We start from the raw sequence: 72089 nt of genomic DNA on the forward strand, positions 1-72089 counted from the left end.
TAAACATTATGGTGAGCCCCGAAAATTTTAAGGGTGGAAATCATTATCTCCACTGTTATTTGTGGTATGGTCCAGATGATCTTCCGTTATGATTCATTTTTGGTAATGCTCTAAAAAGATCTCTAAAATAAATGAATGGTGTAGATGGCCCATTGATGCGGTCCACTTGATATATATGAGGCCCATTGGTGCGGCCCACTTGATGTATATGAGGCCCATTGGTGTAGCCCATTTGATGTGGTCCACTTGATGTATATAATACCTATTGTAATGTATTTGAGGCCCATGGGTTGAGGCCTAATGTGATGTATATAAGGACCATGAGTGAGGCCCAATGAGACGTATGTGAGGCCTTTGTGTAGGGTCGAATGTGATATATATGAGGTTCATTGCGATGCGTAATTCCACCATGATGTATGTAATGATGTTTATGACGGGCCATGCCTTAGGAGCAATGATGGTTTGATGTCCACATTGTGAAAGCAATGATGGTTAAATGTCCACATTGTAACTCTCCCTAGGGCCCATTGTTACGCCCATACTTGTTGTGTGTAGGCCGTCTAGGCCACCTTCGTTATGAAGATAGTTCATTACCATATAACATGCTTAGTATAATTCCATAATTCATGCCCATACCCATCATATGTATGCTTGATATGAGGAGTGATTGATCATAGCCTATGCCATTGGGCAAATTGTTTATGGGACTTACTGATAGGAGTTGCTCACATGAGCGCGCGGTACGCGCAAGATTGCTACATGACTGGACATTATGATTCATGTATCTTGCATTTGTGTGACATGATCACTGTTGCCCTAGCAACATCAGGGCCTTAGCCTCCACAGGCACATCGTGGATGGCCGGATTAGATACCAAAAATATTGGCTCTAGCACTGTGGGCACATAGGATGTCTTTGTGTGAAAGTCTCATAACCTTTTTGGTACCAGGAGATGCTCCAACGTTTAGACCGAGTGGCTACATGAGTGCACGAGTGCCGAATACTAGTAGGTTACATCTCCCACTGTGTCGTGGTCGGTTGGAAGGGGGTGTAGCCTTATCTACCCAAGTGAGGAAGTTGTAAGCTAGGTTAACTTTGACCAGCTTGTAAATGGGTCCGCTATCGACGAGTCGGGTAGGTATTGGCAGACTGCTGGTCAGGCAGATAGTGTGGTCTCTTCCACTCGCTAGGCTGTGTATCTAAGGAGGTGGCGGTCAGTGTGGAGTGTACTAGATCCCGGTATATCCCAGAGGGGAACTATACTGATAAATGTACTTAATGAGGATTGTCATGCTTGCGTTCCATCTCGCATATGATATTTGGCTACGTAAGCCTCCCATCGCATGACCTAGGCATGGCCGATAGCATTCATGTCTTGTGTCGCATAGCTTTAGTATGGCTAATTGTATTTATGAACTTACCAGTATATTTTCGCATTATTTTGATATTGCATACTTGGCACTTGCCTTGCGCACACACTTACACCACCCTCTAAGCTTTTCGTAAGCTTATGCACGACCGTTGTGTGCAGGTGACGTTGGATCATAGCAGCATTGAGGCAGGAGCGTATAGTTGAGCTTTTGGAGTTTCAATATCTATATTTGTATTTCCCGTTCCGCATTGTACTCAAAGTTTTTGATATAATGGATATATGGTGATGTTATTTTGTGACTTGGTTATGCTTGTGGTTATGGTCCATTACAAAAAAAAAATATCATATTGAAAATCCTCCTTGTAGGGTCCCAGGATTGGAATCTAGCATATGGGTGCTGGGAGCCGAGAATGGGGCATTATGGGGGTTGTTGGAGCCGGATTCGGCGATCGAAAATTCTGTGAGCTCGATTTTCGAGTTTGGGGCGTGACAGTTATGTTGAATGAAACTGTAGTATCTAAATCTCTAAAATAGCTGCAAGGTTAGGTCACATTGGAAGGGACTGTATAACAAGACTAGCATGTTCTTGTCTATTGGATTCATTATCGAAAGTTGATTTACCATTTTGTGAACATTGTGTATTCGGGAAGACCTTAAAGAAATCATTCCCTAAGCAGTTAGGTTCAGGGGCCTGCTAGAAATATTTCATTCAGATATCTGTGGACCCTTGAATGTATGTGCTAGAAATGAATGTCAATACTTTGTCAATTTCATTGACGATTACTCGCGATATAGATATGTGTATCTCATCTCACACAAATTCGAGGCTTTTGATTGTTTTCTTAAATATAAAGCTAACATGGACGATCAGTTGAAAAAATGATTAAAATCCTTCGATCCGATAGAGGTGGCGAGTTACATCTGAAACATTCAAATCATATTATGAAAACATTGGCATTATCTGACAGTACACAATGACTTACACTCCATAACAAAATGGAGTTGTAGAGAGAAGGAATATGACACTATTAAACATGGTTAGATCGATGATGGCATAAGCCAATCTCTCTACCACATTTAGGAGAGACGCGTTACTGATAGTCATCTATGTCCTTAATAGAGTCTCATCCAAATCCATTCATAAGACCCCATATGAGATGTGGATTGGGATGATTCCTTCTCTAACCAACCTACACTATTAGAGATCTTTGAAATATGTTTTGCTGTCTGCCCTGCATAAAAGTAAACTTGATAGTAAAACTATTGGATGTGTGTTCATTAAGTACCCCATGCATTCAAAGGGATACGTTCTAGTTTATGAGGACCGTGGAAGATGAATTGAGATAGAATTTTAGGACGTGACCTTCATCAAAAACAAATATCCCAAGAGAAAGAAGCAAAAGGTTACAATATAACTTTTTGAATTTCTCGTGTATCTCAGGAGAGTAGGAGTTCTACTTCTCAAAATGAAGATGCTCCTATAGTTCGTCAGGACAGTGAAAGTATATCAAAGTAGGCTCTTGAGTTACGTTGAAGTGAAAGATGATTGATTTCCCGAAGATACTTTGATATTGAGGGTCAATCATTTTCTTTTGTTACGCTTGACGATGATGAACATGATTCTTATCAGGATGCATTATTGTCTCCTAATTAGGCCGATTGGGTCTGTTATGGACAAACAGATCAATTCTATGGAGAAGAATAAAGTCTCAGAACTTGTAGATCTATCTTCCAATCACAAAGCGATGGGTAATAAATAAGTACTTAAGATCAAAAGAAAGATAGATGGTACAGTGGACAAGTACAAAGCACAATTAGTTGTTAAAGGTTTCACATAAAAAGAAGGCATTGAGTACGATGAGATTTTTTTCATATGTTACAAAATTCTCCTCGATCTGCATGATCTTGTCCATTATCGCAAGTTTAGACTTAGAGTTATATCAGATTGATGTAAAGACCACATTCTTATTTGGTGACTTTGATGAAGAGATATACATGCAACAACTCATGAGTTATATAGACAAAAAGCATCTAAAGAAAGTTTGCAATCTGTTGAAATCTATCTATAGGCTGAAGCAATCTTCATGACATACATGAGGTAATTCACTTAGTTATCACTACTTTTGAATTCACAATGAGTGAAGAATATCATTGTGTGTGTAATAAATTTTCTGAAAGATCTTTTCTGATACTATCTTTATATGTAAACAATATTCTGCTAACTAGTAATGACATGCAATTGTTGATGTTAACTAAAGATTAGATCTCCTTAAACTTTGAGATGAAAGATCTTGGTGAAGCCAACATTATTCTCAGAGTAAAAATCATTAGGGATTGCCCTACATATAGAAGATCTTAGAGCGGTTCATGATGAAAAATTCAAAAGCTATTGAAACCCCTAAGGATAAAGCTACCTAGTTAGACAGAAAATCATGTCCCCAAACTGAAGCCGAGAAATTGACTATGTCCTTAGTACCTTATGTAAGCACAGTAGGCAACTTAACGTATGTTATACTTTGCATCAGAACGGATATTAGTTATGCAATTGGCATAATCAGTCGTTGTCAGAGTAACCCGAGACATTCTCATTGGCAAGCCATCAAACATATATTCTGTTATCTCAGATGAACAAAAGACCTAATGTTGTGTTATGAAGGCACGAGTCTCAAGCTCAAAGGATATTCTGATGCCACCTGGGATAATGACCCAATGAGGGAGTTTATTTTAGGATGTCTTCTTACTTGGAGGGGGAGCTATCTCATGGTCGAGCAAGAAACTGACATACACAACCCTTTCATCTATGGAGGTTATGTACATTGCATATTATGTTGTAGTTCAAGAGTGTGTTGGGTTCGCAAATTCTTACTAGGTCTGGGTGTCGTACTGAGTGTTCATGAGCTATATTGTTGAGGATATACAATACTTCTACCATTGACTTGGCAAAGGACCCCAAACACCACCAGAAGTCTAAGCACATTGAGATCAAGTATTATTACGTCCGTGATCAAGTGAGAGATAAGAAGGTTGCCCTCAGTTACATTCCTACTAAGGAGATAATGGCTGATCCCATGACAAAGCCTATACCTAGATATTTATTTTAAATTCACGTTAAGCAGATGGGATTGAGGAGAGTTTGAGTGATATGCTTGTATCACGTACCTTTAATCTTTCACTAATGAATAATACATTCCATTTATTCATTATCAAGCACTAATATAGACCAGATGTGTAGATCATCAGCATTTACCTTAAGATCATGTAGGACTTCTACTTTTGTTAGCAGGCCGGTCATCCACTCGCACGGGTTGACTAACCCTGAATATACAAGAGAGGTACATTTGATGTGATGTTCGTATGATGAGGTGTGAACATTTTTTATTATGAATAATAAAGGATGAAGATACAAATGAGTTGTATCCACCTTCAATTCTAAAATATTGAAGATGGGACTGATTAAGTCAAATAACATAATTGCACCATTGCTCTTCATGCGATCAATGTTATAGCCTTAATTAATTGTGAAGTTGTGAGATATGAGATAAGTCGTACCTCATGTGAGATAACTTGTTTATTGTAGACCAAACATATCCCTACTATTGTTTACTTTACGCTATGGATTATAGCCACGTGCTAAGACCTTTTACCTATACATTGTTTTGATTCGATCTAATCATTATAATGTGCGAGTAGCTAGTCCCGTAGGTGACTCCTTGTATCCTTAGCTACTCTCTTAATGCAGGAGCATTTTCACACCAGCGTCGAGTGGGGTGGCCTATCGAATGCAAGGGCACACTCGGGGTGGGTGGCCCATGTGAGGCGGGTGGATCATGTGAAACAGGTGGCTTGTGTAAAGTGGAACCCATGTGAAGTAGGGCCCACGAGGGGGGGTTTACCCAAGGTCCCAACCCATGGGAGGTGGGGACCAAGCTATGAGATAAAAGAATTGATTCGCCATACTCTATCAGTTCGAACTTTTAGAGCAAGTGGTTAATTGTTCTGCATCAAAGTGGTATCAGAGAGGGAGGTCCCGTGTTTGAGACTCCTCACCGGGCCTAATTAATGCAGGGGCACACTTGAGGTGGTTGGCTTGTGTTAGGCGGACCCCTCCCGTGTGAGGTGGGTGGCTCATGTGATGTGGAACCCATATAAAATGGGGCCCACGAGGGGGGTTCAGCTGAGGCCCTAACCCATGGGATGTAGGGCCTAGGCTATGAGATAAAGGATTGATTCGCCATGCTTTATCAGTTCAAGCTTTTAAAGGGGCATTTTCACATCAGGCTCGAGTGGGGTGACCCCTGGGATGCAAGGGCACACTCAGGGTGGGTGCCTCATGTTGGCCACACTCGGTTACGCTAGGAAAGCGGCTTGATCAGTTCCAAATTACACATCTGTATGTGAATGCTGGGAAATCGATGCCCATGCTGGTTTTGGCGATTTTTGTCGGGTTTTTATTTGTTTGATAAATGGGAGGATTGAATATGATGTCTTCGAGTCGCCACTAGCTACTTAATCTAAAATCTCGCAGTCGGCTAGAACTTACAGAATATGCAAAGCTAGAGAATTCGAAGACTCCCTTGCTTTAAATTAATTCATGGTTTGCAATCCGGGATTCTAAGTAAGGGACCTTGATTACAAAGAGGGAAGGTGTTAGGCACCCTGTCTGCCCATATAAGTGTATAGTCTCTACTCCGTGTGGTAAAGTAATCTAAGGATAGGATGATATGATCGAAGTAGGACTAGGAAAACTCAGATTTCTGATGTAGCAAAATCTGGGATTCCGGTAAGCTACAGAGCATACGTCCAAGGAATGTTTAGAAAAGTAAATGCGATGATACTAATATAGTAAAAAAAAGGACTAGACCACCATGAGTTTCTGATGTGACAGGATCCAATATTTGGCAAGTCATAGAGCATACATTCAATGGTGATCTAGAAGAGCAAAGGGGTTGAGAAAGGAAATAATGATATGACGAATGCTTTATGGAAGATAATATGATCTTTGGCTCGCCCTTGAAATAGTTAGGACATGGAGTGCACCATGACCAACCTGGATGGGATTGTAGAGTTGAAGATAGCTTGGAGGAGGCTAGAGGAAGGCTAAAGGATGAAGCTTGAAGACTCAAGAGCTCCCTTTCACCCTCACTCACTTTCTCTTCCTCTCTCTCTCTTGCTCTCCCTTAAAAAATTTTGAGAATTTTATCTCTTGGGTAGAAGTGTTATGTGAAATGAAGAGAGGTAAAGGCTATTTATAGCCTTTTGGGATGACACTTTAGTAATTCTAGGGTTTATAGAGGGTAAATGCTGACATAACGGCTTGTGATTAGTTGAGAGGAGAGAAGTGTCATGTGGCATGTTCTTATAAGCTCTTGGGGTTTGGTAAAATGGTAAATAGGGTGAACTTCAGGAGTAATTCTATAGGAAAGTTGACTTTGGGAGGGGGGACAGCTATGTGCTCAGAGGAGATACCTGTCGAATAGAGGGCGATACTCTGATTATCGCCCGCGGTAGTCAAACTACCGCTTGGGCTGGGTTTTGGCTGGTGGGCCTGTTTCGAGGCCTCTGGTCGGCCCAAAGCCTGTTTTTGGATGTTTTGGATCAAAATGGTTGGGTATGTTTTTGGGAATTGGATCGATTTTCGGGTAGGCTCTGGTTCGGATAATGGTTTGAGTTAGGGTTTAGGTTAAGGTTAGGGTTTAGGGAATGGTTGTGGTTTTCGGCTCTCTTCCTAAGAGTCATCCTTGCCTTATCAAGTTGCTAGCCTGGGTGGGGTATCTACATTGCGTGGGGAAGATCATATGACAGGTACACCAAGTTTTTTGAATTATAAATACGCACTTGAAGACTTATCCGCCGCCAGTATCGAGTTTTTGATAAACTTCTATAAACGATATTCTTTTTCCTTGAAATGTTTGTATATGTATGTGTGTGTGTGTGTGTGTATGTTAGTCAAGTACTCTAAATCGGGAGTTAACTTCATTTGGTGTGGTCATGCGGATTAGGACAAGCATTGTAAAGCTTAGGTTATTGAGTACTAGTTAGGCGGTCACTTAGTACTCAAACACATGTGATAAGATAATGGTGTTTCAGCTAGTCACACGCCTCTAATTCTTTTGATTACGATGTTTAGTTTTGGTTGTTATGAGACGAGTTAGATGGACAATTTTTTTGTGACTATCTCACAATGTGATTGAGTGGGAGATGTTAGACATAGGCTCGTGAGACCTTTTTGTGGGCAATCACCAACGGATGGGTCTCATGAGGTTTAGCCTCTTTTTAAAAAATAAAAATAAAAATCGATGAGGTGATAAGGATAAGAGTGGATAATCTCGGGACTCATCTAAACTCTCAGTCGAAGATGTCCACTCGTAAAAATCATATCAAGAAACAATGAGAGTACACATAAAATTGAAAAATTAATATTATCCATTTAGCTTGTCCCTTAAACGATATAAGCTGTAAATCATAATCCGAAGCCATCTATACTATAGACTCAGAGGGGTGATTAGACTGATTTATTCCAGTAGTATTTAGGTGCAGCGCTAGACCTGAACCGTTCATCCCTGACTTGGTGGAGGTCCCATATCATGTAGATCGTCGGATCCTGAGTGCCCACTCTTCTATATAGACTTTCAACCTCACTATGTTAAAAGTTTCTTTCCAAATGATTTAAGTGTCCAGTATCCCATCTTGGTTACCATTAAAGGAATGTATTGTGGTAAGGAGTTTCACACTACAAGTTTATCTGTTTTGGAGGCTTACAAGGTTACTAAGTGATTTGAAAGAGGCTAATTTGTTCTGACGGGTTAGTCTCTTCAGAAGCCAATTACAGTAGAATGTTGGCGGAATATTTCATAACGACAGAGAAATCCATCAGCTATCATTTTCTGAATAAGTGAAGGGATAGGCATTTGAACACCATATTTATTTGGACAACTAACATTTTAACCATTGATTTTGCTTAAAAGTCCATGTTATTTCTTCGTTGTGGAAATGCCAAGACATTGTAAGATGTGATACATTTTGAATCCGGCATTGTTCAGCAAATATTAATGTAAGCGCTTTTGCTTAGGCTCTGTTTGGTTAGTGAATCTTGCAAAATCAAATGGGCCACATACCCGTCATTTCAAGTTTGGGTCACAAAAGTAGCTCCTACATTGGGTGGTCTGTACTTGACAAATCAGACCCATCTGAAGATACCTAACAGACTGCTGATTGGATCATTTTCTAACTGTTCATTGAAATCACCAGGTTAGCATTTTATTTTTTATTTTTTTTATTGGCTCCCATCTCCAAAGTGGGGGCTGTTAGATCTATATTGCAGAATTGATGGATCGTCTCAATACCATAACCTAAAAGCGTACCTGATTGGGAAGACATTCCCAATGCCTCAACATCGTCGGCAAGAATCTTGATCTTCCGCACCTCACACCTTTAGAAGAACCTCTTAATGGCACTAGGGTTTTCTCTCTTGTGTTGGTGAGGGGACCAAGACATCTATTTATAAGAAAGAGGGCTAGAAGCTTACCCATCACACTTCTCCCCTCTAGGGTCTTCACACCGTAGAATTCCATATCCGACTTAATAAACGTGTATAGGGACCACGGTTCAAGTGTCTCGCCCCAAACCTATTGATAATGAACACAACTATAGTGGGGCTCACTGAATCGCTCAATCTAAATAATTCAACGGTTTCATTTAAACCGATGATCATGTGTGGCCCACCTGATGGAGTCTTATGTCGAGACTCAAATATTGCATAATTTTTCCTATTTATATCTTGGTTTTATAAACATGAATCAACTTAATGTTTTATTTTACTCATGTTTGTGTTGTAAGGTGAATTTAAGAACTTATATTGAAAATAGTGTTAAAAGCATAGATTTGATGTTCAAGAATCACCAAGGCAAGGGATGGATCTTAAAAGACCAAAATTGAAGAATTCATATGCCAAAGATCTAAGAAAACCAAGTGAGTAATGAAGAAAATTAAAGATTTAAAGTGTAGAAAAGGAATCCTGAAATCGTCCTGAAAAAGCATATTCTGAAACTCTGGGTCATTTTGTGAAATTGTGCAGAGTGAAGTTTATTTTGGGAAACCGTGTAAAGTGAAGTCTATTTTAGTAAACTGCGTAAATTTGAGGCGGTTTCTAAAATTTTCTAACTAGGTGCGAACATTGGCATTCCCCACTTATAAAAAGGGCTCCCCAGGGCATTCTTAAGCATTATTCAAAACATTCAATAGCAAGATTTAGAGTTTTTAAAAAGTTTTTAATTTTATTAAAGTTTTATAATTTATTTTTTCTTTTAGATCTTTTCTATTTGCATTTATTTCTTTCTTGTTACTTTTCTACTTTATAATTTAATTATGTTTTTCTGAATTCCCTCTATCCCAAGCTAGAAGGAAAGCACATTGGTTTAATATTTTCATAGTTATGAAGATTTATTGTTTTAATGATGAGAAGAATGGTGTATGCATGTTATCAATTGTTTAGATTTAGTTTTTTATCATAATATGAGATCCATATGTTTCCATCATATGAGATCTACATTAATGGATAGGCTTACCCTTGATCAATTAGATTTCCTAGATAGGAGAGGTTCTCAACCTACTACATTTCTTTGATATTCATTATCTTATGGATATGAATTCTTAAAATCACTAGCGCTTGAAAATATATATCAATGGTGCAAATCTATGATTTTCTAATCTTTTATATCATTTATTTAAAATGTTTAAAGTGTTTTATTTTTCGATTAGGCCGACCATAGTGCTCGGATCCTAGTTGTGTTATCCAAGTCATCATGATTTTGGAACATTAACCTATGTGTGGAACTATGAAGCTTGGGTGTTATTTTAATTCAATTGAATTACATCCATTCAAAACTTTCAAAATCAAATCATCAGTTTAGTTTTTATTACTTAGTTTATTTTGCATTTAATTTTCTCCTTCTCGCAATTCATCTTCCTGTGAGATCGATCCTATATTCATGGGATATTACTTACAAACCTCTACACTTGAGGCAAGCAATCATCTTATAAGGCCTAGAGGTCCACATTTTAGATAACTGCTGAATGCGGTGTATCTGTACAAACTGACACATCAGGACATTATTTACATTCGAGTATTCCTCATCGTTTAAAAGAACCATCCAATCCAATGTCACAAAGCACAAAAACTGAGATTTGCTTAATAATTTGAAGTATCATCCACTTGATTTTCCTTTCTTAATCCTTTGGGTATCCCACTAGTTGAAAAGATTTCGATGGCACATTTCAACTCCATAAATCAAATACCAATATTGTACGTTTTTTCAATTACCAGAAGCCCTTAATCCACTCTTCCAAAGTTTTTGATCGAGAATGTGTGTGTGTGCGCGCGCTCAACTGCACACCAGTTCATGCGGAACTCGTGCCAATTTTTTTGAGAACTCATCATGCTTGATGTGATTCTAAAATCTAAACAGTACACGTGAAGCAGCACCTCATGAAACCCACTGGGCCCAATTTTTACTTTGATCCAAAACTTTGGTGGGCCATGAAAAATAAAAAGAATTTCCTCCCTTGATTTGCATTTCTCTTTTCCATGGCCCACCAGAATTTTAGATTAGGGTGAAAATTTCTACCTTAGGGTTGCATGGGATTCCGCACCACATGGATCATTTGGATTAGACGCCCATAACACGTGTGCAAAGGTGCACACGTGCATTATATACATATATATATATATATGGGAAATGGTTCCATGTGGTCGAGCTCATGGGAACTTACCATGAGGTCGAGCTGTGTGGACCCCACTGTGATGCGTGTCGAACATCAACACCGTGCATTTGATGGATCCCCTTTAAATTATGGGATATCCCAAAAATCAGCCATATACGGAACTCAGGTGGGCCATACCATCTAAAATCATGTGAAGACATGCCTAAAACTTATAAAAGCATTGGTGGGGCCCACCTGAAATTTGGATGCGTCTGAAACTTGGTTTGAGCCCTCATCCAAATGGGACACAGATAATGGATGGGCTGGATTTGTGAACCACATCTCGGTGGCCCAACAAATGATTATTAACGTTTTAATGGGAGGGTAACCCCTCTCAACTTTTGTATGTGGTGTAGCCCACACAAGTCATGGATTGAGTTGACTTTTAAGCCCTAGGCCCACCATGGAATGGTGCATCTAACTGATGGGGTAGATGTTCAACACGCATCATGATGGGGCCCACACAACTCAACCTCATGGGAAGTTCGCAAGAGCTCGACTACATATAACCATTTCATATATATATATATATATATATAGCATCCTTTAGAGTGGGTGGGACAATGGAGATAGAATAGCAGCAGTAGGTTAGGACTCCAATTCCCTGCGGAGAAAGAAGGAAATTGTGCGTTGTATTCCAGCCTCCTCAATTACTCTGCAACTACCATGTCTCCTTTGTAAGGATGAAGTGGATTCTGATAGGAGATTCTTAACTCTATGGTGTGAATTAGTTTGTTCGCTCCAGAAGGCTATCAATTTCCTCTAAGTGTGTTGTGGGTTGACGTATCTGCATTTGCGATACAGTTGATCCACAGTACATCGCCATTGTGTGTGTGTGTGTGGAAATGGTTCTATGCGGTCGAGCTCATGGGACCTTCCCATGAGGTTGAGCTGTGTGGGTCCCACCGTGATGCGTGTCGAATATCTACCCCATCAGTCAGACGCAACATTCCATAGTGGGCGATGAGCTTAAAAATCAAGTCAATCCATGACTTCGTTGGGCCACACCACATATAAAAGTTGAGAGGGGTTACACTCCCATTAAAACATTCATAATCATTTGCTCCACTGAGATGTGGTTCACAAATCCAGCCCATCCATTATGTGTGTCCCACTTGGATGAGGGGTCAAACCAAGTTTCAGACACATACATATTTTAGGTGGGCCCCACCAAATGATTTTATATGTTTTAGGCATGTCTTCACATGATTTTAGACGGTATGGCCCACTTGAGTTCTGTATACGGTTGATTTTTGGGATATCCCCTAATTTAAAGAGGACTCATCAAATGCACGGTGTTGATGTTCGACACGCATCATGGTGGGGCCTACATAGCTCGACCTCATGGAGAGTTCCCATGAGCTCGACCGAATAGAACCAATAGAACCATTTTCCACACACACACACACACACACACATATAGAGAGAGAGAGAGAAAGAGAGAGGCATGCTCACCCATGCACCTACACACTTGCACATGTGTCATGGGCGTCTAATCTGAACGGTCCATGTGATGTGGAAACTGTTTTCATTTTTTATGGCCCACTAAAGTTTTGAATCAAAGTAAAAAATTGGGACCAGGGGGGTTCATGAGGTGCTGCTTCACGTGGACTGTTTAGATTTTGAAGTCGCAGCACGTATGATGAGTTCTCAAAAAAGTTCACACGAGTTTCGTGTGAACTGGTGCGCAGCTGAGCATTCGGCTATATACATGTGCGTGTGTGTGTCTATATATATAGTCATGCTCCCCTGCGCACCTACGCACGTGCGCACCTTTGCACACGTGTCATGTGTGTCTAATCTGAGCGGTCCATGTGATGCGGAATCCCATGAAACCTCATGTGAGAAATTTTCACCCTGATCTAAAATTCTGGTGGGCCATAGCAAAGAGAAATGCAAATCAAGGGAGGAAACTATTTTAATTTTTCATGGCCCATCAAAGTTCTAGATCAAAGTAAAACTTGGTCCTGGGGGGTTTCACGAGGTGCTGCTTCACATGAACGGTTCAGATTTTGGATCCACATCACGTATGATGGGTTCTCAAAAAAGTTCGTATGTAATAGGTACGAACTAGTTCGCAGGTGAGCATTTCCATGTGTGTGTGTGTGTGTGTGTGTGTATATATATAGAGAGAGAGAGAGAGATGGTTTTATGCGGTCGAGCTCATTGGAGCTTCCCATGAGGTCGAGTTGCGTGAGCCCCACCGTGATGCGTGTCGAACATCTACCCCATCAGTAAGATGCACCATTCCATGGTGGGCCTAGGGCTTAAAAATCAACTCAATCCATGACTTGTGTGGACTACACCACATACAAAAGTTGAGAGGGGTTATCCTCCCATTAAAACATTCATAATCATTTGTTGGGCCCACCGAGATGTCGTTCACAAATCCAACCCATCCATTATGTGTGTCCCACTTGGATGAGCGGTCAAAGCAAGTTTCAGACGCATTTAAATTTCATGTGGGCTCCACCAAGTGCTTTTATTAGTTTTAGGCATGTCTTCACATGATTTTAGATGGTATGGCCCACCTGAGTTTCGTATATGGCTGATTTTTGGGATATTCCATAATTTAAAGGGGACCTATATATATATATATATATATATATATATATATATATATATATATATATATATATATATATATATATATATATATATATATATATATATGGTTTTAGGCGGTTCCCATGAGATCGAGCTGTGTGGGCCCCACCATGATGCGTGCCGAACATCTACCCCATTAGTTAGATACAAAATTCCATTGTGGGCCTCGTGCTTAAAAATCAAGTCAATCCATGACTTGTGTGGGCCACACCACATACAAAAGTTTAGAGGGGTTATCCTCCCATTAAAACATTCATAATCATTTGTTGGGCCCACCTATGTGTGGTTCACAATCCAGCCCATCCATTGTGTGTCCCACTTGGACGAGTGGTTAGACCAAGTTTCAGATGCATCCAAATTTTAAGTGGGCCCCACCAAGTGCTTTTATATGTTTTAGGCATGTCTTCACATTATTTTTGATGGTATGGCCCAACTGAGTTCCTTATACGGCTAATTTTTGGCATATCCCATCATTTAAAGGGGACCCATCAAATACACAGCGTTGATGTTCGACACGCATCACAGTGGGGGCCACACAGCTCGACCTCATGGGAAGTTCCCATGAGCTCGACCACATAGAACCATTTCCCATATATATATATATATATATATATATATATATATATATATAGAGAGAGAGAGAGAGAGAGAGAGAGAGAGAGAGAGAGAGAGAGAGAGAGAGAGAGAGACGCTTAGCTGCGCACTATCAACCGTTGGATAAGGTAGACGATCTGGATGAAGGCGCTCTTATGCGCGGGTTTGAAAGAGCGAGTTTCCGTAGAGACACCTCTTCTCTCTATTATCTAACTCTCCGAAGGATGCGGCATCCTTCACATGAAGTTCTTCAATTGGGGATGCTAGGTGGGTCCCACCAAGATGTTAGTGATAAATCAATGTCATCCATATATTTTAAAAAATAATTTTATAGTATGAACCTAAGACTAAGGTAGATCAAAATGTCAAGTGGGCCACACTATGATTGAACTCTCACCGGTAAAAACTTCGTGGGGCTACCAAAGTTTTGGACAAGCTAATATTTGTTTTTTGTCATCATCCAGATCTGTAGGACCTAATCTACAGGTTAGATGTCAAATAAACATAACGGTGGGCCCTAAAAAAATTTAACCGATGAGAATCATTATCACCGCTGCTTCCCGTGGTGTGGTCCACTTGAGATTTGGATCTGCCTCAGTTTTAGGATAATGCCCTAAAATGATAAGGAAAAATGGATGGACGGTGTGGATAAAACCCATACATCACGTGACCACTCAAAGCTCTTGCCAATTCGTAGCTGGAGACCGGCGGCGGTGGAACGCAATCCCGCACAGATTTCGCAAGACGTTACCGGACACGGATTAGCTACCGGTGGAGGGGCGTGACTAAATACTCAACTGACGTCATCAAGTTCTATGGGATTCATCATGATGTGTGTTACATCCACACCGACCATCCATTTGGAGAGATTATTTTAGGGCATAAAACAAAGAATAAGGCAAATCCAAGGTTGTAGTGGACCCCACCACATAAAATGGTGGGGAGAGTGACGGCCACCCTTGGAAACTTCCTAAGGTTCACCATTATGTTTATTTGAGATCCAAACTGCTCACAAGTTAATGCAGACATGAAAGAAGGGAAATCATAAATATCAGCTTGATCGAAAACTTTTGTGGCCCTTAGAAGTTTTTAATGGCGGGCGTCACTCTCCCCACTATTTTCTGTGGTGGGTCTACTAAAGCTTTGTATATGGCTCATTCTTTGGATCATGACCTAAAATGATCTCTCCAAATGGATGGACGGTGTGGATATAAAATATGCACCATAGTGGGGCCCACAGAACCTGGTGACATCACTTCAGTAGCGAGCTAACTATCCATAGCTAATCCGCTTTCGAAGTCAGCGCGCTGGAATGACGCGGATTCCCTGCGAAAGCATTCCGCAGGAAGTTCCAGTGCTAGAAACCTAGGTGGGGCCCAACGTGATGTTTTGGAGAAATCTACCTTGCTCATCCATTTTTAGCTCATTTTAGGACTTAATACCAAAATGAGCGGGATAAAAAAAACTTAAGTGGGCCACACTAAAGGAAGATGTAGGTAGGGAAATTTTGTTAAAACCTCCATGGGCCGACAGTGATGTTTACATGCCATCCATACCATTCGTAACGTCATTCATACTGAGATGAACTGAAAACAAAAATATTAGCCTGATTCAAAGCTCCCGTGGCACCACGAATATTTCAACCGTATATGTTCAATCCTTACATTTTTGGCCCACTTGAGTACTGGATCCTGTTCATTTTTGGCCTCATGTCCTAAAATGATCTCACAAAACGGTTCTCACAAACATGACAGTGGCCCCACCTAGGTTTCCAGTGCAGGAACTTCCTGCAAAAGGCTTTCGTCTGTTGCCATCCGCGTCCGCGCTTGAACTAGATGGGGCCCATCATAATGTTTCGTGCTGGAAACTAGATGGGGCCTGCAAATAGTAGGACCCACCCAGAAGATTATTTTGACAAGAAAAACTGCTCATCGACTTGGCCGTAATACTAAGAACCACATGAAAAACATTGTCACATCCACACGAGATAGAAGGGTGCATATAGATGAAAGGTTTTTGTTAAGTCTTTTATTAGTTTGGGTTCTTATTTACATTCCAGGCTGTGATATATCACATTCCTTCAATTTTATTCCAAGGAAATACTCTTAATTCTAAGGCAAAGATCAAGAGAGCTATAAATGAAATAGACGCATGATGCAAGTGATACATGCTACGCAAGGTAAACTTGATCTGTTAAGAAGGTCAATTAGTCGTTAGCTAGAATATGCTCACCAACTGGCCAGGGTCTATAGCATATGACTCGAAAACTGATGGTTACTCACTATAGTATTAATGAGTTATGTATATCTCTCTCATGATCAACTTACACAAGGCAGAGTTTAGCTTGAGTGATAATGGCACGAGGCACATTACAACACTAATGGAGAGGGTTAGGGCTCGTTTGGTAGCTTGTATTTAGAATGCGTTGGATTTGAAATGCAGTGTTTGTTGTGTTTTGCACCATGTATTTGGAATACCCAAGATTCCAAAAGTTCTATTCGGCAGCTTATGTTTTGGAATGCATTCATATTCTGTGTATTTGCATGAATTTAAAAAAAGATAAAGCAAATCACCTACATACCGCAAACTGATTAACATGTGTCACAACCAATATTAGAACCCCTCGACATTTTTAGAGAGTTAAGCGACTTTACCAATAAGCTATGCACTTCATCTGAGATAGTTTATGGTTTTTTTTTTCATAGCCTACTAAATAAATTTATTACATCACTAGTGACTAGTCCTATATTTAATAATTAAATACTCAGGCACGGCTTCAAGCCAACATGAGTCAAGTTTTGGGGTTGAACAATGGTTGTCAAGAAACATATTACAGATCTTGTTCTCAGCAATTTCTCAGCCAGGAATGTCTCAGAAATTGCGATATTTTGACATCTTTCTTGTGATATTAACAGAAAAAATTTCGCTAAAAATATTACAAACTAATAAATATTTTTGAATTATTTTTATTTTTGAATACATATTACGTTAAAATTAATAAAAACTGTATAATTAAATAAATTAAATAGAAACTGCCCAGATTATGAGAACCTCATAGTAACGTCATTAGATGAAATTTCTGCCAGAAATCACAATATTTTTGAAAATTCAGCAAGATTTGTCACAATGCACCCGGCGTGAATGAAATGCTTTGTATTGGGTGGATTAGTTGATTTGATTGATCTTGTATCATGCCATTTACCAAATGGATCAAGGATGAAACATTCTCCATGATCCAGGGATGGGGATTGCCTCCAACCAGAGGCTGCATGAATCCTCCTGTAGCCCTAACATGGCCCAATGAGAAAAAGTCATGTGTGCTTGTCAGATGTGAGCTCCATAGTGAAAAAGGGTAAAAGCACCATTATAACTAAAGGAATCTTTGCTTTTCACTGTAGGGCATGTATCTAACAGACACACAAGGAGCTCTTTTATTGCGTCATGTGAAGGGCTGCAGTTGCAGGCAATCCACGTCTCACTACCAGTCATCCAAGCACAGCACCTAGTGCTGGTGGTGCCCATTTTAGTACACCTACCACCATTTCTTCAAGTCTGGACACATTTCCATCGGAAAAAAGTAATAATTCTACAATTGAATAGGGAATGTTTGGATACTCACTTGAATTTAATTAATTCAATTCGATTAAGTGGAATAGACAGTCCATGAAATACTCTCCCATTGACAACTACGCTCATTTGAGTCCCTACAAGAACAAATGCATGAAATGGAAATAGGTGCATGTCATCACTATGAAATTTTGAAAAATGGCTTCCCTCCATTTTGGTCATTGCCTATATAAATCCAGTCAAACTTGAGCATCCAAACACACATTTAAAGAATCGCGAGATTGGAGCAGGATATAGATCTTTCTATCATTCAATGCTTCAACCGTAATTAAATAGAGGACAAGTGTGATGAGGGGTTCTTCTTTGATTATTAGAACCTTTCTTGGTGCACCTTTGACAGAGCTTCCCATGTGTAATAAGAAGACAATTTAAGTCAAACTTTAATTCATTTGGGATCCGTTTGTTGAGATGATGATACGCTTTCTCCCTGTCTGCTCCTTGTGGAACCCAACCAATAGCCTTCCCAATCCGAAATACCTGCAATATATGAACAGCCCATGCCAGATTTTTTAATTAGTCTTGTGAGAAAAGGTCGTGCAAGAAAAAATACACAACGGAGAACTACTCACATGAGTGTCCACAGGGAAATCATCTTGTTGAAGATAGAACATCAAAACACAAGCCACCTGTCACCATTTCAACAGCTATCAAATTCATAAGCATTCATATTAATATTCATACACGTGCACAAAATGACAAAAGTGGTAAAAATAACGGAAGTATATCTTTTTCATCAGAAGTTGAATCAATCATCAAAATAAGAGTTAGGCCAATGAAACGCTCTCATAAAAAATTCCTATAGTTTTGAGAATGAAGTTTTTATTCTATACATGCCAGATCATGAATTAGTAACTGCATTGGATTTGAATCCTTCCTGTCTAGAGAACGGTAAGAAAATTACATACTCAGCATCAATCGAAGCATATGAATATGGTCTCTCTAATCGATACATCTAGTAGTGAGCAGTGATTTAAATATCAATAGTATTGGAAACTATCGACATCGCATGTGACCGATATGATATACATGGAGAGAGATTCAATTCTCCTAGATCGCACAAAATACCACAATGTATCGCCGATATATCAGTATATAATATTAAACCAATACATTATGATATTTTGCCAAAAAAACCTTCATAAAATCCCCCCATATCGTCAATACATGTGATACATCACGATACATATTGGTGATACACTGCAATACACTCCCCTCCCAGAAATCTTAAAAAACAAATCGCAAAAAACCCCCACAAAAATCCATTTTCTTCTATAATTTTTTTCAAGGGAATCTGTTTTTATACTAATTTTGTATGATTTACGAATTATGTGAAGTGATTTTAGAGATACTTGCATTACTTCTGTCAAACAAGGCATAGTTTAGGACCATACAAAGGAAACTTGTTACACATTCTTGTTTTTTTGTTATTTTTCGACTCATAAGTGTGCAATCCCGTCTCTTCAATATATCATAAAGTTTTATTGAAAAATTCCATCATTTCCCAATGTTTCCCTCGAACAACAATACATTCCCTAATACATGTGATATTTCCCATGCGATACTGATCAGTGTTTTCAGTAGCGCCTGTAGCGTAGCATAGCAAAATCGCTCCGTAGCGTAGCAAATAGCATTTATCCCCTGTAGCGTTCACTACAGGGGTCGTAGCGTACGCTACGGATACGTAGCGTGTAGCGTAGGCAGTGTTCGAGTTGTCGGCATCGCTACAAGTTTCGCTGGCTAGAGATAAAGATATAATATCGTTATCGCCGATAATATCGCTGATAACCAGAAATGCAGGGAAAAGGGAGGAAACTTGGGGAAAATGATGGAATTTTTTAGTGAAACTTCAAGACATGGCTAAATACACATATTTACATATTTAGGAATAAAAAATTGCGAAAAGAATACATTACATAATAAGTTTTCATTTAATGGGACCCAAAAAGCATGTGATGCCATAAAAAATCACTTTAATAGCAACAAAAATGAGTTTATATATTACAAATGCAGCTGGCATACATTAATTAAGACACGTAAAAGTAAATGAACTCAAAGAAAAAAACAAATATATGATTGATCCAGAACTTGCGTGGCCCATTAATTGTTAATCACCACTTTTTCCTTTGGTATGGTCCACTTGATAATTGGATGTACTTATTTTTTGGATAATAAGCTAAAATGATTTCGTATCTACACCGTTAATTCATTTTGACAAATCATTTTATGGTATGGGCCAAAAAATGAAATGAATCCAAATCTTAGGTGGACCACACCACATGAAAAAGTGATCATTGAATGACAACCATTTAAAAAATTACAGGGGCTACATAAGTTTTGGAGCAAGCAAATATTTATGTTTTCCCTTCATCCAGGTCTATTAGACCTCATGAACAAATTGGATGGAAAATAAACATCATGATGGGCCCCAGGAAAGCTTCAACGGTGGATATCATTCTCACCACAACTTCCTGTGGTGTGGACCACTTGAGCCTCATATCTGGCTACATTTTGGGCTCATTCCCTAGAATAACATATCAAAATGGATGGACGGTGTAGATAAAACAAATATATCATGGTGGGCCTTACAGAGCCCTGACAGACCATCCATCTCTAAGCTCCTGATCCGTGCCAACGCAGATTTTCCCAGCAGCAGAATTACCTGAGAACTTTCTGAGAACTCATCAAATGTGATGCAAGTCCAAAATCTGAACGGTCTAAGTGATGCAGCACTCCATGAAACTTCTATGGTTCAACTTTTGCTTTCATCTAAGACTTCAGTGGGCCATTATAAAAGAAAACAATTTTCTCCCTTGATTTGCATCATTCTTTGTTATGGCCCACCAGAGTTTTAGATTAGGGTAAAATTTGGTTCCTGGGAGTTTCATGGGATGCCACATCACATGAACAGTTCAGATTGGAGGCCCACTACACGTGTGAAAGGATGCATACGTGCCTCATGTAGCCGTGCCCGATGAAAAAGGACGCGGATTAGCTATATGACAGGTTGAGTAGCGAGACTCGCTACTAAAGTGACATCACCAAGTTATGTGGATCCTATCATGATGTATGTGTTGTATCCACACCGTCCATCCATTTGGAGAGAACATTTTAAGGCATGATCAAAAGAATTAGGCCGATCCAAAACTATAATGGACCCCACCACGAAAAACAATGGCGTGAGTTACACCCACCATTGAAACCTTCCTAAGGTCCACCATAATGTTTACTTGAGATCTAATTTGTTCATAAGTTAACACAAACATTAAATAAGGTAAAACACAAATATCAACTTCATTGAAAACTTTTATGGCCATTAGAAATTTTTAATGGTGAGCGTCATTCTCTCCACTTTTTCTGTGGTGGGGTCCACTAGAGATTTGGATCTGAATCATTCTTGGGCTCATGACCTAAAATGGTCTCTCAAAATGGATGGACGATGTGGATACAAAACATACATCATGGTGGGGCCCACAGAACTTGGTGACGTCACTTCAGTAGCGAGTTCGCTACTCAACCCGTCAGTAGCACATCCGCACCCGATAAAAAAGGGCTCCAAACCCATTTTTCATCCGAGAGACCCTGAAACCCTGGATTCTTCCCCAAATCTCCGGATTTCTCTGGATTTTTTTATTTTTTTTCTCATTTTCTTACTAAATCAATTCCGTTAACAATCTAATAGAAGAAAGAAGAAAAGGGAATCGAGATTTTCTTTACGGTAACCTACGAATGGCGAGCTTCGATTCAAATGGCCCACCAAATACAACTTCCAATCAGGGTAATCTATTCTACAGGTGCGGAAATCCACCCTCTCTCTCTCTCCCTCTCTCTCTCTCTCTCTCTCTCTCTCTCCAATTTTTTCGGAATATTTCTTCCGACGTGTTTCATATCGTTGGACTGCGATACCGACATTATCGGCCGATATTGCGAACACTGAATGATAACTGGACTTTTCGCAAAAAATCGATAAAATCGCCGAAAAATCGGCGATATTAGGAAGAGAAACGAAAAAAGGGAGTTCGGTGTCGCAACTCTAGCGATACCGAAATTATCAGTGATAATTCGATAATATCGCCGATAATTTAAACACTGCCTATGAACGACTTCGCAAAATCGAACTCGATTTTTCACTGCATAAAACAGTGGTGAACTCACACCACAAGCCACAACTGAAGTTTATAAAAAAAATAATAATAATAATAATAAATAAATAAATAAAAACCTATTTGAAAGGGTTTCCACACCCAAACCAACGCAACCGACGCAGCTCCTCTCCTCACCCTTCCATCTGGAGATCGAAAATCCTCTTATAGGTCCAAACCGATGCTGCCGACGCTGCTCCTCTCCCCACCCTTCAATGTTAAGGTCAAAAATCTGCTGTCAGGCGCAAACCGACACTACTGACGTTGCTCCACTCCCCACTCTTCAATCTTGAGTTGGAAAAACTACTTCCAAACGCAAACTGATCGCTGTGGAGCTTCAACATTTGCAGTTTTCACTGATTTAATCTCATCTTGAGAAAAAAATAGGTATGCTCGTTCCTTTTTTTTGAATTTTTTCGATGTACAATAAAAATAACTTGGTATTTTCAGTTTTTTCCTCATTTTTTCCCTTTGAAAATGCCGGTTACTGTCAGTTTTTTGTTTTTTATACTTTTTTTCTGTGGTATGGCCCACGTGGGCCCCACTGAGGTGCGTTAAGGGGTGGGATGTGCATTATTTTCTATGGTGTGGCCCACGTGGGCCCTACTGAGGTGCATGAAGGGGTGGGATGTGCATTATTTTCTATGGTGGGGCCTACATGGGGCCCACTTAGGTGTGTGAAGGGGTGGATATGCATTATTTTCTATGATGGGGCCCACTAAGGTGTGTGAAGGGGTGGATTTGCATTGTTTTCTATGGTGGGCCCACTATGGTGTGCATATGAGTGTAAAATTAAAAAATAGAAGTATTGTTTTATATATTTTGCTTTTTTCTTACTATTTAATATATATATATATATATATAAATTAAAAAATAGAAGTATTGTGTAGCTTACGCTACATGCTATGCTATTTCGCTACACGCTACGGACGGTTGAACGCTACGCAACATGCTACCGCTATTTAAAACACTGATACTGATATAATTTTGTATCCAAGGGTGTAATATGTGCATCAATACCAATTTTTAAATCACGGGCAGTGAGTATCTAGGCATTGTAGTGGGTGCGTTCAATTCTCGACCCTGAATCTGATTTTCATAGATTAGATATTGTTATTCATAATATTGATCCCATTCAGTATCATATCAATATGCAATCAATGTTGTCAAATGGCATAAGTGTGACCTAGGGAGGCTGTGCACATATGCGATCACATAATTGCATATCTGGTCACTCAACCCCTGATTTTTTTTTCAAAAAATCTGAAAAATAAAGGAAAATGTAGAAAAAAATTATTTTAAAAAAATGGAAAAATATGTAAGTACTGGGAATTGTTTTTTATTGTTTTACTACCAATATTATTAAATTTTTGTTTTTATATATATAGGGAAATGGTACTATGAGGTTGACCTCATGGGAACTTCCCATGAGGTCGAGCTGTGTGGGCCCCACCGTGATGTGTGTCCAACATCAACACCGTGCATTTGATGGGTCCCCTTTAGGTTATGGGATATCCCAAAAATTAGCTATATGTGGAATTTAGGTGGGCCATATCATCTAAAACCATGTGAAGACATGCCTAAAACATATAAAATCACTTGGTGGGGCTCACCTGAGTTTTGGATGCGGCTGAAACTTGGTTTGACCCCTCATTCAAGTGGGACACACACATAATGGATGGGCGATTTGTGAACCACATCTCAGTGGGCCTAATAAATGATTATGAATGTTTTAATTGGAAGATAAACCCTCTCAACATATATAAATATAAATATATATATGGGAAATGGTACTATGAGGTCGACCTCGTGGGAACTTCCCATGAGGTCGACTTGTGTGGACCCCACCATGATGTGTGTCGAACATTTACCCAGCCAGATGCATCATTCCATGGTGGGCCACGAGCTTGAAAATCAAGTGAATCCATGACTTGGGTGGGCCACACCACATACAACAATTAAGAGGGGTTATCCTCCCATTAAAACATTCATAATCATTTATTAGGCCCATTGAGATGTGGTTCACAAATCTAGCCCATCCATTGTATGTATCCCACGTGGATGAGGGGTCAAACCAAGTTTCAGCTGCATCCAAAACTCAAGTGGGCCCCACCAAGTGCTTTTATATGTTTTAGACATCTTTACATGATTTTAGATGGTATGGCCCAACTGAATTCCGTATATGGTTAATTTTTGGGATATCCCATAACCTCAAGGGGACCCATCAAATGCATAGTGTTGATGTTCGACACACATCACAGTGGGGCCCACACAGATCAACCTCATGGGAAGTTCCCATGAGGTCGACCTTATAGTACCATTTCCCTATATATATATATATATATATAGTGAAATGCTCACTTGAGAAATGGTTCTCACAAAAGCTCATGAACACAAAATCTGAACGGTCCATGTGATGTAGCAAGCCAGAAAACCCTTAGGGCCCAACTTTCAGCTAGATCCAAAACTTTGGCGGGCTACGGCAAAAGGAAACAATTACCTCCCTTGATTTGCCTCTCTTTGCTAGGGCCCACCAGAGTTTTGGATCAGGCTAAAAGTTGGGGCCTAGGGGGTGCCACATCACATGGACCGTTCAGATTTTATGCCCATGACACTACTCACGTGAGGTGAGCATGACTCTCTCTCTCTCTCTCCAGATTTTGTGCCCATGACACTGCTCACGTGAGGTGAGCACTCTCTCTCTCTCTCTCTCTCTCTCTCTCTCTCTCTCTCTCTCTCTCTATATATATATATATATATATATATATGGGAAATGGTACTATGAGGTCAATCTATGTGGGCCACACCACATACAACAGTTGAGAGGGATTATGTTCCCATTAAAACATTCATAATCATTTATTGTGCCCACCGAGATGTGGTTCACAAATCCAGACCATCCATTGTGTGTCCCACTTGGATGAGTCAAACCAAGTTTCAGCTGCATCCAGAACTCAAGTGGGATCCACCAAGTGCTTTGATATGTTTTAGGGATGTCTTCACATGGTTTTAGATGGTATGGCCCACCTGAGTTCTGTATAAAGCTGATTTTGGGGATATCCCATAACCTATAGGGGACCCATCAAATGCACAGTGTTGATGTTCGAGCCACATCACGGTGGGGCTCACGCAGCTCGACCTCATGGGAAGTTCCCATGAGGTCGACCTCATAGTACCATTTCCCTATATATATAGTGCACCTTCACACGCGTGTCTTGGGCACAAAATCTGAATGGTCCATGTGATGCGGCACCCCATGAAACCCCCTAGGACCAACTTTCAACCTGATCAAAAACTCTGGTGGGCCATGGAAAACAGAAACATTTTCCTCCCTTGATTTGCCTCTCTATCTTTGCTCTGGCCCACCAGAGTTTTGAATCAGGCCAAAAGTTGGTCCCAAGGGGTTTCAAGGGGTGCTGCATCACATGGACCGTTCAGATTTTGTGCCCATGAAACGTGTGCTGCTCACCTAAGAAGGTGAGCAGGACTATATATAGAAGGAAGATTGGAAAGATTGGAAAGAAAATATATAGAAGGAAGCCGAGGCAACTCCAAAAAAACACAAGCAACAACAAAAAGAAAAAAAGCAAGAAGGAAAAGAGAACCAATCTACCAATTATATAAGTCGCACCAAAACAAAACCAAAATTCTGTTATATTTATTACATTATAAAAAGTCAAAACTAATATGTACTGGAGTGAGGTAAGAGAGTAAGAGAGAGAGATGAGAGAGAATGAGTATTAGAGAGAGAGAGAGTAAGAGAATTAAGAGAGATTGAGAGAATGAGTATTAGAGAGAGAGAGAGAGAGATAGAGAGAGAGTTAAGAGCATATGTTTGTCAGATTTCTGACCATTGGGACATTTATGCTATCATAAAGCCCAACGTTCCATAAACCATATATGCAACTATAGCACATGGGGTCCATCCTCCCAAAATGGCATGTGCATAATTGCTTATGCGATCACATATGAAAACACTGGATACAATCCATCCAATGGAATTTTCAGGAGAAAGACATTATCTCTATGGGATTAGACCTCGACTTATTGCAAAGCAAAAAAGAAGAAAAAAATGAGTTTATGGAAGTAAATATTGTTGTCTATATTGCTACTGCATTGTCCATTCTAGCTCCTAGTGCTTTTTTACTTATCATCTACTAAAAACAGTCAGTCAAAATGATTAATTTGAATGAAACCTGACCAGTTAGTTCTTATCAATACTATTAGACCCAGGATCAGGATTTTCTGGAGGTTCTCCTAAACCAGCACTCAAGACCTATGATATCCATGAGAGACATAGTAGAATGCAGCTTGCATCATAGAAGATCTACACAGCTCTCATGCTACATGAGGCACACATGTATGGTCATCAAGACCATTCACCAGATAGAGAATCGCATGGATAGGTCATATCCCAAGAAACAAGGGGGTAAGACTGTTCTTCCCTTCAGATCAATGTCCCACAAAAGGAATGGTTAGCTAAAAAAGAAGCAATGCTCCATAAACCACCAGCGACACTAACAACAAATGAATGGCCAGAGTTGTCCAATCACTGTGGGTTCGAATCCTTGCCTTGGTGGTAGACTCCCAGGAGTTTCAACATGTAGGTGGTGAAATCCCACTACAGCATGAGTGGGGGTGTGTTTGCGTGTAGGAAAAAAAAAGAAAAAGTCACTGTTACCAGACTAAGTCAAGTTGCAGCAAACTAACAATCAGAATAATGGGCAGAAGAATGGCAATTTACCAGTCACAGCTCTCAGGTTCTCTGTTACGGAATATGAGTTTATTTGCCCATTATCATACATTACACGAATCCTGTTCCACCATTTCACTCTATCAAAGGCCATAATTTCAGCGCCCTAGCATAAGTTTGCAATGTCATGTTGTCAGGATTCATGATGAAAGTTATGGCCCTTTCCTTTCCATGAAGACAATATTTGATTATACATTTCAACGATGGAATCCTCACTCTCCTTCCCACATTTTTTTTTCTTTTTTTGAAAGGATACTTTCCTAACAGATGTCTCATTGGAAGGCTTGCACCTGAGGATTCTCACAATGGGACCCAACTGACCATCGAGATTAATCCCAATCAGTATGCTCTTTGCCAGATTTAACTTCAGACCAAAAACAATTCCAGTCATAGAAGGACAACCCAGTATCTACGAGCCTTGCATCTAGATCCACCATCAAAGAACATTGTGTCTTCTCCACAGAATACATTAGTGTAAACTTCATTGTTCCCGATCTAAATTCCTTTGGTGAGATCTCAGATCTGTGATAACTACAATTTTAAACCATCCTCGACAAAGCTTCAATTACATAGAGAACAGTAATGAAGATGGTGGATCCCCCTGATGTAATCCTCTCTCCTTTCGAGAACCACTCATTAAAGAACCATGAAGAATATACATGGGCTTTATAATCCACTTTGCCATCTCCATCCGAATCCCATACAGTTGAGTTAGGACAAAAGACCCCAATTCACATCAGTGTTTGCAGTACCAGTACTGATGCACGTATCACACCCTTGGAATATGGAAACATATCGGTATCACAAGGGAAATATTACATGTATCAGGAATGTATCGCTGCACGAGGGAAGAAACATTGATGAAACATTGGGAAAATGGTGGAATCTTTCAATGAAACTTTTCGAGACATTAGCAGAGACATGATTACACACTTAGAACTCAAAACATTACAAAAAAAAATGCGTAATATGTTTCCATTGTATAGGGGCCTAATCTATTTGTTGTCTGACAGAAGTGATGCAATTATATCCTAAATAAATTCATATCATCTTATACGTTGTCTGACAAAAGTGATGCAATTATATCCTAAATGAATCCATATCATTCAAATATCCTACAGATAGTTCAGATTAAACAGTTCAAATTATGGGTCCCAATTTAAACGGATGATAATATATATATATATATATATATATATATATATTATGCTTATTTAATTATTTGACTACGTATTGGTGGACATTTATTCATCTCTATAAAAAGAGAAGCATATTCCACATTTCTATTACAACAAACAAGTAAATCAAAGGTTAAGCCATCCAATTCCTATCCTCCTCACATGTGGAATTGATGTCCAACTATCCACACCATCCAATTTATTAAGCCCACCGTGGATGGAGCATATGTCTAGAATCACAGAGATCCAGTAACCCTAAGTCTTAACCAACCAATTAATGGCTATTAAATGGATGGTTAAAAGTAGAATAGTGACTAGTGAGTGACCTGAATTTGAATGGACAAATCAGATGGTTAATATTATCTTTGCAGTAAGTTTCAGGTAATCCTCCAACATTTGGGTTCGCTATTTGGACGGTTTAGACTGTCGTAAAACTATGCCATCTATATGATTAAAGAATCACAACCATTTTTTATATGGTGCCAAACTAACATAGAAGTCTAGCATCTAAATGAGATAACTTTGATACTGTAATAGCATGCAAAGGATGGTACATAGAAAATAATTAAAAATTGCACATGCAACGGTCCAAATTATGTATCATACTTTCATTGCATCATAACTCAACCATTACAATTATTTCATCATCTGGCTATCAAATTGATGGACATTTATTGGATGATTGAGAATGAAAAATATCCAATGGTCCTGTTTCAACAAACGAGTGCCCAAAAATCAACAGTTAGGATCGTTCAAACAATCTGAATTTGGGTCTGTCTTAACGACAGTGAGTTCCACAATTTAAGTGGTTTAATTGAATTAATATATGCCATGTGTACAATCAATTTCTGAGTGCATTCGCATTAAGCGCAATATGGAGCCTGAGTATCATATAACTTCCCCGTATGATGGTGAAAACATGTGTCAGGGCTGTGTAGGCTCCTTTTATTTTGAAAATTGGAGAGAGAGAGAGAAGGGGGGGGGGGGGAACTGTAGCAGGAGAAGGAGATAAGAGATGGAGGAGAAGGGGAAGAACAAGAGGAGGAGCTTTCATCAGAGGTACATAGATTTTTTTCTTTTTAAGACTTCTTTTTGAATTTTCAGAAAAGGGGACGCTGCCCATGTATCATCGATTCATATCGCATGCATCGACAATACATGGGATCTTATAAAGGGGAGCTGACGAAATATCGTGATTTATTATCGATGCCACGATATATCGCACGATAATAGCAAGTTTTATAACTCCCTAGTAGTTTCATATCTAAGGATGCAATATTAATAATATCGGCCAATATATCAGCCAACATTATCGATATTGCAATCATTGATTCACACAATTGTAAGCCTCTTTCAAGGTCTACTTTGAAGAGGAAGCCTTTCTGCCTTTTTCTCCTTAAATCCTCGATTATCCCATTGGCTATGAAAGGGTCATCTGTCACTAATCTCCTAGGATCAAAAGTGCTCATCAAAATGGTAACCTTCTGCAACCTTCTCACCAACAGCCTCATGATGATTTTATAGCAGCTCCCAAATTCCCAATACAACTAATTGGCTGGTAGTAAGTGACGGCTTCAGCTACCTCCTGTTTCAGGCTGAGAGAGACGAAGGATGCACTACCTGGCTTATAGATGAGAGCTCAATCGTAGATCTCAAAATACAGAAATTGGCCAGCCCTGATGGTATCCCAACAACATGTAGGGCCTTTTTGGTACATGGGTTAGATGGGACTAGGTGGGATGGAATTCCATTTGGTACCATGCAAATTTCATCCGGAGTTTGGGGAGGACGGGAAGGGTTGGGATTAGGTGGGATGGAATTGCATTTGGTCCCCTGCAGGATTTCCGATGGATTTTGAATCCACTACGTGTGAGCCCCACATTGATGCATGTATTTTATCAATGCCATCCATCATATACACCCTTTACATGTGACATTCTAGTTATATACGTGTACAAGTGACCGACATCCATTGTGAATCTGGTTCGTTGATTACAATTCCATGGTCCGCCAAACGGGGTTTTGCTTAATCCAGTGTTTTTCCCATAGCAAGAATTTTATCCCAAACATGGAAATTGGATGGCCAAAGTACCATGGTATTTCCGGACATGCAATAATGGTGTTAGTCCCATCTAATACAATTCCATACCATTTAATCCCACAGACCAAACAGGCCCTTATAGAACCAATTGGATAGCCATCAGACCAGGGTGACCCTTGGCATAAAAAACAGCTGCCTGAATCTCTTCTTCGAAACGGGACTCCAGCTCCTCTGATGCGTCCTTGGGAATAGACGGAATAGACGCAAATGGGACACCTCCAATGCAAGGTCTAGATACCAAGTCTTCTGAGAATGCAATCCAGAAATGATTTACAAAGCAACTGGATTTATCTTCTTTATCTATGATCAGATCTCCCCTACCTGATTTTCATGATTTCATTGGATCTTCCCCAAGCATTTGCAACCCTGTGAAAGTACAGTGTGTTCTTGTCTCCCTCTTTAATTCATATGGAGTGCTATCATTTTGCTCTTTAATCCACCTTCCTCTGGACGGTTGCCTCTAGAAATCCCTTCGCATCTCAGTACAGCACCCAATTTTTCTTTCATCTCCTCCCTCCTGCTCTTCCTAATTGGATAGAGAATGAGAGCCCTACTCTTCCTCTCTACCATCACTACCAGCTTACTCCAAATGACATTTTTGACATGCTTTGATCCCCAAACTCCACTTTGATCCAGGCCTTGAGTTTCATCTTCAAGGGCCTTAGCTCCTCATTGAACCTAAACCAGCACCACTGAAACAGGAAAAAAAAAAAAGCACCACAATTATCTCACTCTTGAGTTGAAATCCAGATGATCCATCCACATTAGCACAAACTTGAAAGGTTTTGGGCCCCATGATCCCAGTTTGGAAGACAGGCATATCGGGTTGTGGTCCAAATACTTTATCGATGATGCAGATTGATTGGCTTCTAGAAAATTTTCCTCCAGCGTAGCTAAAACCGTGAATCTATAAAGTTGACACATTACTGGAACAGTGTGGGTTTTTTTTTTTTTTTTTTTTTTTTTTTTTGAAGAGTGAAATAATGTTGTTTTATTAAAAAGATGCTGAGAAATCAGCAAGATTACATCTTATTAACTCCCTAGATGAGCATCCATACAGAAACACAATATAAAAAGAGATTGAGCTTGCAAGCCCTATAGACCAAACATAGAAGCCACCAATTACTGGATCAGTTTGTTTGTTGACCTAGGTAAACTTTGCGAGTTGGAGGGGAATGTCCATTAGGGTTCACTTTTCTACGAATTCATTGATGCCCCTCATGCTAGATGTGATTCTCAACCTGTCCCCTTATTCAAACCCTGGATTACATAAAGATGGGCTCCAAGGCAACAAGGCATACTCCAACTGGTTAGGAAAAGACTGAGCTCCTCCCAAAACTGAGGTCTCTAACCAGGGTCATCAGGCTGATACACCATTGATGGAGTCCATTGGCTGCCGTCACTATCAGCCTTAAATAGTACAGACAACGGCCATCTTCCCACAATCGAATCTATCCTTTGGATGACCTTCCTATCCCAAATCACTAGCATCCCTTGTGACCTGTGTATCACATTGATGGCTTCTCATCTGAAGTGTTCACTGCTCCAGATCTCTCTGACTTCTGAGGAACTAATCGACCCTTTCATGTTTCTTGCAACATAAGAACCAACTCCTTGATCGCAAGCCTCTTGTCAACACTGCCTACACCACTGAAGATTCATTGATGACTAAAGCGAGCTTCTCATTGTTCTCTTCTGAACAGCTACTTCCATGCCTGCAATCATAATTTTTGCTCGATTTCAAGCTTTGGAGTTCGTTCCTCTTAACTTCTCTGGCCGATCTCAACTTGCTGAGTGCGCCTTCCTTTTACTGAGCCTCAATTTTCCTCAAGATGATTCTGAACTGTTCCTCATCTTCTCTCTATATGTTCACTCCTGTTACCTTTTCCATTTTCTCCAGTTTCTTTCTTACCCACGTCATCTCATCTATACTTTCCCCAATTCAGATTCCAAGAGCTTGGTTCTCGACTAACACCAACACAGCAGCTGTGTCCCCTTCTTCCACTCACAGATGGTTCTTCTCCAGGTCAGCAGGCACTTGAAGTTACTCCAGAACTCTAGAGCCAGCACTGAAATTTCCCCACGCCTGCCTTCCATGTCATCCCTTGAACATTCCAAGTTTTGGATCTCTACAGAAAACCATGATTTCGATTCTGATCTCTGCCTCACCAACCTCTTCACCCAGCACTAGACCACCTATCTGAGGAGCCTTTGCCTGCATCATCAGCTATGAAACAACCAATCTGCAAACCAATCCTGAAGGACCACTGGATTCACACTGTTGAAGCACAGTTATAAAGGAGAGCCTAAACAAACGAATATGGATCCCAAAGATGACTCGAGGAGGTATTGGTATGAACATCCCATTTCCAACCCATAAGCATGAAAAAGCAAAGTTGCTTGACTAGCTTTCACCATAATACACTGCTTGTATTGGATCTTTAATCCCCATCATCAGTCTGCAATCCACCAAAACAACAGTCACCTTCTAGTCACACCACCTGCTTTCCCTTTCGCATTCTATTTGATGGACATGTGTACCCTATTAGGATCTCAGCCACTAAGATAACACCATGTGCAGTCCATATCCTTGCCACTTGATCTGCATCAGGCATGAACATGACATTTCCCTAATCCCAACTCCACCTGATCCACTTGTCCTGTAGAGGCTTGAAACGCATGCAGACATGAAGAAGAATGAAATTTGGGCAGCAGCTCGGACTTGTCTCTCAAATGGGACCCTCCACCTTTCAAACACTCAACCCATCCATTCCACATGGAAAGCCTGATACCTATCTTCGAAACAAGTGGTGCCAACACGCCTCCCCCAAGCCACGTATGCCCCTCCTTGCACCTCATTCGTTGTCTCCTGCTAATGCCTGCACTGCCATTGTAGGAGCGGTATTTACACGGGGTGCTTAACAATTCTTCCTTCCGATCTCTAAACCACCAGATCCCAGAATTCACTAAAAATCATGCTACTAAAGCAACAATTGGGAATGAGTCCTACTGTTTCTAGGTCCACCACCTTCCTCAAATCAGCTTCTTTCCTGAGGAGCACTTTGATTTTTTATGAACATTAAAAAGTTCTATCAATAAATCCTTTGTTTATGGAGAAGCTTCAATCTTGGGACACTTCCCATCTCCATGTGCATTTTTTTCTCCGTTAGGTGGATATCCCAGTGCCAAGAATTCTTCTTCTTCTTGTACGATGACGACGACAACGACGAAGACGACGAAAAGTATGATGTAACTCCTACGTTTGAGTTCGTTTCTTTGTTCCGTAATGTCTCTAGACGTAGATAAAGGTAAGGGGAAAATCGGGGAGCAGATAGATTCCAACAGGGACGATGACTGGAAGACAACTACCACAAGGAATAGGAACCGAAAACCATTAGCTAAGGGCCGACACAAATACACTTCATTCCCGACCCTCTTTGTTAAAGGTTACCCCCATGGCTGGTTCCCTCTCAATCTGGAAAGGATTTTCGGCCGAGCGGGAGCAATTATGGATGTGGTTATGCCTAGGGATAAGGACTCTGGTGCGTATCGCAGTTTCTCTTTGGTTCGTATGGGTAATGAGGCGGAATTGGCTAGGGCGGTGGTGTCCATGTTACATGGTGTTAGCTATGGCGGTAAGAAGTTGCTAGTTCAAAGAGCGCGCTACGGTCTTGAATCTCTAACTGCTTCATACTTTCACAAGCATGATACCCTTAATACGTCTTAAGCGGCAAAGCCTCTGTCCGCAGTTCCGGCTAAGGACAGCCGACCGGTATCTCAATCCTTGGGTCGCTCCTTTCGAGACGCCCTTCTTCAAGACCCCAAGGAAATATCAGTGCCCTCTCAGTGTCCGGATGAACCAGGGATGGATCTGCCTAACTCTAATGGGTTCGATATGGACGAAGATCAGTCGGACTCCCCTATAGTCGTAGATCAGGGGATCTTCGACAAAAACCGAGCCGAGTTGGCTAAATCTGTAGTCATCTTCACTAAAGAAGGCACGTCCATTTCGGGAGTTAGGGAATGAATTCGACGCTGCACGGGACTCTAGCTTGGCTTATCCGATTTCATTCCTTTGGGCCACGACATTTTATGCGAAAGAGTCTGTCCAGGCTTTAACCCAGACACCTTAACAATGGCGAACCATCTCTGTGCTGATGGCCTCATCAGCAGAGTCCTCCCGTGGGAGGATTTTTCCATGTTTGGTAAGGAGAACATGTGGATCCTCATTTGGGATATTCCCCCAGAGTGTTGGTACGATGAGTTTATCATTAAAGCTGCATCCTAAGTTGGCTTTCTTCTCGAGCTTGATCCTAAGACCAAACTCGGGACGGAGCTCAGCGTCATTCGTGCTCGTGTAAGAAGAAAGAAAGGTCTCCCTTTCCCATCTCATATCCGTGTAAAGATCGATGATCGGATTATTCTTCTACCAATCTAGAAGGAATCATCTCAATTGGCGCAGCCTCGATGGGGAGATGTGTGGAGAGCCAAGGTTCCGACGAGGCAGCCATTGTTGAACTTGCAGGAAGCTAAGTGGGAAAGAGGAGCTCATTACGCATACACCAGCAGACCATGGAATCGAGGGGGTGTCAGAGCTTCTGCAACGCCTGTATACGTCGACAGCGTCTGGCCTCTTCAGACGACGCGTGGCAGCCTCTCCTCAGCATCCGGGTCTCGTCTCGCAGAGGAAATCTCTGATGCAGGCACAAACGATCCGAGGCTACGCATATAACGACGCGTGTTCAGGACATGTCGTGCTTTTATCGGGAAGAGGATCCGCTAGACTGCCAAGTGGCTTGGGTGCGTGGCCTCCCTTGTCTACATCGGCAGCCTTCTATTAATGACGATGCAAGCGAATCTACGGGATTTCGACGCGTGTCGTCGGATCGGCTATTCGATGGCTATAAAGGTGCTAAGATGGACGTCCGAACGTCATCTCCAAGGCTGACGTCCCTCATTGACGTAGGGTCAATTGAAACAGGTCCCTTTTCTTCACGGTATACCCTCTCTCCGTCTAAATGGGGTCCATTAAAGCTATCCGATCTCGTGCCGCTCAATCCCAGCCCTTTATTCGTCGCACACCCGCTAAATCAACCCGTCAGACCCGACAGACCCGACCGCCTTCAACTCCCTAACTCTACCTCATCTTTCTTTCCCATTCCTGCTTCTCACGACCCCTCTCTCTCTCTCTCTCTCTCTCTCTCTCTCTCTCTCTCTCTCTCTCCAGGGCGACGATGTCTCTCGTGAAGATATGACAGAAAATCTTCTTTCTGAGTCTGCCTCGTCCATCCCTTTGTCTCCTATCAATACCGCCTCTGCTTCAAGGGACTAAGCTGACCTAGGCCCCTTAACGTTGTTCTAAGAAGAGACCTCTACGGAGGTCATTGTCGCAGAACCTCTCCAGATGTGCTCAGATCTTTCCTCATCAGCACCAGGGTCATAACTCCAACGTTTTGATGGAGGGGAAAAGTAGAGAAGAAATCTACAAGGAGATCCACGAAAAGAAATAGATCAGAGATGCAGTAGGGAATGTGGACCGTTCTTTGGGCCTTTCTTTCGGCAACAGAGTCGAAGACTATACTGGTCTCTTTCAGTACATTGAAAACAAGGGCGGGCCCCTTCCTCCTTAGAAGCACCCAGCCACACACATTCCCTGTTCCGCTAGTAATAGAGAGCTTCTCCACCTCCAATCTTCTCCGGCTACCGTGTCTACGTCTTCGGCCAAGCGTGGTAGGAAGGGTTCTCGGGGTAGCTCGGTGCCCCAATGATTGTCCTCTCCTGGAACATTAGGGGATTGGGCTCCAGACAGAAGCGGAGCCTGATCAAAGGGTCTATCAGGAGAAAGCATCCAGATGTTCTTTGCCTCCAAGAAACTAAAGTTCCGTTGTTCTCTAAGAAACTCCTGGACACGGTTTAGGGTGATCAAGACGCTGATTTCGTCTCTCTAGACGCTACGGGATCCTCTGGTGGTATTCTTATTGCTTGGAAATCTTCCAAGTGGGACCTTCAGCTTTCGCTTTCTGGGGCCTTCTCTAAAGCAGCCCTCCTACAAGATAAGTGTTCTTCTTACCGCTGTATTGTGATTTCGGTTTATGGCCCTATTGACGACTCCTTACGGCCTAATTTCTGGGAAGACCTGAATGTCATTAGACAGTCTTTCGCAGGGCCCCGTTGCTTCATGGGCGATTTTAATGTGGTTCGCTTTCCTCACGAGCACTCTCGATAACATCGCTCTTCTAGAGCCATGCAGTCATTCAATGACTAGATTGAAACCCAGGAACTGGTTGATCTCCCCCTCAATAGCGCAAAATTCACCAGGTTTAACGGCCGCAAATCCCAGATTCAATCGAGACTCAACAGATTCCTTGTTTCCTCAGACTAGATCGAGGAGTTTTCGTCTTTGTATCAGACGGCCCTCCCCAGAATGACCTCGGACCACTGGCCTATCCTTCTCTCGGTCATCGACGATGATTAGGGCCCTAAACCCTTCAAATTCAACCCTGCCTGGCTTAGCATCGATGGCTTCCACTAGAAAATTGTGGAATGGTGGTCCTCCTTCCCCTCGGACGATTACGCTGGCTACAGTTTCATGAATAAGCTTCGCATGCTTAAGGAAAATCTAAAGGTGTGGAAGAAAGAGGTACTTCGGAAGCGAGAAAGCGAAACGGAGGCTCTATTTGCGGAGCTTCATCTGATCGTCTCTGGGTTGGAAGGCAACGATCCCTCCCTGGAGATGTTATCCAGGTGTATCCAAATTATTCAATCCATCTCATCTAAATCCCTGTAAGACGAGCTCTCTTGGAAAATCAAATCGCGTTCCAAATGGATTTCGAAGAGAGACAAGAACACTAAATATTTCCACGGCATTGCTAACATGAGGGCTCGGGCTAAAGCAATTCACAGTATTTCAGTGGATGGAAGACAGGTTGATGATAAAGACGAGATCTCGGATGCTGCGGTGCTCCATTTTCGCTCCCTCCTATCCTCTGAAGGTTGGTCCAGGCCTCGCTTGGATGGAATCCCTTTCCGCTCGCTCCTCAGCTCGGAGGCTGAGCGGATGGAGGCTCCCTTTGCAGTTGATGAAGTGAAAGCGGCTATTGACTCGATGGGTGGAGAGAAATCCCCGAGTCCTGATGGTTTCCCTATGAGCTTCTTCCACGCCTTCTGGGATACTGTTAGCCCGGATATCATGGATTTCCTCAATGAATTCCATGCCAGGGGCAAGCTCTCTAAAGGAATCAGTGCGTTGTTTATTGCCCTTGTTCCCAAAGTCCCTGGGGCTTCTTCTTTCTCCGACTTTAGGCATATAAGCCTCATTGGCAACCCGTATAAAATTCTGGCTAAAATCCTATCCTTACGCCTTGCTTCTGTGATGGATAGACTGGTATCCAAGTATCAAAACGCCTTTATCAAAGGCAGGCAGATCATCGATGGAGTGTTGATAGCTAACGAAGTTCTTCATACCTGTCATAGTGCTGCGATCAAATCTGTTTTTTATAAACTCGACATTGAGAAGGCCAACAATCATGTGGACTGGGATTTCCTTCATTATATGCTTCTCCGGATGGGTTTTGGTCAGAAATGGAGGACGTGAATGAAGGCGTGCATTGAATTGCCACTCTTCTCGATCCTGTTGAACGAAACTCTGAAAGGTTTCTTCCCCAGCTCGAGAGGTCTTCGTCAGGGTGATCCACTCTCCCCTCTTCTTTTCCTGATGGTTGCGGAGGCCTTATCTCAGATGCTGCTTGAGGGCTAAGAGGCTAGTCTCTTCAAGGGCATCTCGATACCAGGGGTTGCCTTTCCAATTTCTCATATTAAATTCGCGGATGATACATTGATTACCTGCGAAGCGGATTCTGAAGCCATCGAAAACCTACTCACAACTTTCAGATGTTTTGAGGCAGTTTCTGGTTTACATATCAACATGGCTAAGTCCAAGGTTTTTGGAATCAATGTTTCAGATCTGGATCTAAACTCCTTTGCCTTAATCTTAGGCTGCTGTACCGCCTCCTTTCCGACATTCTCTGTGGGCCTCCCCTTAGCCATGGGCTCTCCTCCGATTTCGATGTGGGACAAGGTGGTTGAGAAATTTCAAAAGTCTCTGGCTAGATGGAAATGCAGATTACTGTCTATGGGGGGTAGACTCACACTTATAAAAGCCGCTTTGTCAAACATCCCCACATATTTCATGTCCCTATTTCCCTACCCGCCTGCTGTTTTGTGTCGGATCGACAAGTTGAGGAGGGATTTCTTGTGTAGCAGCAAGGAAAACCAAAAGAAATTTCACCTCCTCGATTGGGAAGAGGTCTGCAGGCATTTTCGCGATGGAGGTGCTAGCATTAAAAACTTGAAGGTGATGAACAAGGCCCTCCTAGGCAAATGGACGTGGAGACTCGGATCGGAGCCTCATGCTCTGTGGAATATGATCATCAAAGGGAAATATGGGTCGTCCTCGGGAGGTTGGTGGACAAGGGACTCCTCCGCTTACAAGGCATCTCACATTTGGAAAGGAATCATACGCTGCAAGAAACCGGTGATTGAGAATGTAGTTTATCAGTTGGGAAATGGGTTGTCTATTCGATTTTGGGAGGACCGATGGTTCGGGGATAGATGCTTAAAGGACAACTTCCCTGCCGTTTATTGCCTTGCAGTTAAGAAAGACAACCCTGTCGACCACTTTTTCACTTATTCGAAGTCGGGTGTGGTTTGGGACATTACCTGCCGTAGACATCCTCACGATTGGGAGGTCCCTCTCATTGTTGATCTTTACCTCTGCTTATCCACGGTTTCTCCTTCCCAAACCGAGCCTGATAAAATCCTCTGGTCCAAAGATAAAACCTCCCAGTTTTTAGTGAAGTCCCTATACAAGGCCCTCATCCCCTCATCCCTCCCCACCTCCTCGATCTCCTCGTTTATCTGGAAATACCCTGTCCCCCCAAAATTCATTTGCTTTGCTTGGCTTGCTTCTAGGAACCAAATCCTCACCGTAGACAATCTTATGAAAAAAGGTATGCAGCTCACTAATATATGTCTCTATTGCATGGCCAGCGATGAATTTGTCGACCACCTACTTGTCCACTGCCCGTTTGTCTCTCAAATTCGCCAGGACTTCCTCTCTCGCTTTGGTGTCGTCAGTTGCGTGCCAGCGTCTGCCTGCTCTTTTCTCGCTTATTGGCACGATTTCAAGCTGGGTAAAATCACTTCTCAGGTTTGGAAAATGGCTATTATAGCTATCTGGTGGGCAGTTTGGAAGGAGAGGAACGATAGGTGTTTCACAACATGCAAGCTTCAGCCGAAATAGTGGGATCGAGAGCAAAGCATCTTCTTATCGAATGGGGCTCTAATGTTCCTCTCCTTAGAGATTTCAATTTTCTTCTTCTAGGCTTGTAATTTTCTTTTCTGGTGGTTTGGCTTACTATCTCAGCAGGCCCTTTGTATCCTCTTTCTTTATTTTTTTTCTAATATATCTCTGGTTGTTTTTTAAAAAAATAAATAAATCCTTTGTTTATTTCAAGCTCCTTCCCATGTTTGGATACAAGCTCCACCAAAATCAACTCTATCCAGGCATACACCAGTATTCCATAGAGACATAACCAGGAGCCTCTGTATGCACCACATCTTAACAAACAGCAACCTTCAATCTTCTTGATTGACATTGCCTATTGGAGTTTGTTAGCTCTCATGACTGACTCCATTTCTCCCTTTGGAGAGGAAGATAAAAGGAAACCCTCAAGCAAGGTGTCTCGTATCCGTATCGGTTGGCGTAACGGTGCCCTCCGAAACCGATACGGATACGGGGGCGTAACGGCCCATAACGGCGCAATTTTTTTTTTTTTGCCAAAAAAATATGAAAAAATATGGATTAAATCCGGAATATTTTAAGCATTCCAAATATGCATTCATTTATAAATTGGAACATGTTCATGGTGATGTAACGGTCCACTCTTTGGTGAGAAGTTGTATCGGACTGTCTAATTAATTTCTTAACCAAGGAACTTGAATTTAACTACAAAATTCATATATTTAATTTTTTAAATATGTAATTTATATACTTAACAACTTGATATCATTTCTCACAATAGTTCTTTAAAAAAATGAAATTAAATTCAGGTAGATGGCGTTGCCAATTTGAGTCTAACTTGGAGGACCAATCTATTCTCCAAATCAGCCTCAAATTCATGTCATTTATTGTCATTATCCCACTTATAAATTGGTGGACATTTATTGGATAGTGAATCATAAAAAATAAAAAATAAATCAAAAGGCCCTATTTTAAAAAATAAAAGTTCACAAATTAACAATTAAAACTATTCAAATAATTTGATTTTGGCATTGTGAGTTAGCAATTGTAGTCCATAATTTAATTGTCAAATTTTAAGTTAATATATGTCTCGTGTACAATTTTTTAAGGCTTGAATTAAGAGAGACTCGGATGTAAAGTGCAACACACATGTCAAAAATTTTTGGGCCTCAACCGTGATGAATGTGTTATATCCATACCGTCCATCCATTTTGCCAAATAATTTTAGGGCATGAGCCCAAAAATGAGGCACATCCAAAGCTCAGATGGATTGTACCATAAAAAACAACAATAATTAAACGTTCACCGTTAAAAATTTATTGGGGGGCTAGAAAAGTTTTAGATCAAGCTGACATGTGTGTTTTCCCTTCATCCACATCAATGTGACCCAATTAACAAGTTAGATTGAAAATAAACATTACAGTGGACTTTGAGAAATTTTTAATGGTGAGCATTCTATAACCACTATTTCCTATGGTGTGGTCCACCTGAGATTTGGATATTACTAATTTTTTGAATCCTGACCTCCTAAAATGACGCTGCAAAATGGATGGACGATATGGATAAAATATATACATCACAGTGGGGCCCACTCGGGTCTGATCAGATTGGATGGAAAATAAACGTTACCATGCGCAGTACGAATATTTAACTGTGAAAATAATTATCTCTGTTGCTAGTTTTGGTGTGGTCCAGATGATCTCTAGATATAATTCATTTTTTAGGTGGTGATCTAAAATGATCTTTGAAAATAGATGAACGGTGTAGATGTAATAAATACATCACTGTGGGGCCATATAACTTTGATCTCCTTTGAACCATTCGTACAACTCGGAGCTCGAGGAGTGTCAGCGCTCGTCTTTGCGTGACACGTACCTACAGCAGGCAGCAGCTAGCTGCTGCAAACTTTTTTTAAAAAAAATGGAGGGAAACGAAAAGAAAAAAAGAGGGAAAGGGGGAAACAAGAGATTGAGAGAGAGAGAGAGAGGAAGAAGAAGAAGAGGAGGAGGAAGAAGCGGCGCAGGGCGCAGCCGCAGCCACAGCCGCAGCAGGGTGCAGCCGCAGCTGCTCGAGAAGAAGAAGAAGAAGAAGAAGAAGAAGAAGAAAAGAAAGGAAAAAAAGGTAGGGTTTTTTTTTTTTTTTACGGGTCCGTAACGGCCGTTATGGCCCGTAACGGCCCTCTAATGGCCGTTACGGTCACAAAATTCCGTAACAGCCATTTCGACCCCGTATCGCATAACGGGTCCCACCGTTACCGTTACGTATCGGCCGTTACGGCCGATACGTAACCGATTTGGGATACCTTGCCCTCAAGGGATAACCTGGATATGGATGTCATCAATGCTGCATGCAAAGATTCACTGGTTTTCTCCACCAAATTTGTAATGGAGATATCAATTGAGCTATCGTTGCCACCAAACTAAGCTTACTCCTTCATTCAATACTTCTGCATTTCAATACTTCTGCATTTGGAAACTTTACTCCTCTGTCCTCAACCGAACATCCCCTCCAAACTTAAGCTACTAAAACTCTGTATGTATCAGCTTGGCACACTGGTTCCTAATCTGCCTTGCCACAATCTTGACTCCCTCCTCAGCCTCAGTCAATCCATGACCTTCCAAGGGATTTTTAGCTCCCTCTCTCTTTTTGGTTGATTGGCCTCTGATATTGAGATAATCTAACAACCCATTTTCCCAACAGCTAGCATGTCTAAAACTTTCCAAGCCTCATCTTTATACCTTATGTGAACAAATGCAAATCCATGGCTTCTCACCAATCCCTCTCCCATGGAATGAAGACATCAGCCACTTTGTCATATTTCTCGAACACATTAGAAAAGTCCCTTTCCTCAAATGAGAAAGGGATATTTCAGATGAACAGGGTGAATGATCCTTTTGATTTCTGTCTATTTTCCATCATCCAACCCTCTTCATTTTCATGGCCATGGTGTGTTGTAAGCCTGTAACAGCCATTAAGGAGGTGTAACAGCCATTGAAAAAGGATGGCCATTACAGCCACAATGACTGTTACATAATACCTTGCTCATGGTAATTTGTTAAGCATTCGAAATGAAAACAGATCAGTTCTGTCAGACTATTTTAAAAGCATCCTAGTGCCAAACAACACCTAAAACACAACATTTTAGCCAATAGACAATTCCAACAGCTGAGCTTTGAGCAAGGAGTTAGCCTGTGCAGGCTGGTTACTATTCCCAAGATCGAGTAGGTTATTAAATCTGCTAACCCAGACAAGGTGCCACCGCCTGATGGTTTTAATGCCCCATTTATTTAAAATTTCTTTCCAATCTTCTCGACTTCTATGTATCGAAAATCCACAAACATTGGGATCATTCCCAAGTCTCCAATCTCTCTCACCAATGAAATTCTACAAAATCACCAATGAATTCTACAACCTCTCTCATCAATGAATGCTAAGTCTCCAATCTCTCTCAACAATTAATTCTACAAAACCATCACTCATATTACCGTGAGGAGAATGAAAGATGTTATGCCTCAATTATACAGTGGAACTCAAGCTGCTTTTGTGACTGGAAGAGACATTTCAAATAATATCTTGCAAAAGTCACAATCTTATAAGGGGCATTAACAGAGACTAACACCCTCTTAGGATGTGCTTGAAAGTAGACCTGCAAAAAGCTTTGGACTGTATCAAATGGGACTTCATATTTGAGACTCTTAAAGTAATGAATTTCCCTTCGCAGTGGATCAAGTGGACCCGAGCTTATAGTTGCACAAACCATGAAGCAAAGTAGCAAGAATTTTGGGTGCGGTAGTGGGGAAGCATCTCTTTCAAAATGTAAACAAGTATAAATAGGTGGTGTCGTTTGAAATGGAAGAAGAGAAGACAAAAGGAAGAAAGATGAGAGAAAGAAGAAGAGGAGAGGAGAGAGAATTAGAAGCTCCACACGCCCCACCTCTCTTTTATTATAAAATAGGGCAACCACTAATTACAAGGAAATTACTCTTATAAGTTATACCACTCTTGCTAAAAAATAAAATAATCTAATGACTAATGGGCCTGAGGATCTAACCCAAACACATAACTAAGGCCCATCACAGACCCAAACTTATGCGGACCACATGAGAGACTAGAGGGGACCACACATGTGGCCATAACGCATCAACACTCCCCTCAAGCAGGAGCATATTTGTCATGAATGCCCAGCTTGATAAAGAATATGTCCAGATAAGCTCTACTTAATGCCTTCGTAACATGTCTGCTAGTTGTTTTTGGGACTTCACAAATGGAGTACATATTTCCTTGTCAACAACCTTCTCCCTGATGAAGTGACAAACTTCAGTGTGCTTGGTTGTTGTTGTTTTTTTTTTTTTTTGGTGATAAATTGGATTGTTGGCAATATGAGATGCTACTTGGTTATCACTGTATAATCTCATAGGAGCATCCACCACGAACCCAACCTCGCACATTAACAACTTCAACCAAACAAGTTCGCATGTTGCATGGACCATGGCCCTATACTCTGCTTCTATGCTTGACAGAGCGACAACATATTGCTTCTTGCTTTTCCATGTAACCATACTCCACCCTAAAAATATACAACCTGTAGTAGACCGCCTGTTAGGAGGAAAGCCAGCCCAGTCTACATCAGAAAACCCTTCTACTCTAACGCGTGCATTTCCCATGTAGAGAGTTCCACGGCCAGGAGATCCCTTTAAATATCTGAGTATGCAAAACACAACCTCCATATGAGACGTACGAGGAGGTTACATAAACTGACTAGATAAGTGATGCCTGGTCGTGTAATTATTAAATATATCAATTTGCCCATTAGCAGGTTCTCCTTACATCATTAAATAGTTCCCCTTCATTTATACTCGGCTTTGAATTAGTGTCCATGGGAGATTCGACTGACTTATCCTCAAGCAGACCCGCCCCTTCTAATAAATTCATCACATACTTCCACTATGATAGGTTAATTCCCACATTCGACCTTGTTCCTACCCCAATACCCAAAAAGTATCAACGGCAACCTAAATCCTTTGTACAAAAGTGTTGATGCAGGAACTTCAATTCAATATACATGTACTATCACTGCCAGTAACAGTAAAATCATTCACATATACAACTATCACAATAGTACCCGTCTTCTCCTATCAAACAAAAACTGAACAATCTGCCTGACAATGTTTCATTCCTAACTGAAACACCGCGTAACTGAATTTGTCGAACCACACACGAGGAGACTATTTTTAATCTATAAATGGATTTGTGTTTTTAGATGACAAACTTTATATGACTCCACCTAAGCAACAAAACCAGGTGGTTGCTCCATATACATCTCTTCAAGTAGATCCCCATCAAGAAAAGCGTTCTTTAGATCAAGTTGATACAAAGGCTAGTCTAAATTTGCGGCAACAAGGATCACTACAAATATGGAATGAAGTTTGGCTGAATGAGAGAAGATCTTAGAGTAGTCAACAACAAAGAGCAATGGGTAAATCCACTACATTTGGCAGTACTGGTGAAGACCCAAGAGAATGATTTTCAGATGAGGTGGTAGGATTGATAGAGGACACATTGGTATGCACTTCATCACCTCCCTTGAAACATTTGGAGTAGACCTATAGTGGTGGTGGAGCCAAATGTTGAGCATGAGCTTGCTTTTTGGATGAAGCTGTCTAGAACCATAGGAAAAGTGATGCAACCTTCATCAAGTTGAAATGATCTTCCTCCTTCAGAAAAATATGGAGTACTTTCAAAGAAAGTAACATTAGCTGGCACATACCATCTATGAGTGATTGGATTATGACACTTGTAAATCCACTAATTGCAGGAGTATTCCAGAAAAACTCACTTTACAATTTTGGGTTCAAATTTATCAGAAACATGGTCAAATTAATATACAAAGCATATACAAAAAAAAAAAAAAAAACTTTAAGAGGAATTGAAAAAGGCCAACGTTGGGGATATAGGATAGAAAATGAGTTTTACCATCTAAGACCGGTGAAGGCATCCAGTTAATGAGAAAACATGTGGTCAAAACTACACTCCAAAAACATTCTGAAACCTTCATATTTAATGAGAGGCCTCTAAAAACCTTACGTAAATTGTCCCTCTTCAAACATCCTAAGGCAGTGCTCGATAGAATTGAAAAGAGGAGAGGAGACTTCTTTTGGAGAGGGGCCTTTGAGGGTCACAAGTTCCATCTCCTAAATTGGGGGGAGGTTTGCAAACCTATTTCGGAAGGGGGAGCGGGGCTTAAAGATTTGGGTCTGTTTAATAATGCGCTTCTTGGTAAATGGTTGTGGAAATTGGGAACTACTTCGAAAGGGCTTTGGTTAGATGTTATTGTTAGCAAGTATGGAAGGCATGAGGGAGGCTGGACGATTAAGTCTTTTTCCCTTCATAGGGCATCAACAATTTGGAAGGCAATAGCGACTACTGAGCATCTATTTTGGCAAGGTGTTGCTTTTAGTCTTGGAGATAGGAAGAGTATTCGATTCTAGGTGGACATGTGGTGTGGGAATAAGTCGTTCCAAGTTCAGTTTCCTAGAATTGCAACGTTAGCCTCGGATCGCTTCATCAATGTCCAAAGGTGCTACTCTTTTTGTGGCAACTCAGTAGTGAGGAATCCTTCTTTTCAAAGGAATATGCGGACATGGAGATTGCGGAATTAGTGCAGCTATTGGAACTCAGCAGTGTTTCCCCTTCAAATCAAGAAAAAGATTCTATGATTTGGTTAGCTCATAGCTCCGAAAGATTCTCTGTGCATTCTTTCTTCTCATCCTCTCAGGAGCACATGCCCCGCCCATTCACCCTTTTCATCACTGGTTTTACGAGGCTCCGCCTCGGGTGGTCATCTCCGTGTGTCGTGTGGCTAGGAAAAGAGTTCTGACAGTTGACAACCTATAGCAGAGGTCTCTTATTCTCCCAAACATCTGCCTCATATGTGTGGAGAATGCAGAATCGATCGATCATCTTTTTATTCATTATTCCTTTGCACAGAAGATATGGGAACACTTCCTCAACTCATCCAATATGCATTGGGTTATGCTGGTTGCAGTGGAAGCTCTTTTATGGGCTTGGCATGGGAGGAGTAGAAGGAATGATGAGAAAGCGGAGTGGAGGGTTCTCCTTATGGCCATTCTCTGAGCTATCTGGAAAGAACGGAATGAGCGGTGTTTTGGGGATGAGCTCTCCGTGGTTGAAAGGGTGGTGGACATTATCAAGGGATATGTGCATGATTGGGCTTCAATGTTTAACCTTTTGATATAGTCTTCCCTTGCTTGTCTCTTCATTTTTGTTTATATTCTTTCTTGCCTTTGGCAAGTGTTTTTCATTTTTTTTTTTAAAAAAAAGAATTGTTACCTCTCCCAAAAAAAAAAAAAAAAAAACACTTTAAGAAGGTGACGGTTTTTACACACTGCAATTCCATTTTATTGTGGTGTGTGTGCACATGATGTTTGATGAATAATGCCATGGGACAAGATATGAATGACAATATTTTGTTGTATATTCCTTAGCATTGTCTGATCTTAGAATGCACACTTTAGCATCAAATTGAATTTGGTTTTGCATAATGAAATTATTTACCTCATAACAGACTTTCATCAAATATATCCATGTCATTCGAGATTTATCATCCACAAAGATAACAAAATATTTAAATCAAATAAACTGGAAACATGAATTGGACCCCAATCATCTGAATGTATCAAGTAAAAAGGTATATCACTTTATTCTCATGCAATAAAGAGAGAGAGAGAGAGAGAGAGAGAGAGAGAGACTCTATGATGCTTGCTTGACTCATAAATTTCACTCTAACGTAAACATATGACAAAGATGGAATAAGACTCTTCAAACCAATTAAAATGGGTAACCAAGCCTAGAATGCCACTGATGAGGAGAGATGTTGATTTGCAGTGCAAATCCGTTCCAGTTGTTCCACGATTGAGGTAATAGAGTCCATTTGATTTATGTCCTCCACCAATTATCCTCCTTGTTGTTTGATCCTAAAACTCAAAGTAGGAAGGATAGAATTTGACAGAACAATTGAGGGTTTTGGTTAGTTTACTAATAGATAATAATTTTAAAGGAAACTAAGGAATGAATAAAACTAAAGACAATGAGAGATCTAGAGTAGGCCAAACAATGCCCTCCTCAAATACACTAGTTGATGTACCATCAACTAATGTTACAGGAGACGGATGGAGATTGGACTAATTGATATAGCACACAACACTTACCAGTCATGTGATTGGAATCTCCAAAATCAATGATCCATGGGACATTCTCAGAAGAAGTAAAACGAGCTATACCTAACTGGGCAAAAGTAGCGGTGGAAGAAGAGCCATGGGTGGAGTGATCTCTTAGAAGCTTGACAAATTCTTCCTTGGACATAATAATTATGTCACCTGAAGTACTTGGCCCAACAGAAGTGGCAGACTTGGACACATACCCTTTAGAACCATCATTCAATGAGCAGACTCGATTAGCCTAGCTGGCTTTCTCACTAGGATCATCTAATGAGCGGACTTGGACTAGCCCATGCTTGCTTTCTCACTAGATCCCAACATATATTAATTATGTGATTGTTGAGATCAAAGTAAGTGCGATGTTGATTATCGCACACGCGACCACTACCACTACTAGAATGTGTGCCACCACCACTCCACGTACTCCTGCTTTCGAAGCAACCTCCCCTTGAGTCTCTAACTCCAAATCAACCATCGTAACTACAACCACCTTGGCTCCCCCAACCTCTGCTGGATGCAAAGATAAAAGCAAACTGATTGGACGATGAGGGACCCTATGTGGCCATACTAGTTGTGCAGTGAACTCTATTGAATGCCTCGGATGATGAGGGACCCGCGTGTGCACACGCATGCACACACGTGCGTCCGTACGGGCAACCACTGTGGGCCCCATGTTTGGGGTTTCCCCTCTTTGATTTTCCTCTAAACCTCCCTAATCCCTAAATCCTTTGAAGCCCTTAAAAAAAAAAAAAAAACTCAATCCTCAATCTCCATGAATGAACCCAAAACCCTAATGAAAATATGAATTTTTGTGAAACTTTTCAAAAATCAGAATTTTGATTGCATCATCGTTTATTCATGTGGTTGTCGCACTACCCACGCTATATTGGAAGTCCCTACATCCAACTGGGACACTTTTAAATTATTTTATATTTCCACACACCGCATATGTGATAACCTAGAATCTTCGTGTTATAAATCTGAATTTCTGAATTATTATGTGGATATGCTTGATTTTACATGTTGTTTGCTAAAATTAATGTGTAATTGATCTCTCATCTTGCATCGTAGGATAGTTTCCATCATCCTACATCACCCTCTCATAGCTTTGCAATTCAAACAACTTTTTCTCTGCTTTTAGTGCTCACTTGGGGCTTCAAATTAACTTTGCCAAGAGTTCAATCACATTCTCTTGCTTTTGCAATTGTGAAAAACCCATCAGTTCTACCCTAAATATAAAAGAAGATTCATTACCATTTCTATATCTCGGGCTTCCTTCATACTAAGCTAGACAAAAAATTTGTGACTGTGATTTTCTCATAGACAAGATTAACATAAGGCATGGAGGATAGAGGGCTTTTCTTCTTTTGTAGGTTGTTTGGAGCTCATAAAGTCTACTCTTTCCACCCTTCCCATCTTTTGGTTGCAAGTGTTTCTGCTTCCCAAAGGATGTGTTTAAATTATCAAAAGAATCATGAGCACATTTTTGTGGGGAAATTCGAGAATATCCTAAATATAAAAGAAGATTCATTACCATCTCCATATCTCGGGCTTCCTTCATACTAAGCTAGACTGAAAATTTGTGACTGCGATTTCCTCATAGACAAGATTAACAGAAGGCTTGGAGGATAGAGGGCTTTTCTTCTTTTGCAGGTTGTTTGGAGCTTATAAAGTCTGCTCTTTCCACCCTTCCCATCTTTTGGTTGCAAGCATTTCTACTTCCCAAAGTATGTGTTGAAATTATCAAAAGAATCATGAGCACATTTTTGTGGGGAAATTTGAGAATGCACGCTGTTAATTTGGATCTCATTTGTTTACCAAAATCTGAAGGCAGCCTTGGAATCATCTCTATTAAAAGCTCCAATCAGGAAGACCACCTCAAGCAACTTCGGACGACAGCTGTGGGTAGGCAAAATCTTTGGACCAAATGGGTGAAATGTAAATAAAGAGACGCTCTAGTTGGGATTTGAAAATTGTAGTTGATTCGTCATGGCCATGGAGAAGTATTCTCAACATGAGAAACTTAGCAATGGAAAACATCAGATTTGCATGGGCAATGTTAAGGTTACAACATTCTGGCTTGACCCCTCGTTGTCGGAACCAGGAGGAAGACTGATCGACAGATATCGTGAAAGGGCAGTCTGTGATCTTGGGCTTGGCAAAGACATGTCAATGTCCAATCTCATCAGAAATTATTGGATCCTTTTTATAGGATCAACAAAAGGCAAGTTTGGAAACAATGGTATGCCAATCAAGAGCCATGATTACTGATTGAGAATCAAGTTTGATTATCTATGACAGGCCAGTAGATGCCGTAGTCTTCATTTTTAGACTGATACTACAGAAATTCCACTTCAACTAATGCGCACAAAAAGAGAATAGGAAGAATCATGTTTGTGGGTTTGGATGATCACAAGCAAAACACTCAAGCATTTCAGTGGAAAGATGTATATTTAAAATACCATAATGATCATCTTCAAACTAAAAGCAAGAGAAAGAAATTATTTCTTCCAAAGATTGATGGTTCTTGGTGGTTGACTATTGGACAATCCACAATACTTTCCAAGAGTCCAGATTTTACAACACAATAGACAACATATAAACGTCACAAAGATCAAACAGAAAGATAATGTACCGTTTTCGGCCCAATTCCTTTGAAGCAACAGAGCTCAGCCTTAATTTCATCTACTGGCATGCCTCTCAAATACTCCAAGCATATTTTCCCTCTCTTCTCAAGCAGAGAGCTCAAAATATTCTTGATGCATGAAGCTTTTGTCGCAGCTAAGCCGCCACATTTTATAGCATCTTGTATACATTTAGTTTCCGCTGCAAGAACCTTGACATGAAATATAAAAGCAAACCATGAAAATGTATCCACTAATTTGGAAAGTACGACACTGTTCCAAACCAGGTTAAAAACATTGGGATGAATCATATCATATTGAGAATTTATCACAATAACTTGCTAGAAATACAGTACAAAAGCCCGTACTGCAATGTCGACAAAGTATCAAAATGTAATAATGGATACTTCCCTCCCAAAATAATTGTAATGAAACCAATATCATACAGGAGTCAATAATAACAGAATGTACTCTGTTGCAATCAACTCATACAATGGAGGGACATTGATACAATGTTTCAAACCTTGCTCTGAACTGTTGATGAATTTGGGAAGGGAAAAAAAAAAAGGGCTAGCAGCATTTTCATTTGAGATAACATTCCACGTAGGCAATGCCCTTTTTTAAATTTCATTGATCCAGAACATTGATCTGGTGAGCCCCACAGTGGATAATTGACTGAAGATGTCCTCCAACGGAAACCTCAGCCATCCAATTAGTGGACCTTCTCCTTTTGTGGAGAGGACTGGATGAAGTGGCGTCTGTCCACGAACCTAAAATGCCATTTTGATTTAGTCAAGCATGGTACATTTCCATGGGTTACGGAAGAGGAAGAAGAAGAGTTGAGATTGCTTACATCTTCCCATGTTGGGAATGAGGATTTGAGGGAAGCGAACGCCTTTGTCGAGTTGGAATCGGTTGTATTCTGAGACAGAAGAGTTCTCACCAGACCATCCAACACGCCTTCTTTCCGAGTGATGGTCTCATCAGAGCCGTCTTCTCCGAAAAATGGCTTGGATGGATCTGGACTGTCGTGAATAACCTTATTCTTTCGATATCTGGCGAATTCCTGAGGGAAGCCGTGGAGAGAGAGGAGATGGTCCCTGACAGAACGGCACTCTTCGGGGGTCGGGCGAGGGTGATTGGGGTACAGCTCTGCAGCAGCAGCAGCGGTGGTTTTGGGTTTTCCAAGTTTGGAAGAGGCGCCCGGGATCTCTACCTTCCTTTTGCATTTTGTAGCCATTTTTCTCTCCCCCTTTTTTGTATTCTCGTATTAACAAGGGCGGGATGCAGCCTCTTTCTGAAGCATCAGTTCCAAATTCCAAACACACGAGGATATAAACATGCGGTCGAACACACTACACTATCCCGTTGCAAAGTCTTTAATAGGTTGTAATGGGATTGCAATGGCTGTTTGGATGGTGCATTTGCTTCAAAGATTACGATGACTGTTTGGATGCAAGTATTTGTCCTGAGATGTCTTTAATCTGTATATGAAACAAGCGTTTGATCGGTCAACTACCATGTTCAAATAATCAAGTGAACTCTGATTTATGTAGATTGATATTGGACTGGCTCGATTGATCGAATGGTTGGGTCAATCTATTGAAAGAATACCAAAAAATCTAAGAAACTCTCTAGACAATTTTGCACATGTTCGATCAATCAATATCAATAGTTCGATCAACAGCACACATGATTTTGCTTAATTGCATGTTTTATTTCCTGTTTTGGTTGTAACACTATATAGATGGGGAGTAATCGGGAATAAGGCATAATAAGGGGTATCATTAAGGGTTCTAGATGTTGGACATAGACCAGTGGGGCTCACTAGTGGGCAATCACCGGTGGGTGGGTCTCATGTGCTTAGGCATCTTCCAGCCTCTTCCTTTCAGTTGCATCTCATATTTAAATTTGAATTTGGTTTAAAATGAGGAGAGGAGATAAGATCAGATGACTTCTGATCTCATTCAAACTCTCGCCCTTTTCTATAAATAGGATAAGGCTCTCTAGTCTAAATATATGAAAAATAACGAGAGTAAAAAAAGGAGAAATAGTGGTACATAGATAATTATCCATTTAGTTTGTCCTTCGGACGATCTAAACCATAGATAGTGATTCGGGGCTATCTATACCGTAGAATCAGAGGGGTGATTAGACCCATCTGCTTCAGTACTTATAGGCGGGCCGCTGGATTTGGACCGTTCATCTTCAACTTTGTGAAGGTTCCATATCGTGTAGACCGTCAAATCTTGAGAGCTCACACTTTCGTGCTTACTTTCAGTGGTATCAGAGGAATCTCAACGGCGGATTTCTAATTAATTATTTTCATTAAAAAAAAATGTTAGTGGCCCCTTTTTTTCTTTTTTCTTTTTTTATTTAATTGAATTCTAGCTCATGGCTTTTAAATGATTTCAAATCAGTGTGCATATTGTGACTCTTGATGTGCACATATGCTACTGTGATGCATGTGCACATGTAAAATCTAGACTCATGGATCAGCATGCTGTGGACACTGTGCACTGCATTTGATATTTTTTTGATTTTCGAGTGGTTGGATGACGTGGATATAAAATATATATATATATATATATATATATATATATATATACACACACACATCACAGGGGCCCCCATAGAGCCCCTACTTGGACCGAGTCCGTCTAGGCAATGGTAGGACGTAATTTGCCTCCGTGATGGACGTAGCTAAGTTCGGCCCCAACTCCAATACCAACATGTGGACGTTGAGTTGCCCAATATATACCAGCATATTACGTGCGTGCTACATCCAACTGTCCAAATCAGATTAGGTAAAATCCAGCCCCATCTATTGAGAAATTTACGACTGTGGACCCCACCATTTATCCGGTAGTTTTTTTGAAGCAATACAAACTTAGAATACACACTTGGACCTCCTCGTACGGAGTCGGAATTTCAGGATGAAAATACCCCTGCCTCCCTCGTGCTGGCGTGTAGAGACCAGTGCTAACGGACGGTCCAACGATGGGAACTCAGGTGGGGCCACTGTGATGTTTGAGAGAAATCCTCCCCGTCTAAGTTCATTCATGGGGTCACGAAGACCTGGATGAAGAGGAAAAACGAATTTCATAATGATCCAAAACTACTATAACCCCTGAAAGGGTTTCAATGGTAGACGTTCAATTCCTTACTGCCTTTTACAGTGTGGTCCACTTGATAGTTAGATCTATCTTATTTTTTGTCTCAAGACTTAATATGAGCTTACCAAATAGATGGACGGTTTGGATATAACACGGACCTCATGATGGGACCCACGAAAGCATCCTAGCAAAATATATATATATATATATATATATATATATATATATATATATATCTGACTGGCAGATTTTTAATTTTTTTTTAATTTTTTTTATTTAAAACAGAGAGAACCTGTTCTCTCTTACATTTTTCTCTAATACATAATTATGTAAATATGTATATATAAGTATATAAAAATATTTTTCCATCTTATAATTCATTTCTCTGATTTTTTATTAAACAAGCATATCTCTTAAATTAGAATTTTTTTTTCTTTTTTTTACACACGCACACACACCCCCATGCACTCACACTAGTGGAATTTCACTACGTATAAATACTCGAACGCTTGACTGGGTGTTGAAACTCCTAAGAGTCTACCACTCGAGCAAGAGTAAGAATCCTAAACTAGCGGGGCAAGCATGAAAATTAGTGGGGCAAGCATGTAAATAAGTGGGGCAAACATGAAAATCAGCGAGGCAAGCGTGAAAATGAGCGGGAGAAACTAGAAAATCAGCCGAACAAACTGAAATATGAGCAGAGCAAACTAGAAAAACAGCGGGGCAAACTGAAGTATGAGCGGGGCAAACTAGAAAATCATGGGGGAAAACTAGAAAATCAGTGGGGGAAACATGAAAATCAGCGAGGGAAACATGAAAATGAGCGGAACAAACTATAAAATCAGTAGGGTAAACATAAAAATGAGCGGGGGAAACTAGAAAATTAGCGGGGCAAATTGAAATATGAACGGGGCAAACTAGAAAAACAGCGGGGCAAACTGAAGTATGAGCGGGGCAAACTAGAAAAACAGCGGGGCAAACTGAAATATGAGCAGGGTAAACTAGAAAAACAGCAGGGCAAACTGAAGTATGAGTGGGGTAAACTAGAAAAACAGTGGGATAAAATGAAATATAAGCGGGGCAAACTAGAAAATCAGTGGGGGAAATATGAAAATGAGCGGGGAAAACTAGAAAATCAGCGGGGGAAACATGAAAATGAGCGGGAAAAACTAAAAAATCAGCGGGGGAAACATGAAAATCAGTGGGGGAAACTAAAAAATCACCGAGGAAAATTAAAAAATTAACGGGGGAAACATGAAAATGAGCGGGGCAAACTAGAAAATCAGCGGGGGAAACACGAAAATGAGCGGGGCAAGCATGAAAAATGAGCGGGGCAATCATAAAAATGAACGGGGCAAGCATGAAAATGAACAGGGTAAACTAGAAAATCAACGGGGCAAACATGAAAATGAGCAGGTCAAGCATCAAAGTGAGTGGCTACAGAAGTTTTGGGGCTATAGAAAATCAGCGGGGCAAACATGAAAATTCAGCCGCTGAAACCCTTTTAGGGGCTACAGAAGTTTTGGATCGTTATGAAATTTGTTTTTCCTCTTCATCCAAGTCTTTGTGACCCTATAAATGAACTTAGACGAGGAGGATTTCTCACAAACAACACAGCAATTCACCACGTGTCTAAAAACTGGGACAAATATTTAGATGGCTGTTATCATCCAATCAGGGAGATTTTCAAGGAAATTCACATCCATGGTAGACTGGATCAGATCAATGGGTCTGGATCACCACACGATGACCATTGATCAGATAACTCCATAACAAGGAAGTATCAACGTTACCTAAATTGTAAAAAGGGAAATTTCCTTGAAACTCATACTTAAGTTTGCCCCGCTGTTATTCTATTTTGCCTCGTTGTTTTTCTAGTTTGCCCGGCTATTTTTCTATTTTGTCTCGCTGTTTTTCTAGTTTGCCCCGCTGTTTTTCTATTCTGCCTCGCTGTTTTTCTAGTTTGCCCCGCTCATAATCCAGTTTGCCCAGCTATTTTTCTAGTTTGCCCCACTCATATTTCAGTTTGCCCCGCTGTTTTTCTAGTTTGCCCTGCTCATAATTCAGTTTGCCCCGCTGTTTTTCTAGTTTGTCCCGCTGTTTTTCTTATTTGCCCTGCTCATATTTCAGTTTGGCCCATTGTTTTTCTAGTTTGCCCCGCTCATATTTCAGTTTGCCCCGCTGTTTTTCTAGTTTGCCCCTCTCATAATTCAGTTTGCCCCGTTATTTTTCTAGTTTGCCCCGCTCATATTTCAGTTTGTCCCGCTGTTTTTCTTGTTTGCCCCGCTCATATTTCAGTTTGCCCCGCTCATAATTATGTATTAGAGAAAAATGTAAGGGAGAAAAAGTTCTCCCAATAAAAAAATAAAAATAAAATTTTCCAGACTGCCGCGACATTACCGTTGAACTGGCAGTAGTGTTACGGCAGTTTGTAGATTTTTCTCTAATACATAATTATGTAAATATGTAAATATAAGTATATAAAAATATTTTCCTATCTTTTAATTCATTCTTTGTCTATGTATTTAACAAGCATATCTCCTAAACTAGAATGATTTTTTTTCTTACACACGCACACACACCCCCACACATTCACACTAGTGGAATTTCACCACCTATGGATACTCGAACGCTTGACCGGGTGTTGAAACTCCTAATAGTCTACCACCTGAGCAGGGCAAAGATGAAAATGAGCGGGGCAAGCATCAAAATGAGTGGGTCAAACATGAAAATGAGCGAGGCAAACTAGAAAATCAGCGGGGCAAACTGAAATATGAGCGGGGTAAACTAAAAAAAATAATGGGGCAAACTAGAAAAGCAGCGGAGCAAGCGCTCATATTACTCTGACAAGATAATATGAATAGTACTCTCGGGTCTTAAGTTTATTTAATTGTGACGCATGGTTTGGTGATCCAGGCTAGTCATCTAATGGGTCGCACCATGAACCAAATTTCTTCCAAATTTTTCCCTACAAGTAAATCATTCTAGTTTAGGATTCTTACTCTTGCTCGGGTGGTAGACTCTTAGGAGTTTCAACACCCAGTCAAGCGTTCGAGTATCCATACGTGGTGAAATTCCACTAGTGTGAGTGCATGGGGGTGTGTGTGCGTGTGAAATTCCCCACTAATTTTCATGTTTGCCTCACTAATTTTCTAGTTTGCCTGGCTGATTTTCTAGTTTGCCCCGCTAATTTTCATGTTTGCCCTGCTGATTTTCTAGTTTGCCCTGCTGATTTTCTAATTTGCCTCACTGATTTTCTAGTTTGCCTGCTGATTTTCTAGTTTCCCCCATTCAATTTCATGTTTGCCTCTCTGAATTTCTAATTTGCCCCGCTCAATTTCATGTACGACTGAAAGTTGGGCGGGTTCAACCTGACTTACCCCTGACCGACCCGACATTGGGTTAGGCTCAGGCAATATATATCAGGTCCGATCTCAAGCTTGGGCTATACAAACACCAACCCTATAAAACTTAGGTTAGGCTTGGGTTAAGGTCTAAGGTTGCCTGACCCAACCCGAACTCAATCAATATATTAGTTACTTATAAATTATAATTGAGTGTGGATTGTTTGTGTAGAAGGTACACTAGTGATGTCGGGTCTCATTTATCCACATCATTTCCAAGGACTCAAGCTAACAAGATATGTCAGATTTCTCTCTCCCAAATAGATTGCGTGCTATGCTACATGACTTTTTAAAGGAGTAGTCTTATATTTTAGCTTGGTTTTTTAAAGAAAAAAAAATGAAGTTCTTTATTGTGAATAATCACACACATAATTAATAAAATCATAGATACAAAAAATAAGTCCTATATTGAATTATAATAAACTAATGTAATAACGAAAATATTAGCACGTATACACCCGAACAACCCCATCAACCCGTCGAGCCCTCTTGGGTTGGGCTTGGGTTGAGAATTCCCAACCCAAGATTGGGTTGGATTGGGTCAAGGTTTAGGTATAGGAACCTTGGGTTGGGTTAGGGTTGAGCACCAACCCGAACTAACCGGCCCGACTTTCAGCCCTAATTTCATGTTTGCCCTGCTCAATTTCGTGTTTTACCTGCTAAATTTCTACTTTTCCCCACTCAATTTCATGTTTGCCTTGCTCAATTTCATGTTTGCCCCGCTGAATTTCCAGTTTGACCGCGAAGTGATTGAAATTGACCACAAACTGAATGAAATGGATTTTCGACCATCGACTCGATGGAATCTTGGAAAATAACTAGGTTGGTTGGCTAAATTAGCTTCTCCTACCTCAAAATCATATGTGGTTGGCAAACTAGGAAATCAATGGGGCAAATAGTGGGCCCCACCATGATTTATGCTTTTCATCCATGCCGTCAATATATTTTTCCGGATCATTTTATGGCATGAGATAAAAAATGAGGTATATCCAAATCTTAAGTGTACCACATTACAAGAAACAGTGTTGAATGAGCGTCAACCATTAGAAATCCTCCCCCGTCTAAGTTGGGGCCCACTGTGATGTTTGTGAGAAATCCTCCCCGTCTAAGTTTATTCATAGGGTCACAAAGACCTAGATGAAGAGGAAAAATAAATTTTATAATGATCCAAAACTTCGTTAACCCCTGAAAGGTTTTCAATGGTAGACGTTTAAGTTTGCCTCGTTGATTTTCTAGTTTGCCCCACTTATATTTCAGTTTGCCCCGTTGATTTTCTAGTTTGCCCCGCTTATTTTCATGCCTGCCCCGCTCATTTTCATGATTGCCCCGCTCATTTTTCATGCTTGCCCCGCTCATTTTCATGTTTCCCCCGCTGATTTTCTAGTTTGCCTCGCTCATTTTCATGTTTCCCCCACTGATTTTCTAGTTTCCCCCGCTCATTTTCATGTTTCCCCCGCTTTTTTTCTAAAAGGAGGGCGATGCCCCTAAAACTTTTGATAAATGAATAGACGATGTACAAGGAACATTTTCAGGTGGGCTCCACAAAAAACATCGGGCCTCACCTATCATAACTGCTATTCAGAGAAAGAGAAACGAGAAAAAACGTGCCAAGTTGCCCCTCAATGGGCATAAACACTACCACGAAGACACCACCTCACTCACCAACAACACGGAGGCAAATTCGACTCCTCCACTCTTCAACCTTCTTAAAATTCCACGGGCCAAAGCGACCACTCTCCCTACATACAATATTCCACTTATACAAACCAACTACCTGCCACACCTTCCCATTTAGCCCTCCCAACTTCTAACCATAGACCATAGTCTGCTGCTATGATCTCATATCCAAGACCCTAAACCAACCTTAGCGACAACACCTCCAAGGGAAGGCCCACCACAACAACACATAGGCAGCATCCACTAGAAGAAGTAGAGAAGATAAACGGAAGCAGAGAATCATGAAATTGAGCAGGGCAAACTAGAAAATCAGCAGGGCAAACTAGAAAACCAGCGGGGCAAACTAAGAAATCAGCGGGGCAAACTAGAAAATCAGCGGGGCAAACTAGGAAATGAACGGGGTAAATTAGAAAATTAGCGGGGCAAACTAGAAAATTAGCAGGGTAAGTTAGAAAATCAGCGGGGCAAACTAGAAAATCAGCGGGGCAAACTAGGAAATCAGCCGAGGAAACATGAAAATCACATTAAATGTATGTAGTATATCCACGCCGTCCATCCGTTTTTCTATCTAATTTTAGCAGTTTGGCCCCAAATTAAAGCATATCAAAAGATCAAGTGGATCACACCATGGGAAACAATGGGCATAATGATTTCCACCGTTGAAACCATAATGCGACCAACAATGATGTTTGTTTGTTATCAAACCTATTCATAAGGTCATACAGACATGGATTAATAGGAAAAACAATTATAAGCTTGATCCAAAACTTCTGTAGCCCTAAGAAATGATCAACAACAGAAGTTCAATTTAAAATTTCATTTGGTATGGTCCATTTGAACATTGGATAAGTTTAGATTTATCGGCTCAAGCCATGAAAATATCTGTTAAGTTCGCCCCGCTGATTGTCTAGTTTGCCCCATTGAATTTCATGTTTGCCCTGCTCAATTTCATGTTTGCCCCGCTAATTTCCTAATTTGCCTCGCTGATTTTTTAGTTTACCCCGCTGATTTTCTAGTTTGCCCCGCTGATTTTCTAGTTTCCCCTGTTGATTTTGTAGTTTGCCCCGCTGATTTTCTAGTTTCCCCCGTTGATTTTGTAGTTTGCCCCGCTGATTTTCTAGTTTCCCCCGTTGATTTTGTAGTTTGCCCCGCTGATTTTCATGTTTGCCTCGCTGATTTTCTAGTTTGCCCTGCTGATTTTCTATTTTGCCTTGCTGATTTCATAGTTTGCCCCACTGATTTTCTAGTTTACCCCGCTGATTTTCTAATTTGCCCCGCTGATTTTATAGTTTCCTTCGCTCAATTTCATGTTTGCCCCTCTGAACTTCTAGTTTGCCCTTCTCAATTTCATGTACAACTGAAAGTTGGGCGGGTTCAACCCGACCGACTTGTGACCGACCCGACATTGGGTTAAGCTTGGGCAGGATATATCAGGTCCGATTTCAAGCTTGGGCTATACAAACACCAACCCGATAAAACTTAGGTTGGGTTTGGGTTGAGGTCTCAGGTTGCCTGACCCAACCCGAACCCAATCAATATATTAGTTACTTATAAATTATAATTGAGTGTGGAATGTATGTGTAGAAGGTATACTAGTGACGTCGGGTCCCATTTGTCCACGTCATTTTCAAGGATTTAAGCTAACAAGATATGTCGGATTTCTCTCTCCCAAATAGACATGTATACACTCGACTAACCTAATCAACCCGTCGAGCCCTCTTGGGTTGGGCTTGGGTTGAGAATTCCCAACCCAAGATTGGGTTGGGTTAGGTCAAGGTTTAGGTATAGGAACCTTGGGTTGGGTTAGGGTTGAGCACCAACTTAAACCAACCAGCCCGACTTTCAGCCATAATTTCATGTTTGTCCTGCTCAGTTTCATGTTTTACCCGCTAAATTTTTAGTTTTCCCCACTCAATTTTATGTTTGCTTCACTCAATTTCATGTTTACCCGGTCTGTGTTATATCCAAACCGTCCATCTATTTGGCGAGCTTATATTAAAGTTTGAGACGAAAAATAAGATAGATCTAACTATCAAGTGGACCACACTGTAAAAAGGCAATGGGGAATTGAACGTCTACCATTGAAACCCTTTTAGGGGTTATAGAATTTTGGATCATTATGAAATTTGTTTTTCCTTTTCATAAAGACTTTTGTGACCTTATGAATAGATTGAATGGAAAATAAATGTCATGGTGGGCCCTACAAAATTTTTAACGGTGAAAATCAATTTTCCCGCTGCTCTGTGTTGTGGTCCAGTTGATCTTTGGATATGATTTTTTTTTTTTTTTGGATAATGCTCTGAAATGATCTCGAAATATGGATGAACGTTGTGGATATAATAAATACATAGCCATGGGGCCATGTAACTTTGATTCTTTTGAGCCGTTCGTACAACTCTCGGTTGGAGGAGCGTCAGCGCTCGTCTTCGAAAGGAAGGTGGGGGTATTTTCGTCCTGAAATTCCGACTCCGTACGAGGAGTTCCATGTGCGTGTTCTAAGTTTGTATTGTTTCAAAATAACCACTGGATAAAAGGTGGGGTCCACAGTCGTAAATTTCTGTCATCTATTTCTCTGAAAGACCACACTTGTAATCCGTTGTTTATTAGCGGCTGTACATTATTTTTCATGGTGTGGTCCACCCGATGATAGGATACAGCAGAATTTTGCATAATGCGATTATCATCATGATCCAACCTATTCGACGGTGTGGACGTCGCACGTATACTATAGATTGGAGGTTATCCGCTGGGCGACAGAATCCTACCGTCCAATAACTTGGATGTGAACATTTCTCTTTTGAGTGCCCGAGTATAAAGCATCATCGTCTGCCCGAGTATCAAATTTCCTTTTTTTTGTTGATCATGTATCCTCCGTCAACAAGGTCGTACGATGCCGCCGTGTACTGCAGTGGTGGTTGAATAGCCTTCTCACTTTTCTTTTCAAAACAATGGTAGATACCATACAGCTGGTAGAACTAGAACATGATACAACCATCTCTCCACAGTCCACACACGTGGTGAGGCAACATTTCATCTGAAACCCCTCATTTGGTGGTCCATATCGTGGATGGTCAAAATCTCAAACTTCTCCCATGGTGCAATCCTAACCATCACTTTTCTTCATTTTATAGCATTGAACGTATACTTTCAACCATTTTTTTTCTTAACAAACATACTTAACTGATGGATAGGATCAAGAATAATTAATCATTGGCCATCCCAAGTAGGTATAACTAGATGGACGGTGTCGATTGGTATATTACCCTGCCATGTGTACCGTAGGAATATGAGAGTACCATATTCAGTTCTACAGGATCTACCGTACCATTTTTTAAGGTAAGGATATCCTCCGTGGAACACTAGAACCGGATTGCCCCTGCGTACACTGTACTGAGTGAACTCTATGAGATGTAGAAAATCTTTCCCAGATGCTTGGCTGAGTGAACTCTATGAGATGTAGAAAATCTTTCCTGGATACTTCCCGTTGGCCACAAAAGTTTTGGATGAAGCGAATATCCGTGTTTTCCCTCCATCCAAGAACGGGTTACCATATCAACAGTTTAGGCGACAAATAAATATCCAAGCTTTTAATATGCTTCCATCTTTGGATCATGCCTAGAGTGAACTCGTAAAACGGATGGATGGTATAAGATACAAACTGCTTTGAGAATTAGTGATCCAGAGATCATTAGTGATCATTAGTTTCATTCTATTTACTATTGATCAAGAGATCATTAGTGATCAATATGATCATTAACCATGATGATTAATGTTGATAAACGGATCCATCATAAAAAATGACCATTAATGGTAATGATCGAATCCATCGCTAATGGACATAATCACTGGTGATGATAGAAACTCTCTTTATGGCTAAGCACTTCATTTTTAAATCTGATGATAATGTTTATATGTGCAATATAATTAGGCTTGACGTGATCTACGCCATTTTTCATTGGAAAATAGAAAACTTAATGCTATAATATTCCCTAAATTTAAAAGTCGTGTATAACCTGAGTGGGAGTTAATTCTCCTCCACCAAATGATGCATGCAACTATAATAGAATGTTGCACATTATATAAATATATTTTTATAAAAGCATCAAATTCATCTTAAAAATAGAACTTGATTGATCTACACCGCCCATTCGGACATGTGGACTTTCAGATCTCGTTAAGATGTGTTGACTACTTTTATACCTTAAAAATTTGAATAACACGCAGAAATGCCGATGATTAGTGTCAATACTTTAGATCATGGCTAAGTAGTGATATTTGATGCAATGTAGAGATGGCCATCAAAGCTCTAATCGTTGAACAACTCAAAGGACGACAATTTGACGGTAACAACTACGAATACTCGTCTCACGCAGTGCGAAGCCTTCTGGACGAGGACGACATATTGCATACACTCGATGAGGTTTAAGAGGAACATATATTGGCTGAGAATGAAAATTTAGGAGAACATAGGGCTGCAATGAACCGCTACAATAAGTGGCGTAAACAAAATCGTTCTGCCCGTAATATCCTAATTAGCATTATGAACAAATAAATCATACCAACGTATGAAGTGTATGACATCGCTAAAGGAATCTGGGAAGCACTGACAAATGCTTATGCGCAGAAGTCAGATGTAAAAGTTCGGATAATGAAATTAGAATTCCAGGAGTATATGATGTCAGTCGGCTGTCCCATCAAAGTTTATATCCGTAAGATGGAGCAGATGATATGTGCCTTTAGGAATATTAGGTGTAAACTGACTAAAAATCAAAAGATAATAGCAATGTACCGTTCCTTCCTTGAATCTTAGGCCCCAATTAAAAGAATTTTGAACCATACTGATCTTATCACTATATTCAAAGACTTTTGTGGCCATTTAGTACGAGAGGTTGAAATGAATGCAATTCAGTCAGGTTCGACTAAGGCTTTTGTAGTAGAAACTCATAGGCGGAAAGCTAACAAGAAACGGTTCAAAACTCGCAAGAAAGCAAAAAAGAATGACCAAGAATAGAAGTCTACAACACCTCTTCCAAATCTCAAGAATGAAAATGGAAAGAAGTAGAAAAATTTATTTTGTCTGTGAAAATTCCGGCCATTATGCCCAGCAGTGTGCCCATAAAAAAAGAATAATTTCTAAGCCACTAGATACTTTGTATGTACACGTTTGTTCTGAAATTCTTTCCATTGATACTATATCTAATGAGTGAATTTTAGATTTAGGCGTAACAAAGCACATGACACGAAGTCATCGAGGACTCGAGAAATTCTGACCCGTAGCCAAGGGAAGTTACGAGATGTATATGGGAAATAATGTTGTTGAAGACGTACTAGGGATTGACGTTTACCATCTCCGTATGCACATAGGGTGAATAATAATCCTTCGTGATACTCTTTATGCACTGGGCATGCGTCGAAATTGAATTTATGTTTCGAGGTTATTATTTGATCGTATTGATATTCATTTTTTCGGGACATGAATTTCTTTAAAACTAAATAACCTCATATTTGCATGAAAAAATTTAATTTCAGATTTATTTATTATGAACATAGATAGTGATAATATATACACTTCTTCCTTTATCTGCTATATCGAATGAAACTATAGTATCTGAATCTTTAAAAAGGCACGCGAGGTTGGGTCACATCGGAAAGAATCGTATGACAAGACTAGTATATTCTTGTCTGTTAGACTCCTTATCCAAAATTGATTTGTTATTTTGTAAACATCGTGTGTTCAGAAAGACTTCAAAGAAACCATTTCCTAAAGCGGTTAGGTCCAAGGGCCCACTAGATATAATCCATTTAGATATATATGGACCCTTCAATGTATATGCCAGAAATGAATATCAATACTTTGTCACTTTCATTGACGATTACTCGCGCTATGAATATGTGTATCTCATCTCACACAAATCTGAGGCTTTTGATTGTTTTTTTTAAATATAAAGCTGAGGTGGAAATTCAACTCGAGAAAAAGATTAAAATCCTTTGATCTGATAGAGATGGCGAGTATACATCTGAAATGTTCAAGTCATATTGTGAAAACGTTGGCATTGTTCGCCAATACACAATAACTTACACTCTACAACAAAATGGTATTGCAGAGAGAAGGAATAAGATACTATTGGACATGGTTAAATCGATGATGGCATAAGTCAATCTCTTTACCACATTATGGGGAGACGCACTGTTAACAGCCGTCTACATCCTTATAGAATCTCATCAAAATCCATTCCTAGACCCTATATGAGATGTGGTATGGGAGGATTTCTTCTCTATCCAACCTACACCCTTGGGGATCTTTGGTATATGTTTTGCTGCCTACTCCGCATAGAGGTAAATTTGATAGTGAAACCATTAAATACGTATTTATAAGGTACCACATGCATTCAAAGGGATACGTTCTAGTTTATGAAGACCATCGACGTTGGATTGAGATAGAATCTCGGGACGTGACCTTTGTCGAAGATAGATACCCCAACCGAATGAAGCAAACGGTTCCAATATAACTCTTTGAAATACCCAATGTATCTTAGGAGAGTGAGACTTCTGCTTCTCAAAATGATGATGCTCCTATAGTTCGTTAGGACAGTGGGAGAACATCTCAGCAGGCTCCTGAGTTACGTCAAAGTGAAAGAGAATCGATTCCCCGAAGATACTTCGATAACAAGGGGCAGACATTCTCTTGCGTTGCAGTTGATGATGATGAACCTGATTTGTATCAGGATATATTATTATCTTTTAACTTGGCCAATTGGGTGACTGCTATGGACGAAGAGATCGCTTCCATGAAGAAGAATAAAGTCTGGAAACTTATTAATTTGCCTTCCAATCGCAAAGCTATAGGTAATAAATGGGTACTAAATATCAAAAGAAAGACAGATGGTACATTAGACAAGTATAAAGTACAATTAGTTGCTAAAGATTTTAAACAAAAAGAAGGCATTGATTACGATGAGACTTTTTCACATGTTGCAAAGTTCTCATCAATGCGCATGATCTTGTCCATTGTCGCAAGTTTAAACTTAGAGTTATATTAGATGGATGTAAAGACCGCATTCTTAAATAGTGACTTGGATGAAGAGATATACATGTAACAGCCTATAGGTTATGTGGACAAAAAACATTCAAATAGATTCTGCGAGTTGTTGAAACTATCAATGAGCTGAAGCAATCTTGAAGACAGTGGTACATGAGGTTCTACTTAGCCATCATTACTTTTGGATTCACGATGAGTGAAGAAGATTATTGTGTATACATGAAACGGTCTAGAAGATCTTTTCTGATATTATCTCTATATGTAGACGATATCCTGCTAGCTGGTAATGACATGCAATTGTTAATATTGACTATTCTCGAATTTTGAGATGAAAGACCTCAGTAAAGCCAACTTTATTCTTAGGGTAAAAATCATCAGAGATCACCCTAAGAAATTTTTAGGCTTTTCTCAAGCCAGCTATATAAGATCTTAGAGCGGTTCAGGATGGAAAATTCAAAAGCTGTTGAAACCCCTATGGATTAAGCTACCAAGTTAAACAGAAAATCGTGTCTCCAGACTGAAGCCGTTGCAGATTTTTTTGTTTTTTTAATTTTTTTTTAAATTTTAAACAGAGAGAACCTTTTCTCTCTTACATTTTTCTCTAATACATAATTATGTAAATATGTATATATAAGTATATAAAAATATTTGTCCATCTTGTAATTCATTTCTCTGTTTATTTATTAAACAAGCATATCTCTTAAATTAGATTTTTTTTTTCTTTTTTTTACACACGCACACACACCTCCATGCACTCACACTAGTGGAATTTCACTACGTATAAATACTCGAACGCTTAACTGGGTGTTGAAACTCCTAAGAGTCTACCACTCGAGCAAGAGTAAGAATCATAAACTAGAGGGGCAAGCATGAAAATTAGTGGCGCAAGCATATAAATAAGCAGGGCAAACATGAAAATCAGCGAGACAAGCATGAAAATGAGTGGGGGAAACTAGAAAATTAGCCGAGCAAACTGAAATATGAGCGAGGCAAACTAGAAAAACAGCGGGGCAAACTGAAGTATGAACGGAGCAAACTAGAAAATCAGGGGGGGAACTCGAAAATCAGCAGGAAAAACATGAAAATCAGCGGGGGAAACATAAAAATCAGCGAGGGAAACATGAAAAATGAGCGAGACAAACTATAAAATTAGTAGGGGAAACATGAAAATGAGCGGGGGAAACTAAAAAATTAGCGGGGCAAATTGAAATATGAGCGGGGTAAACTAGAAAAACAGCGGGGCAAACTGAAGTATGAGCGGGGCAAACTAGAAAAACAGCGGGGTAAACTGAAATATGAGCAGGGTAAACTAGAAAAACAGCAGGGCAAACTGAAGTATGAGCGGGGCAAACTAGAAAAACCGTGGGACAAACTGAAATATGAGCGAGGCAAACTAGAAAATGAGCGGGGGAAACATGAAAATGAGCGGGGAGAACTAGAAAATCAGCGGGGGAAACATGAAAATGAGCGGGAAAAACTAAAAAATCAACGGGGGAAACATGAAAATCACCGGGGGAAATTAGAAAATCAACGGGGGAAACATGAAAATCAGCAGGGCAAACTAGAAAATCAGCGGGGGAAACACGAAAATGAGTGGGGCAAGCATGAAAAATGAGCGGGGCAATCATAAAAATGATCGGGGCAAGCATGAAAATGAGCAGGGTAAACTAGAAAATCAGGGGGGCAAACATGAAAATGAGCAGGTCAAGCATCAAAATGAGTGGCTACAGAAGTTTTGGTGCTACAGAAAATTAGCAGGGCAAACATGAAAATTCAGCCGCTGATACCCTTTTAGGGGCTACAAAAGTTTTGGATCGTTATGAAATTTATTTTTTCTCTTCATCCAGGTCTTTGTGACCCTATAAATGAACTTAGATGGGGAGAATTTCTCACAAACAACACAGCAATTCACCACGTGTCTAAAAAATGGGATAAATATTTGGATGGCTGTTATCATCCAATCAGGGAGATTTTCAAGGAAATTCACATCCATGTTAGACTGGATCTGATCAATGGGTCTGGATCACCACACGATGACCATTGATCAGATAACTTCATAACAAGGAAGTAGCAACGTTACCTGAATTGTAAAATGGGAAATTTCCTTAAGACTCGTACTTAAGTTTGTCCTACTGTTTTTCTATTTTGTCTCGCTGTTTTTCTAGTTTGCCCTGCTGTTTTTCTATTTTGTCTCGCTATTTTTCTAGATTGCCTCGCTGTTTTTCTATTTTGCCTCGCTGTTTTTCTAGTTTGCCTCGCTCATAATCCAATTTGCCCCGCTATTTTTCTAGTTTGCCCCGCTCATATTTCAGTTTGCCCCGCTGTTTTTCTAGTTTGCCCCACTCATAATTCAGTTTGCGCCACTGTTTTTCTAGTTTGTCCCGCTGTTTTTCTTATTTGCCCTGCTCATATTTCAGTTTGCCCCGCTCATATTTCAGTTTGCTCTGCTATTTTTCTAGTTTGCCCCGCTCCTATTTCAATTTGTTCCGCTGTTTTTCTTGTTTGCCCCACTCATATTTCAGTTTGCCCCGCTCATAATTATGTATTAGAGAAAAATGTAAGGGAGAAAAAGTTCTCCCAATAAAAAATAAAAATAAAATTTGCCAGACTGCCGCGACATTGCCACTGAACTGGCAGCAGTGCTGCGGCAGTTTGTAGATTTTTCTCCCTTACATTTTTCTCTAATACATAATTATGTAAATATGTATATATATGTATATAAAAATATTTTCCTATCTTTTAATTCATTTTTTGTCTATGTATTTAACAAGCATATCTCCTAAACTAGAATGATTTTTTTTTCTTACACACCCCCACACACTCACACTAGTGGAATTTCACCACCTATGGATACTCGAACGCTTGACCGGGTGTTGAAACTCCTAATAGTCTACCACCTGAGCAGGGCAAAGATGAAAATGAGCGGGGCAAGCATGAAAATGAGCGGGTCAAACATAAAAATGAGCGAGGCAAACTAGAAAATCAGCGGGGCAAACTGAAATATGAGGGGGTAAACTAGAAAAACAACGGGGCAAACTAGAAAAGCAGCGGAGCAAGCGTTCATATTACTGTGACAAGATAATATGAATAGTACTCTCGGGTCTTAAGTTTATTTAATTGTGATGCATGGTTTGGTGATCCAGGCTAGTCATCTAATGGGTCGCACCATGAATCAAATTTCTCCCAAAATTTTCCCTACAAGTAAATCATTCTAGTTTAGGATTCTTACTCTTGCTCGGGTGGTAGACTCTTAGGAGTTTCAACACCCGGTCAAGCGTTCGAGTATCCATACGTGGTGAAATTCCACTAGTGTGAGTGCATGGGGGTGTGTGTGCGTGTGAAATTTCTCACTGATTTTCATGTTTGCCCCGCTGATTTTCTTGTTTGCATAGCTGATTTTCTAGTTTGCCCCGTTGATTTTCATGTTTGCCCTGCTGATTTTCCAGTTTGCCCTGCTGATTTTCTAATTTGCCTTGCTGATTTTCTAGTTTGCCCCGGTGATTTTCTAGTTTCCCCCGTTCAATTTCATGTTTGCCCCTCTGAATTTCTAGTTTACCCCGCTCAATTTCATGTACGGCTGAAAGTTGGGCGGGTTCAACCTGACTTACCCCTGACCGACCCGACATTGGGTTAGGCTCGGGCAAGATATATCAGGTCCGATCTCAAGCTTGGGCTATACAAACACCAACCCGATAAAACTTAGGTTAGGCTTGGGTTAAGGTCTCAGGTTGCCTGACCCAACCCGAACCCAATCAATATATTAGTTACTTATAAATTATAATTGAGTGTGGATTGTTTGTGTAGAAGGTATACTAGTGATGTCGGGTCTCATTTGTCCACGTCATTTCCAAGGACTCAAGCTAACAAGATATGTCGGATTTCTCTCTCCCAAATAGATTGCGTGCTATGCTACATGACTTTTTAAAGGAGTAGTCCTGTATTTTAACTTGGTTTTTTAAAGAAAAAAAATGAAGTTCTTTATGATGAATAATCACGTATATAATTAATAAAATCATAGATACAAAAAATAAGTCCTATATTGAAATATAATAAACTAATGTAATAACGAAAATATTAGCACGTATACACCCAACCAACCCCATCAACCTGTCGAGCCCTCTTGGGTTGGGCTTGGGTTGAGAATTCCCAACCCAAAATTGGGTTAGGTTAGGTCAAGGTGTAACACCTGGTCCATTCGGTACTATTTTCCATGCATATGTGCATGATGATTGATGTCCTTAGCTAGACATAGATTGACCGTTCATAATACACACCCAACTGACCAGAACCCCAAGACCTTGAAACCTATCTCATATCGACCGCCCCATCGCCGCGATCGTGGAGGTACCACCCGTGCGTCGGTATGATACTTCGTTAGTGAGATACGCCGTGAAGAATAATAAGTGTATCATATGCGCATGGCACCATGTATTTCATTCTACACATGTGCACAACACATGTCAAGCACACATGTACATGCCACACATGGGTGAGAGAATCTCTACCCATGTGTGTGATGTCACATACCCATACCTCCCATCTCTCATGTGCTCCCCAAAGTCAACATCTCTCCATGCCACACCTCATGTATGATATCATCAAACCATGCCATCCCATGCTTCTTTAATCCACCATTAATTACAAATCATGAGTTAATTATCAAAATTATAGCCTAAGCTAATATTAATCACATTAGCCTAACTTAACCAAAAGTTTATCCATTTCTCTATAAATACACCTCCACCCCTTAGCCTTTCACCATTTTTCTACAATTAGAGAGAGAGAGAGGATTGATCTTGGTGGGCCATCAATCACATCCCTTCCATCCATCTCAACCATTAATTTCATCTCAACCATCCATCTAATTCATCAAGGTGAGTACACCCACCTTACTCATTCTTATTTTATTTTGTTGTGTTTATGTATGGTAGAGATGATGTTAATGATGATGTGATTAATGGTGTGGATGATGAAGATAGTATGATTGATGGTGAAGATAATTGCAATAATGATGATGATGCTATTAATGGTGGGGATGCATAGGAGAAAACATATAAAATTAATTTATTATAGAGTTCATGTGGGACCCATTGATAGTGAGCCCCACCAAAATGTTTGTATGGCATCCAAATCACCCATCCATTGGCCCATTGGGCTGGTCAAACTCACACACACTTACACGTATAAAAAAAGAAGAAGAGAGGGACACTTCCAGCCATTGATTTAAAGGGGCAGGGGTTGTGGGTCCGCAACGGGCCCCACACGTGATGTATGTATTTAATCCACGTTGTCCATTTAATTTCTCAGCTCATTTTAGCCATGGAGCTGAAAAATGAAGACAATCCAAATCTTAGGTGGCCCACACCATCTAAACTAATGTGTAGACATGGCTAAAGCATATAAAAGCACTTGCTGGGCCCCACCTGAAATTTGGATGCATCTGAAACTTGGATTGAACGCTCCACCACGTGGGACACACACAACATATGGACTGGATCGTCCTGTTGTGGGCCCTATATATGAGAAACAAAAAAAAAAAAAACACTCTGACGCTACTGCTGCAACGTCTCTATTACGCTGGAAGAAAATGGGCCCCACCACAGGCCCTACCTTGATGTATATTGAACATCAGTACCGTGCATTTGATGGGTCCCCTCTTAAAAATGGGTCACGCCAAAAATTAACCGTACAAAGAACCTAGGTGGCCCACACCATCTAAAATAATGTGCAGACATGGCTAAAACATATAAAAGCACTTGCTGGGCCCCACCTGAAATTTGGATGCATCTGAAACTTGGACCTTCCCCTCCATCAAGTGGGACACACACAATAGATGGACTGGATCATCCTTTTGTGGGCCCCATATATGAAAAAAAAAAAAAAAAAACACAACAGCAGTGACGCTGTTGCTGCCAGCATCTGACGCTGGAAGGATGTGGGCCTCACCACAGGCCCCACCTTGATGTATGTCGAACATCAGCACTGTGCATTTGATGGGTCCCATTTAAAAATGGGTCACCCCCAAATTTCAGCCGTACACAGAACTCAGGCGGCCCACACCATAAAAATAAATATTAATAATAAATAATAATTACAAAAAAAGATTTGGATCAATCTGATCACGAGGTATGTGTTATATCCAAACCGTCCATCCATTTGGCAAGTTTGTCTTAAGGCTGGAAAAAAAAAAAAGAAAAAAAAAGAGATAGATTTAACTATCAAGTGGGCCACACTACAAAGGTGGCGGGGATTGAACATAAACCATTGGAACCCTTTTGGGTTAGAAATTTTGGAGCAGTATGAAATTTGTTTTTCCCCTTAATTCAGGTCTTTGTGACCTTATGAACAGATTGGATGGAAAATAAACGGTATGGTGGGCCCTGTAAATTGTTTAGTGGTGAAATCATTATCTCCACTACTGTTTGTGGTGAGGTCCAGATAATCTTCGGATATGATTCATTTTTGGATGATGCTATAAAATGATCTCAAAAAAATAATAAAAAATAAAAATAAAAATAGGTGAATTGTGTATATGCAATAAATACATCTCTTTGCACCCAT

General features: G+C 40.4%; 1 protein-coding gene across 3 annotated transcripts; it reads right to left on the reverse strand.

Moving 5' to 3' along the window:
• Window positions 1-18088: 18088 nt before the first annotated feature.
• On the reverse strand, window positions 18089-51645 carry LOC131255480 (putative DNA glycosylase At3g47830). Of its 3 annotated transcripts, XR_009176080.1 has the most exons (5): window positions 51146-51637; window positions 50304-50504; window positions 45010-45145; window positions 18529-18585; window positions 18419-18436 (listed from the first exon to the last, which is right to left on the reverse strand). XR_009176080.1 is itself a non-coding variant. In XM_058256216.1 (4 exons), exons 1-4 carry the CDS (start codon window positions 51530-51532, stop codon window positions 18218-18220), a joined length of 864 nt encoding a protein of 287 aa, XP_058112199.1. In that variant the 5' UTR covers window positions 51533-51626; the 3' UTR covers window positions 18089-18217. The 3 variants fall into 3 exon arrangements, 2 of the variants coding, with proteins under 2 accessions (XP_058112199.1, XP_058112200.1); XM_058256216.1 differs by lacking the exon at window positions 45010-45145 and having other exon boundaries at window positions 18089-18436; window positions 51146-51626; XM_058256217.1 differs by lacking the exons at window positions 18419-18436; window positions 18529-18585; window positions 45010-45145 and adding an exon at window positions 47204-47425 and having other exon boundaries at window positions 51146-51645.
• Window positions 51646-72089: the final 20444 nt, after the last annotated feature.

This window comes from Magnolia sinica, chromosome 9 (assembly GCF_029962835.1).
Source record: "Magnolia sinica isolate HGM2019 chromosome 9, MsV1, whole genome shotgun sequence".
Classification (NCBI taxonomy): Eukaryota; Viridiplantae; Streptophyta; class Magnoliopsida; order Magnoliales; family Magnoliaceae; genus Magnolia; species Magnolia sinica.

Coding starts and splice junctions, on each gene's coding strand:
- LOC131255480 (XM_058256216.1), bottom strand. CDS start 51,532: ATGGCTACAAAATGCAAAAGGAAGGTAGAGATCCCGGGCGCCTCTTCC. Junction 50,505..51,145: donor CATTCCCAACATGGGAAGAT/GTAAGCAATCTC, acceptor TTTCATGTCAAG/GTTCTTGCAGCGGAAACTAA. Junction 18,586..50,303: donor AAGGAATTGGGCCGAAAACG/GTACATTATCTT, acceptor AAATGGTGACAG/GTGGCTTGTGTTTTGATGTT.